At 36.3% G+C, this 72,089-nt stretch overlaps 1 long non-coding RNA gene across 1 annotated transcript; it reads right to left on the bottom strand.

Annotated features, from left to right (window-relative positions):
- Window positions 1-44,387: 44,387 nt before the first annotated feature.
- On the bottom strand, window positions 44,388-70,026 carry LOC116749784. Its single transcript, XR_004348695.1, has 3 exons — window positions 69,980-70,026; window positions 69,050-69,055; window positions 44,388-44,500 (listed from the first exon to the last, which is right to left on the bottom strand). It is a non-coding gene; the product is annotated as an uncharacterized LOC116749784 (long non-coding RNA).
- Between the last annotated feature and the right edge of the window lie 2,063 nt (window positions 70,027-72,089).

The following is a 72,089-nucleotide window of genomic DNA, read 5'->3' as shown; positions in this document are numbered from 1 at the left end:
TCCTTTATGGAAGAACTTCTCAACTACCATGCCAAAACACCAAAAGATTTGTAAATATCAATAGCAGCAGGGTAAGTGGAGGACCCATCTTCCACTGTTAGGTCCTAAAGTGAATGGGTTGTGGGAAAGTGTATCATACAAGGAAGTAGTGACTCAGCATACAGTCAGGGTCCAATTAGATCCCAAAGTGAAGGAAACTTTCAGAAAAGAAATTGAAGACACATGGTGCCTTTAATGATGACAGACTATGAGCTTCAGAGGCCAGAGTGAGTAGATTTGCCCTGACTGGAAATGAAGTTTAATAGGACTAAATTAGATAATATGTGAAACTCTTGATAAGTGTCTCTGTGATAATGAGCGATCTAGGAAACTTGGGCTTCTGATTAAAACAAAAGTAAACAGAAATGTAAGAAAACAAAGACAACCTTATAGATCTCTAAGGTAAAAGTTTTTTTTGTTTTTTTTCTAAAATCTTTATTGGAGTATAACTGCTTTACAATGTTATGTTAGTTTCTGCTGTATAACAAAGTGAATCAGCTATATGCATACATACATCCCCATACACATTCTCTCTTGCATCTCCCTCCCACCATCCCTAACCCAGCCCTCTAAGTAGTCACAGAACATCAAGCTGATCTCCCTGTGCTTTGTGGCTGCTACCCACTAGCTGTATTTGATTCTGTATATATGTCAATGCCACTTTCTCACGTAGCCCCAGCTTACCCTTCCCCCTCCCCATGTCCTCAAGTCCATTCTCTACGTCTGCGTCTTTATTCTTGTCTGGCCCCTAGGTTCATCAGAACCATTTTTCTTTTCTTTTTTTTAGATCCCATATATATGTGTTAGCATATGGTTTTTCTATTTCTCTTTCTGACTTACTTCACTCTGTATGACACACTCTAGGTCTATCCGCCTCACTACAAATAACCCAATTTCGTTTCTTTTTATGGCTTAGTAATATTCCATTGTATATATGTGTCATGTCTTCTTTATCCATTCATCTGTCATTGGACATTTAGCTTGCTTCCATGTCCAGGCTATTGTAAATAGTGCTGGAATGAACATTGTGGTTACATGACTCTTTTTGAATTATGGTTTTCTCAGGGTATAGTCCCAGTAGTGGGAATGCTGGGTCACATGGTAATTCTATTTTTAGATTTTTAAAGAGCCTCCATACTGTCCTCCATAGTAGCTGTATCAATTTACATTCCCACCAACAGTGCAAGAGGGTTCCCTTTTCTCCACACCCTCTCCAGCATTTATTGTTTGTAGATATTTTGATGATGGCCATTCTGACTGGTGTGAGGTGATACCTCATTGTAATTTTGATTTGCATTTTTCTCATAATTAGTGATGAGCATGTTTTCATGTGTTTGTTGCCCATCTGTACGTCATCTTTGGAGAAATGTCTATTTAGGTCTTCTGCCCATTTTTGCATTGGGTTGTTTGTTTTTTTGATATTGAGCTGCATGAGCTGCTTGTAAATTTTGGAGATTAATCCTTTGTCAGTTGCTTCATTTGTAAATATTTTCTCCCATTCTAGGAGTTGTCTTTTCATCATGATTATGGTTTCTGTTGCTGTGCAAAACCTTTTAAGTTTCATTAGATCCCATTTTTTTATTTTTGCTTTTATTTCCATTTCTCTGGGGGGGGATCAAAAAGGATCTTGTTGTGATTTATGTCATGGAGTGTTCTTCCTATGTTTTCCTCTAAGTTTGATAGTTTCTGGCCTTACATTTAGTTCTTTAATCCATTTTGAGTTTATTTTTGTGTATGGTGTTAGAGAGTGTTTTAATTTCATTCTTTTACATGCAACTGTCCAGTTTTACCAGCAGCACTTACTGAAGAGGCTGTCTTTTCTCCATTGTATATTCTTGCCTCCTCTATCAAATATAAGGTGAACATATGTGCGTGGGTTTATCTCTGGGCTTTCTATCCTGTTCCATTGATCTGTATTTCTGTTTTTGTGCTGGAACCATACTGTCTTGATTACTGTAGCTTTGTAGTATATTCTGAAGTCAGGGAGCATGATTCCTTCAGCTACATTTTTCTTTCTCAAGATTGCGTAGGCTGGGAGCTTCCCTGGTGGTGCAGTGGTTGAGAGTCCGCCTGCCGATGCAGGGGACACAGGTTCGTGCCCTGGTCTGGGAAGATCCCACATGCCACAGGGTGGCTGGACCCATGAGCCCTGGCCACTGAGCCTGCGCATCCGGAGCCACAACAGTGAGAGGCTTGCGTACAGCAAAAAAAAAAAGATTGCCTAGGCTATTTGGGTTTTTTTGTGTTTCCATACAAATTGTGAAATTTTTTGTTCTAGTTCTGTGAAAAATACTATTGGTAGTTTGACAGGGATTGCATTGAATCTGTAGATTGCTTTGGGTAGTAGAGTCATTTTCACAATGTTGATTCTTCCAATCCAAGAACATGGTATATCTCTCCATCTGTTTGTATCATCTTTAATTTCTTTCATCAGTGTCTTATAGCTTTCTGCATACAGGTCTTTTGCCTCCTTAGGTAGGTGTATTCCTAGGTATTTCATTCTTTTTCTTTCAATGGTGAATGGGATTGTATCTGTAATTTCACTTTCAGATTTTTCATCATTAGTATATAGGAGTGCATGAGATTTCTGTGCATTAATTGTGTATCCTGCTACATTACCAAATTCATTGATTAGCTCTAGTAGTTTGCTGGTAGCATCTTTACTATTTTTTATGTATAGTATGTCATCTGCAAACAGTGACAGCTTTACTGCTTCTTTTCCAATTTGGATTCCTTTTATTTCCTTTATTTCTCTGATTGCTGTGGCTAAAACTTCCAAAACTATGTTGAATAATAGTGGTGAGAGTGGGCAACCTTGTCTTGTTCCTGATCTTAGAGGAAATGGATTCAGTTTTTCACCATTGAGAACAATGTTGGCTGTGGGTTTGTTATATATGGCATTTATTTTGTTGAGGTAAGTTCCCTCTATGCCTACTTTCTCGAGGGTTTTTTATCATAAATCATTGTTGAATTTTGTCAAAAGCATTTTCTGCATCTATTGAGATTATCAAATGGTTTTTATCTTTCAATTTGTTAATATGGTGTATCACATTGATTGATTTGCGTACATTGAAGAATCCTTGCATTCTTGGGATAAACCCAACTTGATCATGGTGTATGATCCTTTTAATGTGCTGTTGGATTCTGTTTGCCAGTATTTTGTTGAGGATTTTTGCATCTATGTTCATCAGAGATATTGGCTTGTAGTTTTCTTTTTTTGTGACATCCTTGTCTGGTTTTGGTATCAGGGTGATGGTGGCCTCGTAGAATGAGTTTGGGAGTGTTCCTCCCTCTGCTATATTTCGGAAGAGTTTGAGAAGGACAGATGTTAGCTCTTCTCTAAATGTTTGATAGAATTCACCTGTGAAGCCATCTGGTCCTGGGCTTTTGTTTGTTGGAAGATTTTTATTTTTATTTATTTATTTTTTTAAATTTTTTTTTTTTCCGGTACGCAGGTCTGTCACTGTTGGGACCTCTCCCGTTGTAGAGCACAGGCTCTGGACGCACAGGCTCAGTGGCCATGGCTCACGGGCCCAGCTGCTCCATGGCATGTGGGATCTTACTGGACCGGGGCACAAACCCGTGTCCCCTGCATCAGTAGGTGGACTCTCAACCACTGCGCCACCAGGGAAGCCCTGTTGGAAGATTTTTAATCACAGTTTCAATTTCAGTACTTGTGATTGGTCTGCTTATATTTTCTATTTTCCTGGTTCAGTCTCGGGAGGTTGTGCTTTTGTAAGAACTTGTCCATTTCTTCCACGTTGTCCACTTTATTGGCATAGATTTGCTTGTAGTAATCCCTCATGATCCTTTGTATTTCTGCAGTGTCAGTGGTTACTTCTCCTTTTTCACTTCTAATTCTGTTGATTTGAGTCTTCTCCCTTTTTTTTCTTGATGAGTCTGGCTATTTGTTTATCAATTTTGTTTATTTTCTCAAAGAACCAGATTTTAGTTTTATTGATCTTTGTTATTGTTTCCTTCATTCCTTTTTCATTTATTTCTGATCTGATCTTTATGATTTCTTTCCTTCTGCTAACTTTGGTGATTTTTGGTCTTTTTTCTCTAGTTGATTTAAGTGTACCTTTAGGTTGTTTATTTGAGATTTTTCTTGTTTCTTGAGGTAGGATTGTATTGCTGTAAACTTCCCTCTTAGAACTGCTTTTGCTGCATCCCGTAGGTTTGGGGTCCTCCTGTTTTCAATGTTATTTTTTTCTATGCACCTTTTACTTCCTTTTTGATTTCTTTAGTGATTTCTTCATTATTTAGTAGTGTATTGTTCAGCCTCCATGTGTTTATATTTCTTAAAGATGTTTTCCTGTAATTGATATCTAGTCTCATAGTGTTGTGGTCAGAAAAGATACATGATATGATTTCAATTTTCTTAAATTAACCTAAGCTTGATTTGTGACCCAAGATATGATCTATCCTGGAGAATGTTCCATGAGCACTTGTGAAAAAAGTGTATTCTGTTGTTTTTGGATGGAATGTCCTATAAATATCTATTAAGTCCATCATGTTTAATATGTCATTTAAAGCTTGTATTTTCTTATTCATTTTCAGTTTTGATGATCTGTTCATTGGTGAAAGTGGTGTGTTAAAGTCCCCTACTATGATTGTGTAACTGTCGATTTCCCCTTTCATGGCTGTTATCATTTGCCTTATGTATTGAGGTGCTCCTATGTTGGGTGCATAAATATTTAAAATGTTATATCTTCTTCTTGGATTGATCCCTTGATCATTGTGTAGTGTCCTTCTTTGTCTCTTTTAATAGTCTTTGTTTTAAAATCAATTTTGTCTGATATGAGAGTTGCTACTCCAGTTTCCTTTTGATTTCCATTAGCATGGAATATCTTGTTCCATCTCCTTACTTTAATTCTGTATGTGTCCCTAGATCCGAAGTGGGTCTCTTGTAGGCAGCATATATATGAGTCTTGTTTTTGTTTCCATTCAGTCCGTCTATGTCTTTTGGTTGGAGAATTTAATCCATTTACCTTTAAGGTAATTATTGATACGTATGTTCCTATTACCATTTTCTTAATTGTTTTGCGTTTGTTTTTGTAGGTCTTTTTCTTCTGTTCTGTTTCCCACCTAGGGAAGTTCCTTAATATTTGTTGTAAAGCTCGTTTGGTGGTGCTGAATTCTCTTAGCTTTTGCTTGTCTGTAAAGGTTTTAATTTCTCTGTCAAATCTGAATGAGATCCTTCCTGAGTAGAGTAATCTTAGTTGTAGGTTTTTCCCTTTCATCACTTTAAATACGTCCTGCCTCTCCCTTCTGGCTTGCAGAGTTTCTGCTGAAAGATCAGCTGTTAAACTTATGGGAATTCCCTTGTATGCAATTGTTGTATTTCCCCTACTGCTTTTCATAGTTATTCTTTGTATTTAATTTTTTATAGTTTGATTAATATGTGTTTTTGCATGTTTCTCCTTGGATTTATCCTGTATGGGACTCTCTGTGCTTCCTGGACTTGATTAACTATTTCCTTTCCCATGTTAGGGAAGTTTTCAACTATAATGTCTTCAAATATTTTCTCAGATGCTTTCTTTTCCTCTTCTTCTTCTGTTACCCCTATAATTTGAATGTTGTTGTGTTTAATGTTGTCCCAGAGCTCTCTGAGACTGTCCTCAATTTTTTTCATTCTTTTTCCTTTATTCTGCTCTGTGGTAATTATTTCCACTATTTTATCTTCCAGGTCACTTATCCCTTCTTCCGTGTCAGTTATTCTGCTATTGAATCCTTCTAGAGAATTTTTCATTTCATTTATTGTGTTGTTCATCATTGTTTATTTGCTCTCTACTTCTTCTAGGTCCTTGCTAAATGTTTCTTGTATTTTCTCCATTCTATTTCCAAGATTTTGGATCATCTTTACTATCATTACTCTGAATTCATTTTCAGGTAGACTGCCTATTTCCTCTTCATTTGTTTGGTCTGGTTGGTTTTTACCTTGCTCCTTCATCTGCTGCATATTTCTATGTCTTCCCATTTTGCTTAACTTTCTGTGTTTGGGGTCTCCTTTTCACAGGCTGCAGGTTTGTAGTTCCCATTGTTTTTGGTGTCTGCCCTCCATGGGTAATGTTGGTTCAGTGGCTTCTGTAGGCTTCTTATTGGAGGGAACTGGTGCCTGTGTTCTGGTGAGTGGGACTGGATCTTGTCTTTCTGGTGGGCACGTCTGTGTCCAGTGGTGTGTTTTAGGGTGTCTGTGAACTTAGTATGATTTTAGGCAGCCTCTCTGCTAATGGGTGGGGCTGTGTTCCTGTCTTCCTAGTTATTTGGCATGGGGCATCTAGCACTGGAGCTTGCTGGCCATTGGGTGGAGCTCGGTCTTAGCGTTGAGATGGAGATCACTGGGAGAGCTCTCACCAATTGATATTACATGGGGCTGGGCGGTCTCTGGTTTTCCAATGTCCTGAACTTGGCACTCTCACCTCAGAGACTCAAGCCTCAGATCAGGCTGGAGCGCCAAGACCCTGTCAGCTACACAGCTCAGAAGAAAAGGGAGGAAAATAAGAAAGAAAAAAAATTTACAAATAAATTAATTAAAAGTTAACAATTATTAAAAATAAAAAAGTATTTAAAAAAGTAATAAAAAAAGAAGAGAGCATCCAAACCAATAAAGAAATCCACCAATGATAACAAGCACTGAAAACTATACTAAGATAAAGATCAGAAACAAGTCAGTCACAGACATCAAACCCCAAGTCTACAGTTGCTCCCAAAGTCCATCGCCTCAATTTTGGGTTGATTCATTGTCTATTCAGGTATTCCACACATGCAGCATGCCTCAAGTTGCTTGTGGGGATTTAATCCTCTGCTCCTGAGGCTGCACAGAGAAATTTCCTTTTCTCTTCTTTGTTCACACAGCTCCTGGGGTTCAGCTTTGGTTTTGGCCACACCTCTGTGTGTAGGTTGCCCTCTGGCTTCTGTTCCTGCCCAGACAGTACTGGGTTAAAGCAGTGGCTGATTAGGGAGCTCTGGCTCACTCAGGCCAGGGGGAGGAAGGTGTATGGTAGTTATAATTGGAATGCAGGATGAGCCTGCAGTGGCAGAAGCCAGCCTGACTTTGCAACAGCCTGAGGCGCACTGTGTGTTCTCCTACGGAAGTTGTCTTTGGATCACGGGACCCTGGTAGTGGCAGGCTGCACAGGCTCCTGGGTGTGTCAGGGGGAGTGTGGTTAGTGACCTGTGCTTGCACACAGGATTATTGATGGCTGCAGCAGCAGTGTTAGCATTTCATGCCCGTCTCTATGGTCTGAGCTGATAGCCTGGCTTGCTCTGTCTCTGGAACTCATTTAGGTGGTGCTCTGCCTTATGTGGGCAGACAGGGAAGGAATCCCCTCTCCGCGCGCACCCTGAAACAATGGTCTCTTGCCTCTTAGGCAGGTCCAGACTTTTTCTCGGACTCCCTCCTGGCTAGCTGTGGCACACTAGCCCCCTTCAGTCTGTGTTCATGCACCCAACCCCAGTCTTCTCCCTGGAGTCTGACTCTGAAGCCTGAGCTGCAGCTCCCAGCCCACACCTGCCCCAGTGGGTGAGCAGACAAGCCTCTCAGGCTGGTGAGTGCTGGTCGGCCCTGATCCTCTGTGCAGGAATCTCTCTGCTTTGCCCTCTGCACCCCTGTTGCTGCACCCTCCTCTGTGGCTCCAAAGCTTCTCCCCCTCCACCCACCCCCCTGTCTTGGCCAGTGAAGGGCCTTCCTAATGTGTGGAAACTTTTCCTCCATCACAGCTCCCTCCCAGAGGTGCAGGTCCCATCTCTATTCTTTTTTCTGTGTTTTTTCTTTTTTCTTTTGCCCTACCCATGTACATTGGGAGTTTCTTGCCTTTTGGGAAGTCGGAGGTCTTCTGCCAGTGTTCAGTAGGTGTTCTGTAGGAGTTGTTCCACATGTAGATGTATTTTTGATGTATTTGTGGGGAGGAAGGTGATATTCACCTCTTACTCCTCCGCCATCTTGAAGGTCTCCTAACTGTTTCTTAATCAGTCCATTCTACTTTAAGTCATTTCTGCCTTGGGTCCCGTGTACTGTGTCCAGATGATCTCAACACCACAGTGCTCTCTCAGGGCTGCCTCCTTGAAGTAGCTCCCACTGTGGAAACTGGGCAAAATGCCTAAAAGCTGTTAATCAATAAAAATGAGAGGTCCCAGTTTTCGTAAACAGTTCAGATTCCACATCTCCTCTTGAGAAGGATTGTTGTCCTTAAAATCCTGTTCTTCAAGTACTCAGGCATAACCAATGAGCTTCAATTAAATATATTCCTCTCATATTTAAACTGATACCTGGAATGAGTTTGATAAATAGACCCAAATTTTAATCTCTCTCTCTCTCTCTCTTTCACACACACACACACACACACACACACACACACACACACTACAACTTCACTTTTACTTATATACACTCACATACGCTTTTGTAAGTGGAATAGCAAGGGTTATAACTGAGGAATACAGTATCACTAATGCTTTATTATGCTCATGTAAAGGCATTTAATTGTTGTGAGAGAGCCCACTGGACCTAGAAAACTAGAATACCTGAGTTCAAATCCTGTTTCTGCTGCTTAATAGCTACATAAATTGGTAACCAGTTAGAACCTTTCGATGACTGAGTTTCCTCTCTTGTAAAAGAGTGGTGGTATTGTCAACATGTTAGTACTGTTGCTAGGACTAAATAACATGAAACATATAAAGCATCTTGGACAGTGTCTTGAATATGTTGACATTCAATAAATATTATCTCTTAATTGTTCTATATTAGAAAAGATTGAGATCTTCTCTCATTGACATTTTCAGTGGCATGGAGGGAAGCTGTATAAAAATTATAGAGGCTAAAGAGTCTAGAAAGGTATTTAGCCTATTTTTAGCTTGATTTCTTCAGTTACATAAGGAGCTGTGATAGATGACTTCTTTCAGCTCTAAGATTCTATTATTCCATCACTATGTTTTTGTCTACAGGCAAAACAGAGAAGTGATACTAGACAAATTACTGGTTTATTATTCAGTATTTGAATATACTGATTCAAAAAAAAAAAAAACCTAAAGCAAAAAGGCAAATTACTTAATAGACACAGATGTCTTTTCCAGAATCATGTGAATAACTATTTCAATGATCACTTTTTTTTACAGGCATAATAAATGTCATAGTATTATATTAAGTTGTAAAACTTAGGAGAAAGTACAGAGCATATTAATGCATTTATCAGACATAAGAACACCTTGTTTTTATAACTTGCATGTTAAGCAAATCCTGAGGCATGCCTTATGCTAGCCCAAATCTTTCATCGTCAATTGAGGTGAAGTAGGTTAATATTTTCCTAATATTATTTTGCATTCCTTGTCTCTAAGCTATGTACTAGCAACCATTAATAAATTAGTTTTCATTTCCTTTTTATATATAATAGTTAAGCATTCATTTCCAATTTGTCTGTAAGATGAGTGTTATTGCCCTTAAGCTATGCCTCTGGCTTGATCTTTTAATGTTTTAAAAAATATAATCTTGACAATATTTTTACTTCCCTGGGAGGTATCTTAGGTATTCCTTTATTAAATATTAATGAGTAAAAATATATATGTATATATTCACACAGACACATATATATCAGTTTTAAAGTGTATCACTGTTAAATCTTATCTAATAAACAGATGTCAAGGGACTATGATAAATATCTTTTAAAAATAAATCACTACTGGGACTTCCCTGGGTCCAGTGGTTAAGACTCCACGCTCCTAATGTAGAAGGCATGGATTTGATCCCTGGTAGGGGAATTAAGATCCTGCATGCTGCATGCCCCTCCCCCCAAAAAATCACTATTGTATAATGCAATGAAATTAATTAATCACATATAAATTTATATTATCTTTTATATGGTAAACCAGTTTTTCAGTTGGCCTACAGCAGTGCTTCCCAAACTTTTGTATTTTATGGCACACGGAGAAAATGACCAAGATTTTTTAACCCTGGATTGAACTGTAAGAGTTGCCTACATGTTGTTGAACACTAAAGTTCATTTCCTTTTGAGTATATTAAATGTTTTCAAGAAAATGAAATATAAAAATTATTATTGGGATAGCTGAGTATGTGTCACGAACACAAACATAAACCTTTACATCTGATTTTATGCTTAAGATGGCTATATTCAATGTTTACCCAGATCTTTAAGTGATATCTTCAGTCTTATTGGTAACTATCTTCAAGAAACTCTGCATAGGTAGATGATAAAAAAATTATAAACCAATATGTACTGCCATCCAAAAATATATGAGGAAAAGTGATATTTAAAGAATCCATATTTTTTTCTTAGTCTTTAGTTAGATAAGAAATGTTAAATATTGATAGCATGATTAGACTTTGAATGCAATTGAAGTATTGCCCTAATTTAAGGAACTGACATGTAGTTGTAGAGTAATACCCTTAAGTATCTGCCTGCTCCCTTTCTCTCTAGCCCCCCCTCAATCCCATTGGCAGTCAGTTGGACAGTTCACCATGTATTTAATATTTTTAGGACTCGGAATACCCTCTGGCAGCAGTATAGACTCCTTGCTATGAGAAGCAAGGGAACATCTGCAGTTGGTTAATGAGGTAGGTGTTCAGTTCATAGATTCTCCTTGGCCATGCATCAAAATGGTGGGCACTGGTTTGCTGCTCTTTGTATTTTCAGCCTACAGGTGATGTGTGTGGCAAATTCTGCTTGAGCTTCCCTCTTTGAAGCTCCTTATGAAGCTAGAAGAAGCTGGCTAAGGTCTGAGCTGACCCCTGAAGAGAGGCAACCCTGTAACATATTTGTGGCATATTACTAGGGAAGCTCATGTCCATTGTAAGTCAGTCATGGAAGAGAATAAAACTTCTACAAAATGAATGATGATTTTAGTTACACTTTATCTGTAGAACATATGCTTTCCTTTTTTTTTTTTTTTTTTTTTTGTCGATTAGAATAGAATAGTCTTAGAGCAGAAAACTTTCCTAGTTTACTAACATTCATCAAGTATCTGACTCCTTACATGCTATATGCTAGGACCTATGCTAGTCACTGAAGTTAAAATGGTAAACAGAAATAGTTATGACAGTGATGAATTTACAAGGTGTTGTTCTAGCTTATTTATAGTACGTGACCATTAGACTATCATAAAGCTAACAGTTGCATAAAGAAATAAACTCTTAGTCTCATTGGATGGCAGTAGAACCAACTAAATTAAATAGCACAGAGACAGTTTGATTGAAAAGCTAATATATGACTTTACATTTATCACAGCACAAATATCTTCTGTATCAAACAGGAAAACAATTTATTTTTTATTTGGTTAAAATTTTGTATGAGTGGATAAAATACTGCAAGGTAATTCAATTCTGACACTGATCACCAAGGATTAATACCAGACTCCACAGGTTAAAAAACAAGGGTCCCTAATCAAACTTACAAGCTTTTGCACAGCAAAGGAAACCATAAACAAACAAACAAAAAAACTACAGAATGGGAAAAAATATTTGCAAATGATGCAAGTGACAAGGGATTAATCTCCAAAATATAAAAATAGCTGATAAAACTCAACAACAAAAAAACCAAACAACTCAATCAAAAAGTGGGCAGAAGAACTAAATAGACATATCTCCAAAGAAGACATATAGATGTCCAACAGGCACATGAAAAGATGCTCAACTTTGCTAATTATTAGAGAAATGCAAATCAAAACTACAATGAGGTACCACCTAACACTGGTCAGAATGGCCATCATTAAGAAGTCTGCAAATAACAAATGTTAGAGAGGGTGTGGAGAAAAGGGAACTCTCCTACACTATTGGTGAGAGTGTAAGTTGGTGCAGCTATTATGGAAAACAGTAAGGAGGTTCCTCAAAAGACTAAAAATAGAGTTGCCATATGATCCAGCAATCCCACTCCTGGGCATATATCCAGACAAAACTATAATTAAAAAAGATACATGCACTCCAATGTTCATAGCAGTACTATTCACAATAGCCAAGACACGGAAACAACCTAAATGTCCATCAACAGATGAATGGACAAAGAAGATGTGGTATATATATATATATATATATATATATATATATATATATATATATATATATATACATACACACAATGGAATACTACTCAGCCATTAAAAAGAACAAAATAATGCCATTTGCAGTAACATGGATGGACTTAGAGATTATCATACTAAGTGAAGTAAGTCAGAAAAAGACAAATACCATATGATATCACTTATATGTGGAATCTAAAATATGACACAAGTGAACTTGTTTACAAAACAGAAACAGACTCATAGACATGGAAAACAAGCTTGTGGTTGCCAAAGGGGAGGAGGTTTAGGGGAGAGATGGAGTGGGAGTTTGGTGTTAGCAGATGCAAACTATTATATATAGAACAGATAAACAACAAGGTCCTACTGAATAGCACAGGGAACTATATTCAATATCCTGTGATAAACCATAATGGAAAAGAATGTTTAAAAATGTATATATATGGGCAGGCGCTGGCCATGAGGACCAACTGTGCACCGGGCTCCAGCAGATTGGAGTGGTGACAGTGGAGGGGACCTGCAGGCTGGCAGACCCCTGCACCTGCTGAACTGGAGCACCCGAGGATGTCTGCACTGAGAGAGGCCTGCCCACCATCCAAGGCCCTGCCGTAGCAGCCCGTTTACCCAGCAGCTTCCCGTGAACACCCAGCCTGCACTGGCTCCGCCACCATGGGGCCAGCTCAGGTTTTGCCCTGCAGTCTGCAGAAGCATTGCTGTATCTTACCAGACAGGAACACAGCTCACTTATAGTAAGACAATTTTCTTAATTTGTCACTGCATTCATCTCCATACCTGGAAACTGAAAAAATTCACAACAATGGCAGAAGGTCTGTTACTGTTTACATATTTATTTTGTCATTTTGAATCAAAAATATTGAAAAGTGAAATTAAACACATATAAAATTAAAAATATATATATATATATATGTATAACTGAGTCACTTTGCTGTATAGCAGAAATTAACACAACATTGTAAATCAACTATATTTCAATTTAAAAAAAGCAAGTGTCCCAGGGAGACTGCCCTCACTCCAGATGCTAGGTGCAAGTTCAGAGGTCCCCAGGCCACCTGAACTTCTAACCAACTGGCTACAAATCCTGGAGGTTCCCACAACCCCCTCAGGTTCTATAGTTCACTAGAACAACTCCAGAACTAGGAAAGTGCTTTAGTTATCATTACAGTTTTATTTTAAAGAATGCAAATCAGGACCAGCCAGGTGAAGAGACACAAAGAGCAGATTTGGCAGGGTCCTGAACACACAGCTTCCATGCTCATTCCTTGTGCAGTCAGAGTAGATTAACCTCTGGGCACACTGTTGTGTTCACCCTCAGGAAGCACCAACAAGCTTCAGTGTCTAGAGATTTTATTGAGGTTTCATTACCCAAGTATTATTGATTGAAACACTGACCACATGTTTGAACTCAACCTCTAGCCTATACTCTCCCTCCCCCCAAGGGAGGTATCACATAGACTGATATCACATAGCTGAGAGCCCACCCTCTTTGTGACATGACCTGCCCCAGTCTTTAACATAAATATCTAAAGGCTCACAAAGAATCACATGATAGTATAAACTATCAGGGCCCACCATGAATAACAAAGGCACTCCTATCACTCATGGAAGTCCAAGGTTACAGTTTCCCGCCCAGGAACCCAGGACAAAGACTAGACTAATTTTAGTATACCAAGTGAACTTTAGCAGTAGGGAAGCAAAACAAAACTGTTTCCTTCCAATACAACTCCAACACGAACGTATTCATCCATCATGAATAAAAGAGCTTTTGGGCTTGTAAAGTACATGTGCCACTTGGTACAGGTAGAGAACTATTACAAGATGTTTCCTCCAGTGGGTCGGACAAGAGTCCAGGAGGCATTATAAAGGGATTGGGGGATGTGTATCATGAAGTTCATGATTAGGACCTGAACATGGTGGATTCTAAGAACTCAGCCCTGAAAAATTCCTGGGGAAAATAAAGATTGTCTTCAGGGAGCAACTCTACTTTTTCTTGCTCCAACTAGCTGAGGAAAAGCTAAATATGTTGGTTGAGTCTATTTCAGCCCAGAGGAGATTAGGGAAGCCGAGAGGTTTCCTTCTGGTGCCTGAGTAGGAACCTGACAAACTGATTCTGTTGATTTGCTCCAATAAGATTAATACATCTGAGACACAGCTGAAATTGGATTTATCAACACTTGATTAAGTTTTCAACAGTCAATATTATTCTCCAAGAAACATCTGTCTCTTTTAAGCATAAATTTGGTACTTAAATATGGATATGATAAGAATCACTACACCTGCATGTTCAAGTGCTTTAGTGGTGATTCCAATCTCTCCCATTCTCCAACAGAACATGATATATCTTCTGAAAGATCATTATGATAGGAAGAAAATGATCCAGGGATTTCCACTTGAGTTTTCCTATCCTGATGACCCTCACTCCATGATTCAGGGGTAAGGGGTGAGGACTCTGCCATTCATTGTAAATCTGTATGCACTATGCTAGTTACTGAGGTAATAACTCAGTAAGAGGATGAACAGGATGGATTCATAGTCTCATCTATGCCACTGGAACCAACGTGAGACACCTTGGACCAAAACTACACTTATCACTTAAATTCCATAAGTCTCCTCTCTGATAAGTGTACCAACGTGGCATTCAGAATCTCTCTAATCATCCCCTAAATTTTTCTTATTTCTCTTACATCAGTGCATAGTTACCTTGATAAAGACCACAGCTTCCTTTGAAGATGAGTAAAAGGAATATTTACAGAAGGCAGGTATGATGTTATTAAGGCCACACCTCAAGTGTAATTGGCCTCCCCTTCACTCAAAGGGATCTTGATATCTTAAGAGCTGATGGTGTCCTACACTGCATCTTTTGTCCAAGTTGAAATCAGTAAATCAACTGCCATGGCAGCGTCTTCCATCTTTATCATCAGACTATAGAGGATGAATACTCTTTTCCATGTCACTGAAGATATTTTCAAGGATGCTTATACTCACTTCTCCAGTATATTTCTCAAGCGTTTGTTAAAAAATCTTTTCCAGAGACCATAGTTAACTGGTGGATAAGAGGGTACTCGTTAAACTCAGTGTAACATTCCCATGGACATACTTTTGCAAATCCATTCTTTAACTGGCACTTCATAAACTTTGTCACAACATGAGAGCACAAATAGAAAATGATAATATTCTTTGTAACACAGGGCATCCAGCCACCTCAAATCTCACATTCTCTCCCATCTCACGGCCTGAGAGGACAAATATCTTTGTATACTTATATTTTAACTGGAGCAGATTTGTGTTTTACACTAAAACAAAATCAAATAATTCTGTAATCTCAAATTCATTCATCATAGACCACCGTAAGTCTAGACTTGACCAATCAACAAAATAAAAAATGAGATGCATTCTTACCACCTAGGTTAATCCAGAGTCTTGGGTAAGAAATTCAGTCTCAATTAGGATTTGTCCCATCTTCTTTTATTCAAGTAAATTCAAAATTCATATTTGTACATCTTCTTCAAGTTCAGTGATTTAGTTACCAAATTCTCAGTTTCATTCCTCTCAAGGGAGTATACCAAGTTTGTCCCTTGGGTATGCAATCATCTGACTTCAGTTATAGGTCTGGAGGTAATGGTAAGTGGCAGTGGTGGGGCATAAAGGAAGTTGGTATCTTCTTGCAAGGTTACTGAGTTAGGTGTGGTTGTTACATGATATTCCATCAAGACAGGACCAGCATCCTCAGACAGGTGAGAAAGGGCCAATTCTGTCACTAATGGGGGCTCAGGGGCATCTGGGAATATGGGGTACCTGTAGTTGTCTCAATTCTTCTAAATGTCACAATTCTTCCTAGTGGGTTCCAATGTTTCTTATTCATTTTCTGTTTTTTTACATAAGGAAACAGAAAATGATAATTAAACTTTATGCATGGAAGATACAAACCCTTTTCTAATATTAGTTTCAGTACCTCTGAAACAAGTGATGAGTTTCATTCAGGGTAAAAAAAAAAAAACAAAACAAAAAAACCCTCCATTGTTCTATGACCCAGTAAGCTAAGAAATTAAAACCCTGAGCCTAGTAATTTCCTCATATAACTTGCTCAATGCAGGTAGTAGTACAAACACTCCCACCATGGCCAATTTCAATCCACCAACATGATAAAGTACAGAAGAAATATGCACAATAAGCCCTGATCAGCTGATGTGAGGTGGCTTCAGCACATCACTGAGTGTTTCCCAAAACCATGCTATTCAACTGGCAAGACAGGAGAGCCGTGATCAAGAACTTGAGGAATCAGGAAGGTGCTGTCAAAGCTGCAAACTCCAAAATCTTACTGCATCTGCAAAATCTTATGCCAGCAAAATGGATGCTATGCATACAATCTATCTCCCAAATCAGAATACTAGCTACAGATGAGTCAGGAAAATGTAGTGTTAGCTCTTTAGCCTCTTCATTATAAGAAATTATGCTTGACCTGTGTTAGAATTATTATGGAGCTAACCAATGTAAATTATATATCACACCCATTAATAGGGGCTTAGACTGTTTTACATAGATATTGTACAGTGAAGATAAGAATTATGTATTTGTATCTATGTGTGTAGATATATGAGCATGTTAAAAATACCAAAGAATATACACTAGGTTGTTAACTCAGGTTATATGGCTTGAAGGAAGATCAAGAAGGAGAGAAGCAGGGAAGTCATTTTAAAAAGTAAAACAGGGGACTTCCCAGGTGGTCCAGTGGTAAAGAATCTGCCTTCCAATGCAGGAGACACGGGTTGGATCCCTGGTCATGGAATTAAGATCCCTTGTGCCACGGGGCAACTAAGCCCGTACTCCACAACTACTGAGCTCATGTGCCTCAGTGAGAGAGCCCACGTGCTGCAAACTACAGAGCCCACACGCTCTGGAGGTCACACACCACAACTAGAGAGAGAAAACCCGCACGTCACAACTAGAGGGAAGCCTGTGCACAGCAACAAAAGAGCCCACGTGCCACAAAGAAAGATCCTGCATGCCTCAACAAAGATCCTGCGTGTTGCAACTAAGACCCAACAAAGAGAAAGAAAGAAAGAAAGAAAGAAAGAAAGAAAGAAAGAAAGAAAGAAAGAAAGAAAGAAAGAAAGAAAGAAAAAGGAGGGAGGGAGGGAAAGAAAGAGAAAGAGAGAAAGAGAGGAAGGAAGGAAGGAAGAAAGAAAGAAAGAAAGAAAGAAAGAAAGAAAGAAAGAAAGAAAGAAAGAAAGAAAGAAAGAAAGAGAAAGATTTAAAAAGAAAAACAGAAACAACAACAACAAAAATCTAAATTAATCAACATAGGCAATCCTATAAATACCTAATTATGTGAAAAAGGAAATAGAAAATAGTGTGTTACATCTTTATCTACTAACTTGTAAGGATATTCATGCAAAACATGATAAGATAAAAAGTAGTATTCAGAAATAGTTGTAGTATAATTCAATTTTGGAAAAAATCCACAAACAAACCACCCAGGTAAGAATACATGGTGTGAGTATGTTTGTATGATTAAAAGAAAGACATGAAAGGACATAAACTAAGCCCTTATTGTTAGTTGAACTGTGTGTTTTATTTTTACTATAATAATATACTAATTTTATAATTTAAAAATTAAAATATAGATAATTCAAAATTCTCTTATGAGATTCCATCTCCATGATTGGTTGAGTCACATAAATGAAATGAAAATTAATATTGTTCGACTATTTTGCGAATGAAGTTTCAATAGTATATGCATTTTCACAAGAATGAATCTTATTTGAGCCCCCAGAGAGCAAAAACAAATTGTAACTAGTAAGAAACAAATAGAATAAATTGCTCCAAGAGAGTTTTGATTAGATAGTGAATGAACATTCTCAGGGTAAGGGAGGTCAACAGCTTCTATTATTGCATATGAAATATATTCAGCAAATGACACAATCGGAGAAGAACAAAAATTGTTTTGCAGGAAGCCATGGTGACATGAGCAATCTTTAACTGACTATGTATTGTATTACGTTACATCTTCACTCTTCAGTGTTACAAGTATTGATGGAAATTTTTTTTCTGGACTAGTATTATCCTGCTGAGATTTCTGAATAAAGAAATAAGTAAAATGCTTATAACTAAAATATATCAGATCCTCTTTTCCATTATTTAGAGAAGATACTATTGTAACAAGGAAGCCCATTGTAATTTTATCTGCATTTCCTGGCATGGTATGGAAAAGATGTCAACTTCTTCACCAGTTTCCTTCTTCTCACCTCTTTATTGCAGATGTTTGAAGTTTAAAACCTTAGATATGCTGAGGAAAGAGTACATTACACTGAATACACCATCTCAACAGGACAACTAGTGTGTCCTTTGGATATAGGACCTGTCCTCACCTCTATGGCAGTCACTTAATGATTCCTACAGTATCAGAACGAGAAGGTAGAAGATAATCCCATTTTATAAGATCTACTTGGGATTCTTTACGTTTTAGAATAGCAGGCCATATGGCATTCTCTGGTTTGATTTTAAATCATGAACAAAACATATATCCTTTATTTCATTTTATTATTTTTTTAATACTTTTAATTTGATGCTGGTGTATTAGGAATGTCTGTGATGCCTCAAAATTTTTGAGGTAAATATTTAATAACCAAAAAATATTTATAGCCATAATAATGATAAATAGAAGTACTACAACAGATTGTATTCGGGAATAATAAAGATAGGCATATGTCTTACAAATTGCGGGAAAAATACATAAACACCCTGTAGCATATTGTTTTTCAGCAAATACAGGAAATAGCACAATATTAATAGGAGATGCTTATCAAGGCAGAAACCGAACTGTCATTTGTTCCAGCTCAGGATACCGCCAGTTGGTACATTTTTTAGGTGGGAAATAGCTGTTCAGGTACATCAAACAGGCTGTGAGGCAAAAGTAGATTATGAGGTTTTTTTAATTCATATGTCATTATAATTTTAATTCCTTCATCCTCTTTTAGTGTTTTAGAGTCTCCTCTGCTTTAAGTGCACATTTTATGTCTATCTATCTATCTATCTGGGTTTGGAGTCTTTTCTGTATCTCTTACCTAATATGAATACATAGGTAGATGATAGAGAGATAGAAAGAAAATTTGAGATTCTTTTGCTCTCATATGTATTAGTAAATTAGCCATATATAAATAAAAAGTAGGCCCATAACAGATGCATTGAGAAAAATGAGAGCAATTTAGACTAAGGAAGTACCTTTCTCTAAGAATAGAAGTTGCCACCAATGTATGTGCTGATTTGTGAGGTTGGGGAAGGGCCTCTTTTTTGGAGGCTATAGATAAAAGTTTGAATTATCTCCTGTCAAATGGAGTTCCTGCCTTGACAGAAGAGATGGACCAAATAACCTCTAAACCTAAACCCTGCATCAAACTCTATAGTTGTATTTTCTATTCAAATTAAGTTATCATAATTCAAAATCTATTATTATAAGCCCAATGAGCTAAAAGTTATGTGAGAAATGAATACATCATGGTGTACCATACAGAGAAATGCAGTGTTAGAGCACAAAGAAATACACCTGAATCCTACTCTTAGATCCTTAATTTTTCTGCCACCAAAATTCTATGAGTGTAGGGAAGTTTCATAAGTATTCTGAGGATTATTTTAACACACACACAACATAAATGCATATACACATAAATAAATTCTAGGTTAGTCTAGGCAAACATCCAGGATCCAATCAAAATCCATGCATGACATTTGGTTTTAATGTCTCATTTGTTTATTTTGATTTAGAAAGGTCCAAGCACAACTTTTTTTTTTTTTTTACATCTAAGACAATGATGATATTGACATTTTTAGAGTCTAACCCAGGTATCTTATAGAATGTTCCACAGTCTGGATTTGATGGATTGCTAATAATTTGCTTCAGATTAAATATTTTGGCAAGAATTCCATATAGGTAATGTCTTGTACTTCATATTACATTCTACCAGGAGACACACAATATTAGTTTGTCCCATTTTGATGATGCTAAATGGGATCACTTGGTTTAGGTGGCATGCACCAAAAGATAAGGTCCATTTTTGGTTCTACAATTAATTTATGATCCATAAGTGATAGTTGAGACCATGTGAATATACTTGGCCTTAACAGCTTTTAATCAAGAGTCTACTGACTATCCTTACTTGTATCCTTAAGAGTATCAATTATTATACTGGTGAATGTAAAATAGTGATTTTCTAGTTCCATAATTCTCTGTGCCTTTGTTGGTATTCTTCTGAAAAAAGGGTCCCTCCAACTTTAATTCTGAGAATTGTAATGGATTCATGAATTATTTTCTTAAGTGTTAACTATCCATTACCATCATTTATTCTTTTGGATACTCTCCTTGCACAGATTTGGCCAGTGGGAGCCCTTCAAGCCAGTTCATCTGAACTTTTTGACATGGCTCTGCCAGTTTTTAAGAATTCTTTTGATTATTCTCACAAGATATACCCAACAAGGACTCACCTTGTTTTTTCCCTATCTCAGACCTGGTATTAGTCATTTCTTCAAGGAGTCCTGGTCCCTTTTCAGTAGGGAATTGTATTTAGGAATATCTAAGCACTAGTTATGGCTGTTGCTATTGTGGTACCTTTGCATTTAAATTTTGAGATACTTTTGGTGAAATGAGCTAGGATTTATATATATATTGATATAATCATATTGCTACAGTATTGTATGTATATACGAAGACATTGCTAGAGTATTGTATGTATATACAAAGACCTATCTAATAAAATGTTTCAGAAAAACTGACTATAGAGAAAATAATGAGCTTTGCTTTTCTGAGCCAATCTGAGAATCTGTTTCTCTAATATGTGAATAAAACCCATTCACATTAATGGATAGGACTGAAATAGTTGCTTGAAACTCTACCATATTATTCTATATTACTCTGATTCTTTCTCTGTGTGTTCTTTTTTGTTTTGTTTTGTTTTTTGTTTTTTGAAAGTGTTTCTAGTTTTATCATGGTTGTTACCTTTACATTTTTATAATGCTCTCAGTTTACCCCTTCCTTATTTTGGCTTCTACAAATTGGATTGCCATATTTAAATGGTATCCTTTGGCTCCCACCTATTACCTAGTTATGTTGTTTTATTTTTTTCAGAATATATAGTATTTACATAGCATTTTTCTGCCCTTGTTCCCATCTTAGTGTTAGCCTTGAATCTCCAACTGAATGTATTTAATTCTCACTAGGAATCCCTTTGCTGAAGTTTCCCCAGTCTTGTCTTGGTTGGATAAAACTCATCCTACAAAATATTCTTCAGGAAGGCTTCAAGAATACAGTATTCTTTGAGTTCTTGTACATTATTTTTTCCCTTAGTCTCAGGTAAAAGCCCAGCCTCACATACATCGATGTACTTTTAATTTTAGCCATATGTACAATGGACAGGTGCACACAAGTTCAGAGTCACCTTGCACTGAGAATTTGGTCCCAAAGTGCAAACAATGTATGTATTTTCATCTTCTCCCCCAGACCTTCCTTGATGTTGCAGTCAGCATACAAGTACAACCAAATGGCAAAAGATATAATACCTTCTCCAGCTAAAGCTCTACCAAAGGACAATGGAAGCAGTGGATATATTTTCCACCCTCCCCTCCTCAGAATACCTCTGGGAGGTATTCTGCACACCTCTCAGCAAATGTGGTGAATTATGTGCCCACTGCTCATAGAAGTACTTCCCTATTGCACACTTAGTCTTTAACTACTTCCCTAGTTATTCTCCCAACTCCCTCCCTCCAACTTTATGGAGTCACTTCCCAAATAATTAAAACTGCACTTAAGTGCTTATCTCAGGTTCTGTTTTCAGGAAAACTCAAGCTAAGAAAGTTGGTACAAGAAATTATTCTAAAAAGCACACTCTATAATGGGGTTCTAGAAAAGAATCACTCATCAGTCATGTGACAATAAATACTGCCTTGTTTGTAGTGATAATCCCTAGTGTGTTATTAAAGGGATCTAAAGCCTCAAGGTGGTGAGGTTGTTAAACTGCTTTTTTATTCGAGACCAAAGAATTAACCTACTGTATTCATTAAGAGGTCTCAGAGGACATTCCTTTTATCAAATCAATAATGAAGGAATTAATGTGACAGCATATTTGAGAAGCACTGTGGTGGCTGCCACTTATAACTCAAAATTGACAGAAAGAGATAATACCTTGGAACTGATCTCATTAGTTTAATGTGAGTCATAGAACTCTGGATAAGAAAAGTGAAAGCACTTAAACTACTCATGTGTCTGAGGCAAGGTGGATATAATTGACATCATGAGTAGTAAGGTTGAAATAGAAACCAAGGATCCATTAATAAACATGGTACACAATGAGTGGATAGTCAACAAGGGTAACTTTAATTGTTTTTCCCAGAAAAAAAAACTAGTGAATGGAAGTTCCATCTAGTTTCTAACTCTTGGTAAGTTCTGAGTCAGAGGATATGAACTGAAAAGGAAGTTGATTTCCCTTGAAAAAGAGCCCTGTAATATCACCACAAGTAAGTATTCTCAATCCTTCTCCAAACATATTTGCTGACATTTATCAGACTAACTGTATATACTGGGGAAGGGAGATCTAGATTATATCTAGATTATTATTATATATATATAATCTAGATTATATAAAACACTATGGTGACCACCAAGTTAGACTGGCACATATGAAGTACAGTTGATAAATGTGCTGTTGCCAAATTTGTCTGACAGAGAGTCCAATGAATCTGTAGCTTCAATTTGTGGTTATTTACCTAAGTTCTGAGTATGGAATTAGTATAGATATACCTTTCAGCTAACAGAACCCTCACTTTGGTTCCTGGACCTATAGAAAAAAAACATTAGTAACAGTCAAATGGAAATGCCTTAAACTGGTCTCTCCCCAGCCAAAAGAAGCTATACTATATCAGGGTGGCATTGTAAAGAGTAGAACTACTTTCAGTAGTTTGGATACAGAATGGTGGTTCCCAGAATATCCCTGTTCATTTTACCTGCATAACCTCTGTAAAAAATAGATGGATCATAATAGACTAAAAGGGACTATGATGTTAATTAATTAAATGGCAGCCCCAATAGTGGATATTGTACTGGTTATAGTTTCTTTATTGAAACAGATAAACACAACCTCTGGCTCTTTTAATAAGGCTATTGATTGGAGAAATTACCCCCACATGACCGAAGTAAGAGACATCCATCCAATAGCCCAGAGAACTTTTTAAGTGGTTTGAATGAAGAGTGGGGGCTCATCTACTTACGACATTAGTGGAAGCAAAAAGGAAAGTTTTTATATCTGATGTATTTTGGCTAGATGAAACCAATTTTGGACATCCCACCAAGATGGAAGAATTTTGGAACACACATATTTTCACAGCATCTATCTGTTTCATTGCCAAGATTCAATAAATAGTTTGAATTCTAACTGAATAAATTTAAAAATAAATAACATCAAAAATATAAATTAGTTATGAAAAGAGATGTGGCATCATAAATACTTGAAGAAAAACAAAACTAACCAATTACCATTGTTGAATAAGAAGCAGCCTGCTTTTCAGCATCTATTAAAATGTCATACTATAATGAAAGCTAGTAGAGCCCAAAGGAAGGTGTAACACACAGTATAAATTAAGAAATTTGTCTCCGTGTTGAACATAGAGCCTTCTGTTCAATCAACAATCATCATTCATTAAAGAGTAAACTACATCACACTGCATGGGAAAGGCAGTGTTATTCATGAAGGATTCCCAAACCATGTGAACTGTCATTTTACATATAACCTCATTAGTAAGGAAATCCAATTATATTATTCACTTGACCAAATTAGGCCAGACGCTTGGAGAATAAGATTGGTACATATCTCCAGAATCATAAGATAATCTTCTGAGCCCCAAACAAAAAATAACTGTTTTCCAAAGAGTAACATCTGGGGTGTCTCATAGCAAAATCCCCATAACAGTGAAAATGGGTACAATGTCCAATTTTCATCTGTTGTATGTGCTAATTCTGAAAATACACGTGGTCTAATTTGCTATTCCAAATAAAAGTACTAGAGCATCTGTTCAGGTAAATCCATATTCAGGGAAGTTAACTGTGTTCCTTGGAACCAGATTTTATGTTCTTTAAATAAATATGATTTCTACTTTAGAGAGTCTTTTATCAACAGTATTGGAAGATTTTGCTTTGCTAAGAAATTTTTCCTAAGGATTATGTCCTATGAATCTTTCAATACTGACCACATAAGGAAGGTCTGTTCACAGTGATATTCTGATTATAAATAGTGTGACTTTATATTATATTAGTGTGACTTTTATTATAAATTGTGTGACTTCACATTTTTCCATGTGAATAAAGACAATATGGGTGACTTCAACTCTCTTCCATACTTCCTAGTTGCTTGCTCTTTTTGTTCTTTCCCTAGGCTTTAATAATTCTCAGGTCCCTCCTTTCATTATAACCATACTTACTCTTGACCCCTCTTTCTCAACAGACATCAGAAACTAAATCTCAAGACTAATAAAACATACTGAAGCCAGTCAATTAATAGTTAAGCGTTTTTACATTTGCTTATTTTTGTCATCATAGATTATATCATAGGACAATAACTCAACCTCTCAATTACTGGACCTCCTAACTCCCAATGACCTTGTCTCTACCCCACCTTAACTACCATTCACTAGATCATGTCACTGCTGTATCACTTCAATCTCCTAGCTGTTTCCTAGGATTCTTCAAAAATATTTTTTATTATAGCTCATCTCATAGTCTACAATTTTGTCAGACAAAGCTCCCAAATACTCTTCGTATTTGGAAAGATTTTAAACTCAGTTTTTTGTGAAATACAGGGAAAAAAGTACAAATAAATATAATTAGTGACCATTTATTAGAGACTTCATTTAAGCCAAGCTTTGCATGTTGAATGCAGAAAAATAAAAGTATAGTACAGTGTCTTCATACAGTAATTTTTATTATTATTATCTTTAGCCTTATGATATGCAGTCACAACACTGTTTTCTAAAGTTACTTAGGTCACTGCCTACTTTCTTCCATATTCACTTCAATGTTGTTATGTGATTCATCGGTAATACAGTTAGATACATATGTCACAGTCTACATTTGATCTTTTGCCTTATGACCTGGTATATTTTTATTGTTTTTGTTGTTATTTGAATGTGTTAAAAATTATTCTGTGACATGCAGTTCGATGGGTTTTGACAAATGAATGGAATCCTGTATCACCACCTAAGTAACTTTGAAAACAGTTCCATCATAAAGCCTGCCTTTATGAACAATTCTATCCCCCGCTCCTAACCTTTTTTCAGTATTTTAAAGGTATTTCATCACTATTTCCTTGCTCTATTATTTGCCATGAGAAATATTCACTGATCTGCACCTTAGTTCTTCTGTATACATCTTTTTGTTTTTCCTGGCTGCTTTAAGATTTTCTTTTCATCACTGGTTTTGAGCAATTTGATTGTGACATACCTTGGTATAGTTTTCTTCATTTTTCTTGTGCTTTGGGTTTATTGAGGTTCTTGGATATTTGGGTCTATCATTTCCATCATGTTTGGAAATGTACCAGCCATCATTTCAATTTTTTTTTTCTGTCTAATCCCTCCCCACTGAAAGTCTACAGTTACATATACAGCAGTGTGCTTGAAGCTGACCTACAAATTACTGATGCTCTTTTCATTTCTTTAAAGATTTTTCTCTCTAATTTTATTTTGCATAGTTTCTATTGTTATATCCTTACAGTCCTTAATATCTTTATCTGTAATATCTGATATGACATCTATACTATTCAGAATTTTTTACCTCAGATATTATGGTTTTTACATTTCAAAGTCTGATTTTTTTATTTTTTAATTTATTTTTTTATATTTAAATGTTTTTTTTTAATTTTTATTGGAGTCTATTTGAGGAAGCTTGATTTTGATCTTTTTAAAATATCTTCTAAGTCTCTACTTTTTATTATAATTTTGACAATTGTTTTAATGACTTTTTTGATAATTCAGACATCTGTGTCAGTTCTGGGTCTTGATTGACTTTTCTCCTAATTTTGGGTCTCTTTTCCTGGCTCTTTGTATGCCCAGTAATCTTTGATAGATTCCTGACATTGTGAATTTGACTTTATTCTATAACGGATAATTTTTTTATTCCTAAAATTCATCTTGAACTTTGTTCTAAAGTGCAATTAAGTTACTTGGAAATGGCTTGTTCTTTTGGACCTTGTTTTTATGATTTGTTATGTAGATCTAGAGCAGTGCTCAGTCTAAGGTTTGTTATTCCCTACTTCTGAATCAAGACCTTCCTGGATACTCTGTTCAGTGTTCCATGAATTCATCAATTTTTTCCAGTTTATTTGGTAGGAAAAGACACTGTTCACTGTGTCTTGATAGAACATCAGGTACTATTCTCCTTTTTTTTATTATTATTATTACATGGTTATTTCCCTGACCTCAGGTAATTTCCTCACATGCATATGCTGAATAGTAATTTGCTGGACAATTTAGATGGACATTCTGCAAGTCTCCTGTAGTCTCTCTCTATGGTGTTCTCTCCTATGACTCTATCCTGTGAACACTGGGTTTCTTGGTCTCTCCAGACCCTCAGCTCTGTCCCCTCAACTTAGGGAATGTGCTAGGGCTCTACTTCAGTTTCCACTCCCTGCACTGCGGCTTGGAAACTCTTTCAAAGCAGTAAGCTGGGCAGTAGTAGGGCTAGCCTTATTTGTTTCCCATCTCCCTTTTCTTCATTGCTTGGTGTCCACTGTTTTGAAAACCATTGTTTCATTTTTTTTCTGTTTTATTGTTCTTGCTGTTGTCATTGTTTCAGGCAGAGTAAATCCAGTCCCTGTTACTCCATCTCGGTCAAAAGAAGAATTTTCTGGTCATGACTTGAGATAGAAAACACGAGAAGGAATCCATTTTTGGCCATGGGCAGAGTATTCTCAAATTCAATTTACTATCTTAGTATTTGGGTCATTCAACATCCCCTGAGGTAAAATTCTAAGCTGTCTCTTATTTTTTCTTGCATAATACATACAACAGGCTATGGTTGTTGCCAGAGATTGGCCTCTTGAAGGAAGGAAGTTGTTATGAGGCATTAACCATATATCCCCAGTTCATCATAGGCTTGATGGCTAAGCTCTAAAGGATTAAGAATGGAAAAGTCAGGGGATTTTATTTCTATCATCATATATATTTTTTTTTTTTTTTTTTTTTTTATGTGGAGGGGTCTCCAACAGGATAGCACTACTTGTCATTCTTTCCAGCTCTGTCTCCTCTTCAAGACACAAGGGATCATTATTTGATTGATGAGTTTAGGTGCCAGAATTCAAACCTCTTTTCTCCTATTCTTTTCCTATTAGCTTATCTTTGGAGCATACTCATATGCTTGGATTCTCTGTGATGTAAGCTTTACAAAGACAATCTCTGCTCTTTATTTTTCCTGAGTTTTCACTACATGATGTGTTATGCAAATCTGTGGAGCAAATCTTCTTAAAGGAAAACCAACCAACCAACCAAATTCTCTACCTGTATATTGTTTTATTCCATTGATCTTTTTCCTCAACACACTTTAAAAATTTGTATAAATAGAGATCAATACTCTGGGCAGAAAATTCTGTAAACAAGATAATTGGGTGAAAAAAATAGGGGAAGGAGAACTTAACTCAGTCTTTTGCTACCCCTTGGCCTCTCTAATGTCTATTGCTAGAGCATTTCAAATTCTTCTGAGCCTCTGGAGCATAGAGGCTAGAGGCAGTCCAAATAGAGACGTAACCAAATTTTAGTTAGAGACACACTTATAAAATTAGTTTTAAAGCCTGTTCTGAGATTTTTGTCTTATTTCAGAGAGCCTGGGGACAACCAGTGAGTACAGTCATTTTTTACAACAGGCGATGAGGAATTCCTACATCCATTCATGGCTAACAAAAGAGCATTCCAAAATTTGAGATAAAGAGTACAGATGCTGACAATGTTTGGAAATCCAAACAGGGATGGATGGTGATGAGTGGGCAGTTTCCAAGATGCTACACTCATATTAAGCAGTAAAAAATTTAGCTTCTGGCAAGAGTAAGGAAGGGCACTGTAACAGTGGTGTTCACCAAACCTCCCATTTCCTCCCTTACCTACCCCAGCCTCCCTGGCAATTAGATTGAGGTCATGTGGCTGGTTCTGGCCAATGACACATGATTAGCAGTGATCTGACACTTCCTGGTTGAGGCACTGAAAGACCTGTCTCTGATTCCCTAGGTTTATCTTTCCACACCTACATGATGGAAAAAGCTACTTATTCCATAATCACCCATCTAGAGGGTAGTGGTGCTAATTCACTGAGGATCTGAGTACTCTGTGGACCGAAGCACCACATGACCCATGTGGATCTCATGGTGTATAGCTGAGCAAACTTTCATAGCATTGAGCCACTGATATTTTGTATTTGTTTATTTTCACAGCATAAATTAGGTTATACTGACTAATACAGGCCTCAAACCTAGAGAGTCAGAGGGTATAAAACAGATAACTAGCAAGAAGTACACTTTAGGAAAACAAAGGATAAAGCTAACAAAACTTGTATATAAGATCAGGATTGAACTTAATATTTTATCCCAGAATTGTAGATGCAAGCTTTGTATATATTTCTTGTCTATATTCAATATCATTTTAATCAAAATATTAAATTAAGGTTCAAGGGACCCCAAACTGTGAGGGTAGGAACATTATATAAATTTAGGTCTAAGTAAAATCTGGTTAAGAGTAGTGTGCTAGGGCTTCTCTGGTGGTGCAGTGATTGAGAGTCCACCTGCCGATGCAGGGGACGCGGGTTCGTGCCCCGGTCCGGGAGGTTCCCACATGCCGCGGAGCGGCTGGGCCCGTGAGCCATGGCCGCTGAGCCTGTGCGTCCGGAGCCTGTGCTCTGCAACGGGAAAGGCCACAACAGTGAGAGGCCCGCGTACCAAAAAAAGAAAGAAAAAAAAAGAATAGTGTGCTATAATATTATATGATATTATATTAATAATCAAAACATGTTTTCAGAGTGTGTGATTAAAACGCAAGGAAACCCATTTTTATGATGAATTTTGCAATAAACATGGTTTGTTTTGCTAAAACTTTAATGTGCATACACTTATCAAACATTAAGATTAGATATTCCTTTTATTGTAACTCACTTAAGTTAAACTTAAACAATTCATGACTGTCTTCTTGAAGAAAGACCGGCAATACTTTCAGTTTCAACTGTCCTAGAAAACCAGGGTTTCAGCACTATTGTTATTTGCTTTTTTAATCTGTAGGATAGTGGTAGGATAGGATACTAACCTTGTCAGTTTTCATTTATTTTTTAGAAAAAAATGAGTTGAATACTGGAATCTTAATGCACTCACTTTCATTAAAAGTAGCTTAGAATAATTATATTTCTATAATCTTTAAGCTACACTTAACATTCTCCTTCAGATTTATTCATTATAAAATTAACCATTAATCAGTAGAAAAAATGTGGTATGGGTAAATTAAACTCTTTGTAATAATGAATCTCACAAAGTAGACAGTACTAAGGCATTAATTCATATCTCTTAAGTGCCTTAAAGAATATAGTAGTATCACATAGGAAGGGAAATTACCCTGGGATTAAAATAGCCAAAAGAAACAAAACTTTCTGAGTACGTTTCCTATCACTGTAAATACACTAAAGACAAAATAAGGACTCAAATATTTAGTCTTCTCCATCCCTAAATTCATCTGGGTATTCTCAACCCTTCCTAACTTCTAAATAGTTATCTAAGAGAATCTTGCCTGAGTTCAGGGAACTGGTCCACACTATAGTGTCTGAACGTCACTGTCTTTCTTCCCACTCTTGCTGGTTAACATGAAATCTATGGTTTCTGCTAATATTAAAGCAATATTATATGTGAGACAGCTGCTGTGGACATACAAGCTGAGGAGGTTGATCCCCAGAATCATAGACACAGACCAAGGGCACCAGTGTTCAATGGCAAGGTCTTGAAAGAGCAGTGGTAATAGCACCCTGCCTGCCACTGTGCTTCTGACCGACATTGTAACCAGTCAGACTGACAACACTACCAAACAGCCATCCTGGGTACTAGTCATTCTGTGCTATCGTAGATAAGTACTTCAGCTCATTCTGTAAGTATTTTAGATTGTCTATGCATTACTACTGTGAAATTCTTGCTGTGGCACACAAGTATGGACTTATCGAATAAAGTGAGCAAATAGTCCATGATAGACACTAATAATGTTGTATCTAAATTACTTCCCTTTTTTTCTCTTGATTCAGTCTTTAGTTTCAAAAAAGCAATTTAAAGAGATGCTTTACTTTTTGCAGATTATATTCTAATTCAGTAAAAGTTTCCATGTAACCTAAAATTTGTGTCTATCAAACAAAAATATTACATCTTATAGTTTGTACTCTTTTAAATTTGTACTTTTATATTTTAAAATACAAGTAAAATTTCTGAGTGATTGTATTGAGTGATAGAATTGAAGTAAACTTGGTTTATTTGTCTTGAAAAACACTGTACTACCACTTTTTTAAATCCAAAACTACTGATAAACTTTAGCAAACTGTAGTACTACAGGAGTTGGATATATAAACTGTATCAGTATGAAGATGGAGTAATTTCAAATCATTACAAATATGCTTTAGAAATGAACACAGGTAGCTGAATCTGTGCATGCCAGGGATTGAATATACTTATAAACAGGAGTTCTCCATATTAACTTTCACGTTACATACAATGTTTCTATTCAGTGCTAATGGGTAATGAATGAAAGTAAGTATAAAATAAAATACAAAGCAATAGATAATAAAATTAAGTTTTAAGAATTTCAAAAGCTGACTTGATATTACATATGGCACAAACTGCAGCAGTTGTCTTTATAATTTGAATAAAAATTTGTTTTTCAAGGAGGAATAATTTCTTATGTATGATGTTTAGAATTTCCAGTGCATGGGCTGTAATAAAAAACAGAGTGGGTAATAGTTGATTTAACTATTTTCAAATTTTCCACAGATGAGGAACCACCTTTTCAACTGCACTAAGATACATTAATTTGACTGCCTTGTCCTTGGCACAAAACTGAGTTTTATAAAGTGAGAAAAAAATGCAATATTGTTATTGGCTATAAAATAAGAAAACTGGGCTTCCCTGGTGGCTCAGTGGTTGAGAGTCCGCCTGCCAATGCAGGGGACACGGATTCGTGCCCCAGTCCGGGAAGATCCCACATGCCACGGAGCGGCTAGGCCTGTGAGCCATGGCCGCTGAGCCTGTGCATCCGGAGCCTGTGCTCCACAACGGGAGAGGCCACAACAGTGAGAGGCCCACGTACCGCAAAAAAAATAAATAAATAAAAATAAAAATAATAAAACAAGAAAACTTTTGAAAACAGCAGAAATGCCAACAAAATTGTAAATGCTTTTATATTGAAACTCAACAACAGCAAATATAAGCACCAATGGTTCTTTGAATTCTGAAGCTCCATATATTGCATTTTTCAGCCAATTTACAGTAATATAACTGGGAATATTGGACAATTGAATTTGGTTTTGCTGGTGGTAGACTTCAGGAGAGTGTCCAAGTGATGGCCATGGGGGATGAAATCCAGCCTACCCTATGCTTGCTAAGCTGCGAACTCAAACATATGAATGCATCTGCCCAGAGAAAGTGGTATATTGTACTAATTAGCATAAAGACATCTATTTTCTTAAGGTGCACCCCATGGGGCTGCATTTATCCAGAGGATGTACCATTTCTGCTTTGTACAAACATCCCCTTTAGACTACTGAAATATCTAACTAAAAGAGATTATTTTAACCTCTAATTTTCTCCAGATCAATTTCTTAGACAGAAATTCACCCAGTATTTTATTAAAAATCCTTTCAACTTTTTGTTTCCTATGTAAATCATATAATAAAGAATCAAATAATTCATGTCTCTTGTCCATCCCTCCAATTATGGAGAACCATTTTTAAATCATGATTTTTTGACACTTCTAATGAATAACTTCATATCAATAATATTTCTTTATATTTTCACATTTCCCATTACTCACTGCATGCTAGAGGAGAATGTACTTTCTAACACGTTAATATTTTCTAATAAATTTATTTATTTATTTTTGGCTGTGTTGTGTCTTCATTGCTGTGCATGGGCGTTCTCTAGTTGCAGTGAGTAGAGGCTACTCTTCGTTGCGGTGAGCTGGCTTCTCATTGCGGTGGCTTCTCTTGTTGCGGAGCACAGGCTCTAGGTATGTGGGCTTCAGTAGTTGCAGCATGCGGGCTCAGTAGTCGTGGCTCATGGGCTCTAGAGCACAGGCTCAGTAGTTGTGGCTCACGGACTTAGTTGCTCTGTGACATGTGGGATCTTCCTGGACCAGAGATCAAACCCATGTCCCCTGCATTGGCAGGTAGATTCTTAACCGCTGTGCCACCAGGGAAGCCCCACATTGATATTTTGATTGTTATCTTTGTACAGTTCTTCTTTGCCTCTTGAGTATCTGACCTTCTCCCTACTGAGAGACATCTATCTGGCTTAGAGAACATAAAGATTTGTTGCAGAAAAAAAAAGAAAGAATAAGGTAATAATCACCTTCTTATCTTCCAAATAGGATTATCCAGAAAACTGCCACCTTGAGATCCATGCAATTGTCTTTTAAAAAAACTTCTAAATTGATTTCACCTCTTCATTGTCCTACCCTTGCATTCTTCTTTATCATGTCAATATAGAGTTCTCCAAATGTATAGAAAAAAAATATGCCTGCTTCTAATAATGGCTCAACAATAAAGGTGAAGGCAGGAAGGAGAGAATGGCATACAGGAAATCTCTCTATTGGATTCTGGGAGTTAAAGGGAGGGGAAATAGTGAGAGAGGGATAGGAAAGCAAGGCTGTCAGACAACTATGCTTCCCGGAAAGGAATTACATTAGAAATGTAGTGGAGACAATTAGTACAGAATGGAATTTTAGCCTTGGCTCCTGTAGTAGGAAGAATGGTCTCCCAAATATGTCCACATCCTCATCCCTGGAACCTGTGATGATGTTACCTTACTTTGCCAATGTGACTAAATTAAAGATTTTGAGATGGGGAAATTATCCTGGATTACCTTTGTGGACCCAGTATAATTACAAGGGTCCTTACAATTAGAGGCAGAAAAAAGAGCAAGAGATGTGAAAATGTTATTCTGTTGGTTTTGAAGATGGAGGAAGAAGCCAAGAGCTAAGTAATGCAGGTGGCCTCAAGCATGCAGCAAAGGTAACAAAACAGATTTTCCTGAGAACCTCCAAAAGAAATGCAAACCTGCTGACACCCTGATTTTAGTAAAGTGAAACCTATTTCAGACATCTGACTTCTAGAATTATAAGATAATAACTTCATGTTGTTTTAAACCACTAAGTGCCTGGTAATTTGTTACAGTAGCAATAGCGTACCAATACAGTTCCCCTCAGAACTCAGGCAATGACTGCAGGGCCACCCTCCCACCATATCATTTTAACGCTGCACCATCTTATTCAGGCAAATAGAGTCTAAAATTAGGCTTTGCAAGCCCCCTGCATTTTAACTGTGGAATGGATGCTAAATAGATAAGTAATGGATTGGCAATGAGGACTCCCAGATGAGACATTCCACATCAGAGCCTGGGCATGGTATGCCAGATTAGCAGAAAGGATACACAATGTGGCTGCAGCTCACAGTTTTCAGCCAGAGGGACCCAGAGTGAGGCTATATCAATCAGGAAGAGGTATCAGGCTCTGAACAAGCTGAGAGAGAAAAAGCAGACTCTGCATTTAATCAGCCATAGAATCAGAACAGCAATCAGAAACTAGGTGGGAGGCCCAGGAGTGAATAAAGAATAGTTTAAGACATAAAGATTTTTTTTTTCTTCTGTACATATGAGTCGTGATGCAGATGTGTTTATGACAAAAGTACAGCTACTTAAATTAAACTCCATCTCTCTCTATTCCTACCTCCCTTAATAGTTATATTGGCATCCATATTCTTTCTTCTAATTACCTCTGCTTCTTCAAACAACTTCAAACATTTCTTGTTCTATAAACTGCAGACATTATCTTTTGACTCTCTACATTATTAGATGAGAACCTTAGCATCTTCCTCATTCCTTTCACTTCTCCTCACATCCTTTCATCTTCTAAATTCTTTACTTTCATATCTTCTTCTAGTAAACATAGTTTTCTGAAATTGATTCTAGAAACTTAAAACTAATAACATTATTCAGATAACTTAGATGACATAAATAAGATTTTTTAATGCAGTGCCAAGTTAAAATATAATCCTATTGCATCTTAATGTGACCCTAATTCTGAACTCTCAGATTATCCAACAGATAATGTGCATAGCATCAAGTTCAAGTGAATGTACATTTTCACCATCTATCAATTGCCTTCATCCTAAGTTGAGGCTTTTCAAAATTCTCATTCTGCTATTTCTTTTCAAAGGCTGCTGTTTATATATGGTTTTATAATACCTCTTCATTTTCTTCTAGGTTGGATCTAACATTTATTTTCATATCTTCTTTCTTGGTTTATTGTCTTGTTTTGTTGGAAATAAATTTTCCACTGAATTCCTTAGTAAAACAACATTCAACATAAATGTAATGAATATCACATGACTGAAAATGCCTTTATTCTTTCTTTACATTAACTGTTTCATTTGGAACAGAATTCTAGGTAGAAAATAATTTTCTTACTAAAAGCTAAATGCGTCAATCCATTGTTTTCTAATGTCCAATGCTACTGATGAGATATCTGATACTATTCTTACTCCAGTTCACTTGTATTTAAATTTTTGATTTGTTACTGTTTTAGTTTACTTAGTTTTAGTACTTTTAATGTCCTCAAAGAAGCTTTTAGGTGTTCTCTTTAACTTTTTGTTGTTGTTTTAATTTTGCATAATGTACATTCATTGCACACAAGGCTCTAAGTTGACTCTTTTAATTTGAAGATTGTTTTCCTTCAGATCCAGAAATTTCTTTCTGTAATCTCTTTCACAATATTACCTCCTCAAGTTTTTCTGCCCTTTCTAGAATTTCGATTAATCTGATTTTTTAAATCCTAGATTGATTCCTTATATCTCTTTCCTCTCTTCTGTTTCATCTATTTTTTCCCACTTAGCTTAGGTTTCCTCAACTTCATGTTCCAATTTTCTCTTGATTTAATACCTTATTTATAAAGTATATCACAAATAAGAATAGGTTATAAATCATAAGTGTATAGCTTAATGAATCTTCACAAAAATACCTGTGCAACTATCATGCTGGTGAATAAATAGAATATATCTCCCAACTCAGTAGTCCTGGCCGTGTCCCCTTTCAATCACTAGCCTTTCATATGTAAACAGTATTATGATTTTTTTTGAATTTCTGAATTTTATTTAATTTTTTATACAGCAGGTTCTTATTAGTTATCCATTTTATACATATTAGTGTATATATGTCAATCCCAACCTCCCAATTCATCCCACCACCACCCCTCCCCCACCACCTTCCCCCCTTGATGTCCATAATTGTAAACAGTATTATGATTTTTAACAGCAAATATTACCTAGATCTGGTACAGAAATTAATAAATTTGAATATTATAAATGTATTCTTTTCTGTCTGGTTTATTTCACTCAACATAATTTTTGTGAAATTTACCCATTTTATTACATATAGCTATAGTTTATTGTATTGTAAAATTGTAATTTTCTGATAATAAACTACTTTGCTTAATTCTGTGATCAGCATGTGCATGTGAAGAAAGTACCTAAGGCCAAGGAAAGAGTCATCCCAAAAGCACTGAGGGAATATTTGCAAACAGGCTGTGAACAGTGCCTGTCCCTTCTGTACACTGCCAAGCGTGTGACAGGCACTTCATACATATCTATTGAAAGAGTCGCAAATTTTATATCAACAATATTGGAAAGTTAAAATGAGTTATTTTTAGAAAACATTAAATAAGAGCAAATATAATTCAAAAGAAATAGGTTACTGTGAAGATAAATAACCATCAATGAAATCACATTTGTAGACAGAAATAAAAATTCTCTTAACCCAAAAAACATCTGCTAGAATATGGGAAATAAGAACTTCCTTAATCAACTTGTAGAAAGTAAATTGGAACCTCTACTTTGAAGAATAAGTTGACATCATCTAATAGGCTTGAAATAGCCAAGGACTGAGCGATACTGATCTTAAGTATAAATCTTAGAGGAACTCTGGGTCTTCTAACATGTGTCATCATCAGGAAACAAATCCAACTTAGGTCAATGCAGAATTGTTTCTAATAGAGCAAAATGAGAACAATTCAAAGGTCTACTTTAGGTAAATAGATGAAAACTTATGATGTAATCAAATAATAAAATAATATAGAGAAGCTAGGTTTATATGTACCCACTTGGATAATTCTTGAAAATATTCTGTTAAATGAAAAATATGAAAGAAGGATGTTTCACACGATTCTTTGTACAATGCATTTGAATAAATTAAATAAACATATACAACACTATATATTGGCATGGATTCATTTATATGAAGTAAAATTTATAAAAAGGACTGAAAAATAAATAGCAAATATATGATAGTAGTTTCTTCTACAGAAAAAGGAAAGTGAATGCCTTGGGGAGGATGCCAAGTAAAAATTAGGTCTTCAACTTTATCAGTAATGTTTTATTTCTATCACATAAAAACAATCAAAGAAATACTTATAAGGAAAACTGGCAAACTCTTACTGTTTGTTAATGATGTTTGTATACATAGATATGTGTTGTTTCATATTTATTTATTTTTCTGAATTTAATCTATTATCCTAAATTTTATTACTTAAAATTAAAAAAATAAAAATATATAATGTTCAAATGTCCTGAATATTTTTATTTATCATTTATATTTTTAATAATCTTAACCATATAGAACCAACCTTAATATGCAAAAATAAGACATTTGTTTGAAGTACGGTACAGTCATGCAAAGGTAAATAGTTGGGGTTTCTTTGTTTTTTTTGTTTTTTGTTTTTTTTGCGGTACGTGGGCCTCTCACTGTTGTGGCCTCTTCTGTTGCGGAGCACAGCCTCCGGACGCGCAGGCTCAACGGCCGTGGCTCACGGGCCCAGCCTCTCCGCGGCATGTGGGATCTTCCCAGACCGGGGCACGAACCTATGTCTCCCTGCATTGGCAGGCGGACTGTCAACCACTGCACCACCAGGGAAGCCCAGGTAAATAGTTTTTAAATGATATTATAGGGAATCACTTAACAGCACTGAAACGTTTCCACAGTATATCGTATAGCTGGTCACCCCTCCAAAACTTAACTAGTAGCAAGAGCACTGAAAATTTTAATTTACTCTTGTTGATGTTGTTGACAGTTACTATGAAAAAGAGATGTGTGTGGGAAGTAGGTGTTAGAAGGTAGGTGTTGGAGGATTGAATCAAAAGGAAGTTATATAGTTATTTTCCACGTATTTCCAGAAATGGAAAATCTGTCCTTGAGTTTGTAATGACTGTGTTCTTTCCCTGCCTGGAAAGATTATACTTTTGTTTTTTCTAAAGCTCTTGATAGACTTTCCAGTTCTACTGTGAAAGATAATTAGAGGAATAGGATTTTTACAAAGGAGGTGAGTACCCTGAAGAGAGACTAGGATGAAGGGGAGTCCGGTTTAGGATTGTTCTAACACATTGTTCCATTGTGAAGATAGAAGAGCTTATCTATGGCCAGAGAAGCATCAAGGTTAGTGGGGAATATCATAAATTGTCACTCAAGACTCAAGATTCTCTGCCTGGAGGATCCAGGCAGATGTACCAGGGCAGGTGATACACATATAAAGGTGGTTTGACGCTGTCAGTGATTTAAAACCTAGACTGCAGATTACCTGGTTATCACATGAATTGCTTCAATTTCCAGATTGTTATTTGAGACTCCACATGTCACTCATCATGCTTCATAGGAAAGGTCTACTAATTAAACCTCAGGATACTTTTAAATTCTGGGAAACCACTGTGCACCGCTCCATGAATTATTTTTGGAGGCAGAGAAACTGCCTGCTGCAAAACAAGTCCCTTCTTTGAAGAGTCATCTTTATACTCACTTGGAAATTTTTTGAACTAAATAAAATCAGGATTTTTAAAAAATCCTACCTTTCACATGCTGAAAATTTGCAAAAGTTATGCATTTTATACTTTAAGAATTCTCTTCTCTCCTGTTAGTCTGATGATCAATTCAAATTCAGTATCTTAATTGAATTGTGGTTCTGTTACTGGAAATGTGATATGATTCAATACAGAAACTTCAAAATAGAAGATTATGTTGACTCCTATGGATGCAGGTTTATCTAACATACCAGTGGAAAGAAAGCCTTATTCAAACCAAACATAATTTAGGGTACATGATAGGCTTTCAATAGATAAAGAACTCTATGAAAAAGAAAACATTTGAACTGAATCAGAAAGGATGCTAGAGCATAGGCATAGGCATCACTGGAACAAAGGCAAGAAGGAAGAAAAGCCTGTTTGTGAAATCGACAGTTCCAATTATTCTGAACTCAAACAAGAATAAGTTCTTATTTCCTTGTGTATAACTCTGGGATTTTAAAGTCTTTCTAATAGTTCTAAAAATCCTTAGAATAGTACATTTAGTGGATTCATCTTAAGCATATATAGCCTTTCTAAACATATATTCATTTATTTGGAAAATAATCACTTTACGTTTGTCTAATTGAGTGCTCTATGATTTTTGCAATGTCTCATTAATGATTGTATTTGTGCAATGTTATTATTTATTTTATATGTGAGGAAATCGACATTAAAATATAGAGATGTATATGTTATTCTCTATATTTCATTTGATTCTTATTGTTGTGTAGAATTCAATTGGAGAACTGTGCATCAATACTTTATTCTGTTGGTATAAGGATAGTTTCAAGTTTGGGGCAATTATGAACACCACTGATATCAACACTCTTATATTTGCATTCCAGTGTACAATATTACCTAAGAATGAAATCAATGGGCCTTAGTGTATTCATATTTTTAACTTTATGAAAAAAAGGTACAATTAAAAATGTTTAAAAGGAAAATAAAAGAAAGACTATCTTTATAATTTCAAAACTAAGCCAGGAATTTATGTCAGAGTATCAGTGTGTTGAAAATTTTAATAATAATTGAGAAAGTGACTTTCCTAAGTCACATGACTAACAACTGTCAAAGACACAACTTGGGACTTTTTATTCCAAGCCCAATAGTAGAACTGGGTCCAATTACCCTTTAATCAATAAGTTGAATGAAAACCACATCAGGATATAAGGAAAATGAAAAGTTACCTATTAATTCAGTGTGGTATTGAGCCAGCTACAATTCATTTGAATCTGTATTTTTAACCTAAATGCAGATGTACATTCTTTTGGAAAAACAGCATTTAACTATCAGATTAGTTTCTTTATCTTCATAATCATATTTCCTAGGTTGGTAAGCATATTTAGAACAACAAAACAATGAATCGTTATATTATAGAAAGCAATTCTCATTACTTATTGACCACTGGAGAAAAATAAAGCTACTAGAGGATTATAAAACCTGATTCATTTTTGATAATTTCTATTTAAAACCACTAAGCTTATAAAATTACAGGGTAAAAATAATATAAGGATATTTTACTTGTGACTGAATTACCAAATAATAGAATACCACAGAGAATAAAGCCACATTTTTGGTAGGTGAATCAATGAAATACAGATTTTTTTTAAATCAGAGTACATCATTTCACTAATGCGATTCTTGGTTTTTCCAAGCAAGATTGAATTTAAGAAACTAGGAAAAACATGTCACTAGCTTTTATATTTAAAAGGCATATTTTAGTCCTTACTTACTCTCTGTGTCCTTCTATCTTTGCGGAAGGTGGGCTTTCTGGAGAGCTGGAAAGCTAACATCAGATACATTGCTCAGGAAGGGCAAAGGCCTGACAATGCTTTCTCCCCTCATCCAGCCTTGTTGGTACCATTTGTTCAAGATTAAGAGAGCCTGATGTCTGTAAACATTTCTATAAAAGGAAAAGCAAGGAATTTAAGTTATTTGCAGAGCCTTGGATAAATATATTGGGACTAGAATCTAATTTTACTGGGGATAGATAATAGATACCTACAGTCCTTTCTTACCAAACTCTTACCCATTCAGACTGCTATTTTCTGTTTAAATTTTTAAGTGTTTAGTTTTAAATGTCTTAACTTTCTCCATTAAACAGAAATATTATAAATGCTTGTGAAAAAATCACAAAGCTTTTTGTTAGGGGGGAGATTTACACATGAATTTTAGTAGATTTAGGCATTTGACTAAAATTCTATCTGTTTTCTCAGCAATGTTCTGAATATTTCCAAATTCTCATTAATAGTTTTTCTTGTTATTGCTCCCAATTAACCTTTATAGCTTCTTTAATACAAAAACACTGCATTTTCTATCATTTGCATTTATATCTTGCTAATAACCTTCTCCATCTCCACCTTTTGATTTCACATCTAATTATTTTGAGATTTCTATCACCTAAGTGTTGTAAAACCACTGTTATCATAACTTCTTTTCATTAAAAAATTTAAATTTACCTTATCATTGTTCATTGCTCAACATCCTGCTATATGCTGTGACCCTGAATGGCTTTATAAACTTGTCTGTTATTTCCGAAGCCTTAGCCCATGATTCTCTAAATATATCCTGATAGCACTAGATGAGTTTTGATTTAATCAAGCTGAAGAGTTTTACGCCCATCAATATGCACCCAGAATTTAAGTTTTTCCATTTAAATAGTCTATAAATACACATGTCAAAACAAAGCAGTAGCATTCCCATGTTTGTAAACACATACACACTCATACACACACACGTACATGCACACACATACACAAAGTAAACATTTAAAGAATAATAATAATCGTATCTAATTATTTTCCAGGAATTATGCTAAGCTCTTTGAAGTAAAGAGGATTACTTTATTTAATCTTTACAAGACTCCATGCAGTAGGCATTATGATTTATCCCATTTTACAAATAAACTAACTCTTTACGTTATCTGTGTTCACCACCCCCACTCAGTTACTTCTCTAAATTTATCTCCTTCTACTTTCCTTTCTTCCTGCAGTCCATACTCCCCAGCTTTCCTCCATCATCCTAACCCAAGCACCAGCACACAGTTCTGCAAACTATCTAACCATGCTCCCACCTCAAGGCCATTGCACACTTATTCCATTACTTCAAAAGTTAAACATCTGTAACAGAATCCACTTCACAACTGTTTTTATTGACTTAATATTCTTATCGTTCCAGAGTTTGAAAAAAGATATGCCACCGTCAACATACTGTTTTTGAAATACAATAAAGTAGATCTCAGGGATATCTCCCCACAAAAAGCAAGAGGGTCATTTACCATCACAAAAAATCATGACAAAGAAGAAATTCAAATTGAATACAGTCGACCCATTAAACAGAATTTTATCCCCTGACAATTACTGGGACTTGAACAATAAAAGCAAATTTAATTTTCCTATCTAGGAAATGGGTCACTTCGTGTTATTTTTTAATAAAAATGACAATAAAATTGGCAAAACCAATTACTGATCTACATATGATTTGGCTCTATGATAAAAATAGGATAATTTTATAAGTGCACCAACAAATGATAAATCAGAAAATCAATTGTATGCAATTTAATTTAATATATAACTATATCTACAATTTTAGAAATATCATCTACATAATTCCTACATTATTTTTACAGAAAAGTTAAAAAAAAGAAACCTCTTTGTCAAAATCATGGAAGGTTTTCTTTGTGCAATATTTAACTGCTCTCTTCAAGGATATTTGAAAAAAACAATTTGGGTTAACTGATGGCTACTTTAGAAACAGTTTCATGGTTTTCTGTTGATTTCTCTTCTCCTTTAGTGAATTTCTGCTGTGATTGCACAGGCACTAGAGTTTAATTTATTCGTTGTTATAATGACTGGTGTAGAACAAATATATTTTTTCCTTCTTGAGGCACTATCTTATAATGGTAGAGGAAAAACTTTTACATGCTGCTAAAATGTATAAACTCATCCATACTTCCCCTAAAGGTCTGTTCATTTGATCTTAGATAAAATTATTTTATTGTGAAAACATCTCATATTTATTTCTAATGCTGGTTAAATAATTCAAAATCAACTAAGTCAATTTCAATCAGAAGTATATTTAAAATATATTAAGAATATATGTTGATATTTTTAATAAAATAACCCAATAATTTCTATGACACTTTTTTTCTTTGTGATAACTAAGATTAGTAAATACTGAATTGGAGTTTCTTTTTTAATAATAATTTCAAAATGTATCCATCCAATTCAGAATTGTCATTTATAGATTAACTCAGAAAACTGGAAATCCTATTCAAACAATATCGCTAAATCTTAGTACATTTCAGAAGTGTTCTTGTAGATTTATCACCAGAGCTATAAACTTAAACACAAGAAACAAAACCAATCTTCTATTTTAAAGTACAAATACAGCTTTCATTGTTCTTTTTTATTTTCTCCTTTCTTCCTACCATTTAATTGAGTTCATCTCCATCCACTCCATTTCCTTAAATTCTTCCAGCCTCAGACTTAAACGAGTTTACACTGTGGAGTTATATGAACTACGTGAAACAATGACTGAAGAAAGTTAATAAACATATGGTAGTTACATGATAAATGTGGTTAGTGATAACATGGTTGTAAAAAGTAATATAATTAAATTTCCAGAGTCAAAGGCAGCTTGTGTAGTCTATACAAGGGGCAGTGTAATGTAGTGAATGAATCTTGCTTTTATTTGAAATAGTTTGATTGATTTTCAAATATTTTTTAAAGCAAAATTAGAAAATGTTAAGTCAAAGTACTCTGCAAATGCTAAAAGACAATTATCAAAGATAACAGCAATAAAAAGGTAGTACTTAAACTTAGAACTTCATGTTGAAAGCTGTGATCTCACCATGTGAAATATTTTAGAAAATGTCATCAAAATCTGCTACCTTAAAAGGTGAGCAGACTTTGAAGAAAATGAATGCAAAATAACATTTAGATGAACAGTACAGCAGCATAGGGAAACTGATTTCAAAAGATAGAAAAAGCAAAACAGACAATCCTGGATCAAGTATGTATTAGAGTTCATGAGACTAGAAGAGCAAAATTGGCATGCACTGTTTGTAACATACAAACCATTCTAGATGAAACAATTTAGATCTTTGATTTCTTGAACCAGTGGAATTTTTTAAAGAATTATTTATTTTATATTTATTAGCCTCACCTTGTTTAGTCCTAGCTTCATTTTAGAAATTCTTTCCTCTTCAAAAGAAATGTTTTTCCACCTTCAAGATGGCAGAGGACTAAGTTGTGGAAATCACCTTCCTCCCCACAAATACATCAAAAATACATCTACATGTGGAACCATTCCTACAGAGAACACTTTATGAATGTTGGCAGAACACCTCAGACTTACCAAAAGGAAAGAAACTTCTCACATACCTGGGTCGAGCAAAAGAAAAAACAGAGACAAAGGAATAGGGATAGGACCTGCACCTCTGGGAGGGAGCTGTGAAGGAGGAAAGGGGAAGCTTCAGAGCAACAGAGGAGACCACAGCAACAGGGGGTCAGAGGGCAAAGCAGAGAGATTCCTGCACAGAGGATGGGTGCCAACCAGCATTCACCAGCCTGAGAGGCTTGTCTGCTCACCCACTGGGGCAGGTGGGGGCTGGGAGCTGAGTGAGGCTTGGGCTTCAGAGGAGTTCAGATCCAGGGAGAGGACTGAGGTTGGCTGCGTGAACACAGCCTGCAGGTGCCTAGTGTGCCACAGCTAGCCAGGAGAGAGTCCAGGAAAAAGTCTGGACCTGCCTAAGGGGCAAGAGACCATTGTTTTGGGGTGCACGAGGAGAAGAGATTCAGAGCACCACCTAAATGAGCTCCAGAGATGGGCTTGGGCCGTGGCTATCAGCACTACACCAGAGAAGGACATGAGATGCTAAGGCTGTTGCTGTAGCCACAAAGACCTGTGCACAAGCACAGATCACTATCCACACCGCCCCTCCCTGGAGCCTGTGCAGCCCGCCACTACCAGGGTTCCATGATCCAGGGACAACTTCCCTGTGAGAACACACGGCTTGCCTCAGGCGGTTGTAACATCATGCTGGTCTCTGCCGCCGCAGGTTCGCCCCACATTCCATAACCCTCCATCCCCCTGGCCTGAGTGAGCCAGAGCCCCCTAATCAGCTGATACTTTAACCCCATCCTGTCTGAGTGAAGAACAGATGCCCTCAGGCCACCTACACGCAGAGGCAAGGCCAAATCCAAAACTGAACCCCAGGAGCTGTGCGAACAAAGAAGAGAAAGGGAAATCTCTCCCAGCAGCCTCAGGAGCAGCGGATTAAATCTCCTCAATCAACTTGATGTACCTTGCATCTGTGGAATACCTAAATAGACAACAAATCATCCCATAATTGAGGCGGTGGACTTGGGGAGCAACTGTAGACTTGGGATTTGCTATATGCAACTGACTGATTTCTGGTTTATGTTTATCTTAGTTTAGTATTTAGAGTTTAATATAATCGGTAGATTCATTTATTGATTTGGTTGCTCTCTTCCTTTTATTTTTAAAATAGATACATTTTTTTCCCTTTTCTCTTTTTCTGAGTGTGTATGTGTATGCTTCTTTTTGTGACTTTGTCTGTATAGCTTTGCTTTTACCATTTGTCCTAGGGTTCTGTCTATCCATTTTTTGTTGTTTTTAGTATAGTTTTTAGTGCTTGTTATCATTGGTGGATTTGTTTTTTGGCTTGGTTGCTCTCTTCATTCTTTCATTTATTTATTACTTTTTAATTTTTTAATTTTTAAAAATTTCTTTTAATTTTAATAACTATTTCTTTTTATTTATTATTTTCTTTCTTTCTTTCATCTTTTCTCCCTTTTCTTCTGAGCCATGTGGCTGACAGGGTCTTCGTGCCCTGGCATGGTGTCAGGCTTGTGCCTCTGAGGTGGGAGGACTGAGTTCAAGACACTGGCCCACCACAGACCCCCCATCTCCCCATAATATCAAATGGTGAAAGCTCTCCCAGAGATCTCCATCTCAATACTAAGATCCAGCTCTACTCAACAACCAGCAGGCTACAGTGCTGGACCCCCTATGCCAAACAACTAGCAAGACAGGAACACAACCCCATACATTAGCACAGAGGCTGCCTAAAATCAGAATAAGGCCACAGATACACCAAAACACACCACCAGATGTGGACCTGCCCACCAGAAAGGCAAGATCCAGACTCATCCACCAGAACACAGGCACTAGAGGCCTCCACCAGGAAGCCTACACAACCTCCTGAACCAACCTTAACCACTGGGGGCAGACACCAAAAACAATGGGAACTACAAACCTGCAGCCTGCAAAATGACCCCAAACACAGTAAGTTAAGCAAAATGAGAAGACAGAGAAATGCACAGCAGATGAAGGAGCAAGGTAAAAACCCACCAGATTAAACAAATGAAGAGGAAATAGGCAGTCTACCTGAAAAAGAATTCAGAGTAATGAAAGTAAAGATGATCCAAAATCTTGGAATTAGAATGGAGAATAAAGAAAAAACAATGAAAAGAATTGAGGACAGTCTTAGAGACCTCTGGGACAACATTAAATGCACCAACATTTGAATTATAGGGGTCCAAGAAGAAGGAGAGAAAAAGAAAGGGACTGAGAAAATATTTGAAGAGATTATATTTGAAAACTTCCCTAATATGGGAAAGGGAATAGTCAATCAAGTCCAGGAAGCACAGAGAGTCCCATACAGGATAAATGCAAGGAGAAACATGCCAAGACATACTAATCAAACTATAAAAAATTAAATACAAAGAAAAAATATTAAAAGCAGCAATGGAAAAACAACAAATAACATACAAGGGAATCCCCATAAGGTAAACAGCTGAAATTCTGCAAGCCAGAAGGGAGTGGCAAGACATATATAAAGTGATGAAAGGGAAAAACCTAAAACCAAGATTACTCTATTCAGCAAGGATCTCATTCAGATTTGACAGAGAAATTAAAACCTTTACAGACAAGCAGAAGCTAAGGGAATTCAGCACCACCAAACCAGCTTTACAACAAATGCTAAAGGAACTTCTCTAAGTAGGAAAAACAAGACAAAGAAAAGACCTACAATAACAAACCAAAAACAATTAAGAAAATGGTAATAGTAATATACATATTAATAATTACCTTAAATGTAAATAGAGTAAATGCTCCAACCAAAAGACATAGATTGGCTGGGTGGATTCAAAAACAAGACTCATATATATGCTGCCTACAAGAGACACACTTCAGACCTAGCGAAACATACAGACTGAAAGTGAGGGGATGGAAAAAAATATTTCATGTAAATGGAAATCAAAGGAAAGCTGGAGTAACAATTCTCATATCAGACAAAAAGGACCTTAAAATAAAGACTATTACAAGAGACAAAGAAGGACACTACACAATGATCAAGGGATCAATCCAAGAAGAAGATATAACAATTGTAAATATTTATGCACCCAACATAGGAGCACCTCAATACATAAGGCAGATGCTAACAGCCATAAAAGGGGGACTCGACAGAAACACAATCATAGCAAGGGACTTTAACACCCCACTTTCACCAACGGACAGATCATGCAAAATGAAAATAAAAAAGGAAACATAAGGTTTACTATTTTTTTAATTTTTTTAAACATCTTATTGGAGTATAATTGCTTTAAAATGGTGTGTTAGTTTCTGCTTTATAACAAAGTGAATCAGTTATACACATACATATGTCCCCATATCTCTTCCCTCTTGCATCTCCCTCTCTCCCACACTCCCTATCCCACCCTTCTAGGTGGTCACAAAGCCCCGAGCGGATTTCTCTGTGCTATGTGGCTGCTTCCCACTAGCTATCTATTTTATGTTTGGTAGTGTATATATGTACATGCCACTCTCTCACTTTCTCCCAGCTTACCCTTCCCCCTCCCCGTGTCCTCAAGTCCATTCTCTAGTAGTTCTGTGTCTTTATTCCCATCTTGCCCCTAGGTTCTTCATGACTTTTTTTTTTTTTTTAGATTCCATATATACGTGTTAGCACACAGTATTTGTTTTTCTCTTTCTGACTTACTTCACTCTGTATGACAGACACTAGGTCCATCCACCTCACTACAAAAATCTCAGTTTCATTCCTTGTTATGGCTGAGTAACATTCCATTGTATATATGTGCCACATCTTTATCCATTCATCTGCTTCTGGACACTTCGGTTGCTTCCATGTCTTGGCTATTGTAACTAGAGTTGCAATGAACATTTGGGTGCGTGACTATTTTTGAATTATGGTTTACTCAGGGTATATGCCCAGTAGTGGGATTTCTGGGTCATATGGTAGTTCTATTTTTAGTTTTTTAAGGAACCTCCATACTTTTCTCCATAGTGGCTGTAACAGTTTATATTCCCACCAACAGTAAAAGAGGGTTCCCTTTTCTCCACACCCACTCCAGCATTTATTGTTTGTAGATTTTTTGAAGATGGCCATTCTGTCCGATGTGAGATGATATCTAATTGTAGTTTTCATCTGCATTTCTCTACTGATTAATGATGTTGAGTATTCTTTCATGTGTTTGTTGGCAATCTGTATATCTTCTTTGGAGAAATATCTATTTAGGTCTTCTGCCCATTTTTGGATTGGGTTGTTTGTTTTTTTTTAATACTGAGCTCTATGAGCTACTTGTAAATTTTGGAGATTAATCCTTGGTCAGTTGCACCATTTGCAAATATTTTCTCCCATTCTAAGGGTTGTCTTTTCATCTTGTTTATGATTTCCTTGGCTGCACAAAAGCTTTTAATATTCATTAGGTCCCATTTGTTTATTTTTGTTTTTATTTCCATTTCTCTAGGAGGTGGGTCAAAAAGGATCTTGTTGTGATTTGTATCATAGAGTGTTCTGCCTATGTTTTCCTCCAAGAGTTTGATAGTGTCTGGCCTTACATTTAGGTCTTTAATCCATTTTGAGTTTATTTTTGTGTGTGGTGTTAGGGAGTGATCTAATCTCATATACGGCCTTTATTATGTTGAGAAAAGTTCCCTCTAGGCCTACTTTCTGGAGGGTTTTTATCATAGATGGGTGTTGAATTTTGTCAAAAGCTTTTTCTGCATCTATTGAGATGATCATATGGCTTTTATTCTTCCGTTTGTTACTATGGTGTATCACATTGATTTGCGTATATTGAAGAGTACTTGCATTCCTGGAATAAACCCCACTTGATCATGGTGTATGATCCTTTTAATGTGCTGTTGGATTCTGTTTGCTAGTATTTTGTTGAGGATTTTTGCATCTATGTTCATCAGTGATATTGACCTGTAGTTTTCTTTCTTTGTGACATCGTTGTCTGGTTTTGGTATCAGGGTGATGGTGGCCTCATAGAATGAGTTTGGGAGTGTTCCTCTCTCTGCTATATTTTGGAAGAGTTTGAGAAGGATAGGTGTTAGCTCTTCTCTAAATGTTTCATAGAATTTGCCTCTGAAGCCATCTGGTCGTGGCTTTTGTTTGTTGAATGATTTTTAACACAGTTTCAATTTCAGTGCTTGTGATTAGTCTGTGCATATTTTCTATTTCTTCCAGGTTCAGTCTCAGAATGTTGTCCATTTCTTAGAATTTGTCCATTTCTTCCAGGCTGTCCATTTTATTGGCATGTAGATGCTTGTAGTAATCTCTCATGAATCTTTGTATTTCTGCAGTGTCAGTTGTTACTTCTCCTTTTTCATTTCTAATTGTATTGATTTCACTCTTCTCCCTTTTTTCTTGATAAGTCTAGCTAATGGTTTATCAATTTTGTTTTTCCTCTCAAAGAACCAAATTTTAGTTTTATTGATCTTTGCTATCATTTCCTTCATTTCTTTTTCATTTATTTCTAATCTGGTCTTTATGATTTATTTCCTTCTGCTAACTTCGGGGGTTCTTTGTTCTTCTTTCTCTAATTGCTTTAGGTTTAAGGTTAGGTTGTTTATTTGAGATGCTTCTTATTTCTTAAGGTAGGTTTGTATTGCTATAAATTTCCCTCTTAGAACTGCTTTTGCTGCATCCCATAGGTTTTGGGTCATTGTGTTTTTATTGTCATTTGTTTCTAGGTATTTTTTGATTTCCTCTTTGATTTCTTCAGTGATTTCTTGGTTATTAAGTAGTGTGTTGTTTAGCCTCCATGTGTTTGTAATTTTTACAGATTTTTTCCTGTAATTGATATCTAGTCTCATGGCATTCTGGCCAGAAAATATACTTGATATGATTTCAATTTTCTCAAATTTACCAAGGCTTCATTTGTGACCCATGACATGATCTATCCTGGAGAATGATCCATGAGCACTTGAGAAGAATGTGTATTCTGTTGTTTTTGGATGGAATGTCCTATAAGTATCAAATAAGTCCATCTTGTTTAATGTATCATTTAAAACTCGTATTTCCTATTTATTTTCATTTTGGATGATCTTTCCATTGGTGAAAGTGGGGTGTTAAAGTCCCCTACTATGAATGTGTTACTGTCGATTTCCCCTTTTATGGCTGTTAGTATTTACCTTATGTATTCAGGTGCTCCTATGTTGGGTGCATAAATATTTACAATTGCTATATCTTCTTCTTGGATTGATACCTTGATCATTGTGTAGTGTCCTTCTTTGTCTCTTGTAATAGTCTTTATTTTAAAGTCCTTTTTTGTCTGATATGAGAATTGCTACCACAGCTTTCTTCTGATTTCCATTTGCGTGGAATATCTTTTTCCATCCCCTCACTTTCAGTCTGTATGTGTCTCTAGGTCTGAAGTGGGTCTTTTGTAGACAGCATATATACGGGTCTTGTTTTTGTATCCATCCAGACAATCTATGTCTTTTGGTTGGAGCATTTAATCCATTTACATTTAAGGTAATTATCGATATGTATGTTCCTATTACCATTTTTTAAATTGTTTTGAGTTTATTATTGTAGGTCTTTTCCTTCTCTTTTGTTTCCTGCCTAGAGAAATTCCTTTAGCATGCCTTTAGCATTCCTTTAGCATTTTCTGCCTAGAGAAATTCCTTTAGCATTCCTTTACAAAGCTGGTTTTGTGGTGCTGAATTCTCTTAGCTTTTGCTTGCTGTAAAGGTTTTAATTTCTCTGTGGAATCTGAATGAGATCCTTGCTGGATAGAGGAATCTGGGTTGTAGGTTTTTCTCCTTCATCACTTTAAATATGTCCTGCCACTCACTTCTGGCCTGCAGAATTTCTGCTGAAATTTCAGCTGTTAAATTTATGGGGATTCCCTTATGTGTTATTTTGTTTTTCCCTTGCTGTGTTTAATATTTGTTCTTTGCATTTAATATTTGATAGTTTGATTAATATATGTCTTGGAGGTTTCTCCTTGGATTTATTCTGTTTGCGACCCTCTGTGCTTCCTGAGCTTGATTAACTATTTCCTTTCCCATATTAGGGAAGTTTTCAACTATAATATTTTCAAATATATTCTCAGTCACTTTTTTTCTCTTCTTCTTCTGGGACCCCTATAATTCGAATGTTGGTGCGTTTAATGTTGTCCCAGAGATCTCTGAGACTGTCCTCAATTCTTTTCATTATTTTTTTCTTTATTCTGCTCTGCAGTAGTTATTTCCACTGTTTTATCTTCCCGGTCACTTACCCATTCTTCTGCCTCAGTCATTCTGCTATTGATCCCTTCTAGAGAATTTTTAATTTCATTTATTGTGTTGCTCATCACTGTTTGTTTGCTCCTTAGTTCTTCTAGGCCCTTGTTAAAGGTTTCTTGTATTTTCTCCATTCTATTTCCAAGATTTTGGATCATCTTTACTCATTATTCTGAATTGTTTTTCAGGTAGACTGCCTATTTCCTCTTCATTTGTTAGGTCTGGTGGGTTTTTGTCTTCTCCTTCATCTGCTGTGTGTTTTTCTGTCTTCTCATTTTGCTTATCTTACTGTGTTTGGGGTCTCCTTTTCGCAGGCTGCAGGTTCGTAGTTCCCATTGTTTTTGGTGTCTGCCTCCAGTGGCTAAGGTTGGTTCAGTGGGTTGTGTAGGCTTCCTGGTGGACGGGACTAGTGTCTGTGTTCTGGTGGATGGGGCTGGATCTTGTCTTTCTGGTGGGCAGGTCCACGTCTGGTGGTGTGTTTTGGTGTGTCTGTGGCCTTATTATGATTTTAGGCAGCCTCTGTGCTAGTGTATGGGGTTGTGTTCCTGGCTTTCTAGTGGTTTGGCATAGGGTGTCCAGCACTGTACCTTGCTGGTCACTGAGTGGAGCTGGGTCTTGGCATTGAGATGGAGATCTCTGGGAGATTTTCACCGTTTGATATTATGTGGAGCTGGCAGGTCTCTTGTGGACCAGTGTCCTGAACGTGGCTCTCCCACCTCAGTGGCACAGCCCTGACACCTGGCTGGAGCACCAAGAGCCTGTCCTCCCCATGGCTCAGAATAAAAGGGAGGAAAAAAAGAAAGGAAGATAGAAGAATATAAAATAAAATAAAGTAAAGTAAAATAAAATAAAATATTTAAAATAAAAAATAATTATTAAGAAAAAAATATTTGGCTCACTCCAGCCGGGGGGAGGGAGAGGTACAGAGTGCAGGGCGAGCCTGCGGCGGCAGAGGCCAGCAAGACGTTGCACCAGTCTGAGGTACGCCGTGCGTTCTCCTGGGCAAGTTTTCCCTCGATCAAGGGACCCTGGCAATGGCGGGCTGCACAGGTTCCTGGGAGGGGAGGTGTGGATAGTGACCTGTGCTTGCACACACAGGCTTCTTGGTGGCTGCGGCAGCAGCCTTAGCATCTCATGCCCGTCTCTGTGGTCTGCGCTGATAATCGCGGCTCAGACCCATCTCTGGAGCTCCTTTAAGCGGCGCTCTGAATCCCTTCTCCTCGCGCACAAGGGAACAAAGAGGCAAGAAAATGTCTTTCACCTCTTCTGCTGCTCCATATTTTTTCCTAGACTCCCTCCCGGCTAGCTGTGGCACACTAGCCCCCTGCAGGCTGTTTTCACGAAGCCAAACCCAGTCCTCTCCCTGGCATCTGACCTTTGAAGCTGGAGCCTCAACTCTGAGCTCCACCCACCCCAGCGGGTGAACAGACAAGCCTCTCCGGCTGGTGAGTGCTGGTCGGCACCGATCCTCTGTGCAGGAATCTTTCCACTTTGCCCTCTGCACCACTGTTGCTGCACTCTCCTCCATGGTTCCGAAGCATCCCCCCTCCACCACCCGCAGTCTCCACCAGCGAAGGGGCTTCCTAATGTGTGGAAACATTTCCTCCTTCCTTCCTCGCACTTGTGCACGTCCCATCCCTATTCTATTTCTATTTTTTTGGGGGGGGGGGAGGGTACGCAGGTCTCTCACTGTTGTGGCCTCTCCTGTTGTTTTTTGTGGTATGCAGGTCTCTCACTCTTGTGGCCTCTCCCGTTGCAGAGCACAGGCTCCGGACGCGCAGGCTCAGCGGTCATGGCTCACGGACCCAGCCGCTCCGCGGCATGTGGGATTTTCCCGGACCGGGGCATGAATCCGCATCCCCTGCCTTGGCAGGCGGACTCTCAACCACTGCGCCACCAGGGAAGCCCCTCATCCCTATTCTTTTGTCTCTGTTTTTTTCTTTTTTCTTTTGTCCTACCCAGGTATGTGGGGAGTTTCTTACCTTTTGGGAGGTCTGAGGTCTTCTGCCGGCTTTCAGTAGGTGTTCTGTAGGAGTTGTTCTACATGTAGATATACTTCTGATGTATTTGTAGGGAGGAAGGTGATCTCCGCGTCTTACTCTTCCAGCATCTTGAAGCTCCGCCTCAGGAAACACAAGCTTTAAATGATACATTAAACAAGATGGACTTAATTGATATTTATACAATTTATACAATATCAATATATATTGATATTCCATCCGAAAACAACAGAATACAGTTTCTTCTCAAGTGCTCATGGAACATTCTCCAGGATAGATCATATTGTAGGTCAGAAATCAAGCCATGGTAAATTTAAGAAAATTGAAATCGTATCAAGTATCTTTTCCAACCACAATGCTATGAAACTAGATATCAATTACAGGAAAAAAAATCTATAAAAGATACAAACACATGGAGACTAAACTATACATTACTAAATAACCAAGAGATAACTGAGGAAATCAAAGAGGAAACCAAAAAATACCTAGAAGCATACGACAATGAAAGCATGATGACCAAAACCTATGGGATGCAGAAAAAGCAGTTCTAAGAGGGAAGTTTATAGCAATATAACCCTACCTCAAGAAACAAGGCACATCTCAAATAAACAACTTTAATATTACACCTAAAGCAATTAGAGAAAGAAAAACAAAAAAGACCGAATGTGAGCAGAAGGAAAGAAATCATAAACATCAGATCAGAAATAAATGAAAAAGAAATGAAGGAAACGATAGCAAAGATCAATAAAACTAAAAGCTGGTTCTTTGAGGAGATAAACCAAATTGATAAACCATTAACTATACTCATCAAGAAGGGAGAAGACTCAAATCAACAGAATTACAAATGAAAAAGAGGAAGTAACACTGACATTGCAGAAATACAAAGGATAATGAGAGATTCCTACAAGCAACTCTATGCCAATAAAATGGACAACCTGGAAGAAATGTTCACATTCTTAGAAAAGCACAACCTGCCAAGACAGAACCAGGAAGAAATAGAAAATATGAACGGACAAACCTTAAGCACTGAAATTGAAACTGTGATTAAAAATCTTCCAACAAACAATTGCCCAGGACCAGATTACTTCACAGGCAAATTCTATCAAACATTTAGAGAAGAGCTAACACCTATCCTTCTCAAACTCTTCCAAAATATAGCAGACGGAGGAACACTCCCAAACTCATTCTACGAGGCCACCATCACCCTGATACCAAAACCAGACAAGGATGTCACAAAGAAAGAAAACTACCGTCCAATATCACTGATGAACATAAATGCAAAAATCCTGAACAAAATACTAGCAAACAGAATCCAACAGCACATTAAAAGGGTCATACACCATGATCAAGTGGGGTTTATCCCAGGAAGCAAGGATTCTTCAATATACGCAAATCAACCAATGTGATACACCATAATAACAATTTGAAGGAGAAAAACCATATGATCATCTCAATAGATGCAGAAGAAGCTTCCAACAAAATTCCATACCCATTTGTGATATAAACCATCTAGAAAGGAGGCACAGAGGGAACTAACCTCAACATAATAAAGACCATATATGAAAAACCCACAGCCAACATCATTCTCAATGGGGAAAAACTGAAACCATTTCCTCCTATGTCAGGAACAAGGCAAGGTGTCCACTCTCACCACAATTATTTAAAATAGTTTTGGAAGGTTTCATCACAGGAATTATAGAAGAAAAAGAAATAAAAGGAATCCAAATCAGAAAAGAAGTAAAACAGTCACAGTTTGCAGATGACATGATACTATACATAGAGAATCCTAAAGATGCAACCAGAAAACTACTAGAGCTAATCAATGAATTTGGTAGAGTAGCAGGATACAAAATAATGCACAGAATCTCTTGCATTCCTGTACACTAATGATGAAAAATCTGAAAGAGAAATTAAGGAAGCACTCCCATTTACCACTGCAACAAAAAGAATAAAATATCTAAGAATAAACCTACCTAAGGAGAAAAAAGACCTGTATGCAGAAAATTATAAGACATTGATGAAAGAAATTAAAGATGATACAGATGGAGAGATATACTATGTTCTTGGATTGGAAGAATCAACAATATGAAAATGACTACACTACCCAAAGAAGTCTACAGATTCAATGCAATCCCTATCAAACTACCTGTGGCATTTTTCACAGAACTAGAACAAAAAATTTCACAATTTGTATGGAAACAAAAGTGACTCCAAATAGCCAAAGCAATCTTGAGAAAGAAAAACGGAGCTAGAGGAATCATGCTCCAGGCTTCAGACTATACTACAAAGCCACAGTAATTACGACAGTATGGTAGTGGCACAAAAACAGAAATATAGATCAATGGAAGAGGATAGAAAGGCCAGAGATAAACCCATGCACATATGGTCACCTTATTTTTGATAAAGGAGGCAAAAATATACAATAGAGAAAAGACAGGCTCTTCAATAATTGGTGCTGGGAAAACTGGACAGCTACATGTAAAAGAATGAAATTAGAACACTCCCTAACACCATACACAAAAATAAACTCCAAATGGATTAAAGACCTAAATGTAAGGCCAGACACTATCAAACTCTTAGAGGAAAACATGGGCAGAACACTCTATGACATAAATCACAGCAAGATCCTTTTTGACCCACCTCCTAGAGAAATGGAAATAAAAACAAAAATAAACAAATGGGACCTAATGAATATTAAAAGCTTTTGCACAGCAAGGAAACCATAAACAAGATGTAAAGACAACCCTCAGATTGGGACAAAGTATTTGCAAATGAAGCAACTGATGAAGGATTAATCTTCAAAATTTACAAGCAGCTCATGCAGCTCAATATCAAAAAATAACAAACAACCCAATCCAAAAATGGGCAGAAGACCTAAATAGACATTTCTCCAGAAAAGATATGCAGATGGTCAACAAACACATGAAAGGATGCTCAACATCACTAATCATTAAAGAATGCAAATCAAAACTACAATGATGTATCACCTCACACTGGCCAGAATGGCCGTCATCAAAATATCTACAAACAGTAACTGCTGGAGAGGGTGTGGAGAAAAGGGGACCCTCTTGCACTGTTGGTGGGAATGTAAATTGACAAAACACTATGCAGAACAGTATGGAGGTTCCTTAAAAAACTAAAAATAGAACTATCATATGACCCAGCAATCCCACTATTGGGCGTATACCCTGAGAAAACCGTAATTCAAAAAGAGTCATGTACCACAATGTTCATTGCAGCATTATTTACAATCGCCAGGACATGGAAGCAACCTAAGTGTCCACTGACATTTGAATGGATAAAGAAGATGTGGCACATATATACAATGGAACATTACTCAGCCATAAAAAGAAATGAAACTGAGTTATTTGTAGTGAGGTGGATGGACCTACAGACCGTCGTACAGAGTGAAGTAAGTCATAAAGAGAAAAACATATACCGTATGCTAACACATATATATGGAATCTAAAAATAATAATAGTAAATAAAAAAGGTTCTGAAGAACCTAGGGGCAGGACAGGAGTAAATACGCCGACTTGAGGACACACGGAGGGGGAAGGGGAAGCTGGCACGAAGTGAGAGAGTGGCATGTACTTATATATACACTACCAAATGTAAAATAGATAGCTAGTGGGAAGCAGTCAAATAGCACAGGAAGATCAACTCGTTGTTTTTTGACCACCTATAGGGGTGGGATAAGGAGGGTGGGTGGGAGACACAAGAGCGAGGATATATTGCGATATATGTATACGTATAGCTGATCCACTTTGTTATAAAGCAGAAACACACCATTATAAAGCAATTATACTCCAATAAAGCTGTGAAAAAATGTTTTTCCCCTCTAAACCTTTTTTTACATTAGTTTATTTTCTTTCCCTTCAATTTTGCTTACTTTAATGCCCTTTCTGGCTGACTCCAGTGCTTCACATATGTTATTAATTTGTCTGACTTGTTATCTAAATATAAGAGAAATTAGAGAATGAGAAAATAATTTTGCTGCTGAGTTCTTGGACAAAATATAAATCTATTAAGCCTTTCCCTGCTCTCTAGCCTAATTGTGACAAGATACACCAGCACGCTTTGCATTGCTTTTCCTGCAGAATAGACGTGTGATGTCCATGTGATGTTTAACTGATTTGTAGTAACATAGGTGTTCCACTAACGTATTTGTGAAGAAATATCCATTTGTTTTTTGTGTCTACTGCAGAAAGGTATGATCTACTTGCCTAAGATTAAGGTTTACAGACTTCAGTTAAGAATGGGTTATACTTATTGGCATGTTGGTACACATGCATCCTATGAGATTGAGCATGGCAGAATTAATAAAGCACATAAATTGATACAGAATTTGCAAATTATCATACCTAATTTAAATTTTGTTACTGTAAAATAACATGTGCTTTTAAATTCATTTTAGTTTAAGAAGTGAATAAAAGTTTTTCAGAAAATGGATACATTTGAGTTTCAGCTTAGGTTTTATCACCCTCAGAAAAGTTTCCTGACTCCCACAGAAGGCTTCTCTGTATTTCAGTAAGGTTTTCTGTATAATTAGAATTTTGTAATGACTTGCATATATAGATTATCTAATTTCTTTTAATTTTCATTAGTAGACTTTGAGCTTCTTTAACATGGAGACTGTTTTATTCATCTTTGCATCCCCAGTGTTTGACATGGTGCCTGGTACATAGGAAATGTTCTGCTGATGCTTAGTAAGTGTTGAGAAAATTAAAAATAGACATCTCTGAAAAGAGAAAAAATTATAGTCACATATTTCTTTTATAAATTAGATTAATACTAAGAATTAAACTGAAGAGAATTTATAAGGTGATATTTAACTTATTTCCCAGTAACAAAATAACAATAACAAAACTGTGGAGCAGTTATGAGAAATCAGTTTAACATCACATGGACATTTTTAAAAAGAATGTGTTTTTTTCCTCAACATGAAGAAATGGTGCCGATTCCAAAGAAAAAACAAACTGTCATAAGGTTTTTACATGAGCACTATAGAGACTCTTCTGCTATCCCATAAACACCAGATAATTTGGAAATATAGAAACATCATATCTCCAGTTGTCACAAGGCATTTGAAAGTAGCAGAGCACTTCAGGGCAAGTTTTATGGAATGAAAGATAATATACATGCCCTATCATTACCACAGAAATGAATCTAAGTAAGGTGCTTATCTATAGAACCATATTTAGGAAGATCACATAGAAAATTGTGATCTATGATGAGCTCATTTCACCATAAAAACTACTGAATCTATGATTATGACTAAAATCAGGGGTAAGCTTTTGTCTATTTCCCAAATATCAAAAAAAAGTTAAAATGGAAAGTAGGAAACTATTTCCTTCATTTAGCATATGTCCATGAAATAGCTATTATTATTGCTAAGTACTGAAAGATACTAACAAATATGAAACAGTTCTTACCTTTAAGGGTAAGCTTTGTTTCCACTGGAAGAGAACACAGGAGCATGCACCAAGATACTTTTGATATACGATAGCGAATGATAAAGTTTAGGGAAGCAATGCAACAGCTCAACATAGTCTGTGTTCCTCCCTTTTTTATGGTAACAATGGGTTTGATGTTATAAATCCTGATTAGTGAAAGCCATCATTAGTAATCCTAGATTCACTGCTAGTCCAGGAATCTAGGGTTGGACCAGTACATGGACTCAGTACAAGGATTTCCCCTCAGTGCTGGTTTCTGGTTCAGTAGGGCATGTGAGCTAGGCTGGCATAACTACACTAATGGGAAGGGATGGGAAAGAGGTGTTCTCACTTTCCCTACTGACAGAGGTGAACTAGGCAACCTGTAATCCCATGGCAAGTGACAGCCTTTCTACAAACAGCCAAAGAAATAAGCTGTGGAAATTTACTATACAAACAGCAGACAGAGCAACTGACAGAATTTGGGCCTTTGATACTGTTCTTGAGAGCCACTAGATCAATAAGCCAAGTCTTCCCTACATGTTATATGAAACAATACATTATATCGTCGTTTAAGCAATTTGAGTTTTCTTTTACTCACAGTCAGAGACATCCTAATGAAAAAATATCATTGGTTCATTTCTGGCATCACATTTTGTGATTATTTTTCATCCCTCTCAAGTACTGTATAATGACCACAATAACTCACCAAAATAACTGACAAAGAAATAGTTCGAACTTATGAAAAATTTAAAATAAAATATTCCCATTGTTTTCTCCCTACCCATATAAAGCTGTAAGTAGATAATGGGAAAATTAATTCCAAAAGGAAAAAAATAATCAAAATTATTCTGTGAGAGTACTCAAGTGCCATTGGAAAAAATACATGTTTATATTCAGAAAAACAGTGGTCCTTTTCCATAATCTGAGGGAATTTTCACTAACTCCAAACTCAGTGGTAGTGGAGGAAAAATACTCTTGTAGGCTACATGTGCTATAAAACAGAAAAGAGCATGCTTGAAAATAAACAAAACAATACCTTCTCCTGGCTCAGTGTCTGTTAGTTAGTTTAGACATTGAAGGTCTGTATCACCCAGAAAATGCATGAGTGGCCCTCTATCCTGGGTCCAACTTTATGTGAGCCAGAATCTGGAAACAGAATAAGATTTGTTAACAGAATATTGTAATTCCTTAGAAAATCAATCTATTCAGAAAACACGTTACAGTGTTTGCAGAGCAATACCATTTTAGATGAAGGATAGACAGATGATTAGCAGAAACATGGAAATACATATTTACTAAAAAAGTAAATCCATTTCTGATAAAAAGCAAAATAATAAAATACCCAGTAATAGGAGGAGAAAGATGCTTTTTGGAAATAATACACCTCAATAAATATCAATAATATGAATGGGAATAAGAAATATTTCATTCAAGTTAGGGGCATAAAATTACACTATTACAAGAAACAATACCCATTATACTATGACAAAACACAACAATAAAATGAATAGCTATTGGAAAATATGAGACAGAACCAGGTTAATATAATTGTCTTTTAGTAATACTGAAGAGAATCACTATAAATGAAACCAAAGTTTAATTAGTTGGTCATTTACTTAGAAATACCGATTGCTTTCAAATATACCAGTAAAAAAAAGTTATAAAATAAAGTAAATCTGTTATTTATTATAATAAGTGATGTACTTGATATAAATAAGCTTAAGTCAGATCAAAGAGCTAAATGAAAAACATCAAACTTTACAGAGAGATATAAAAGATTGGAATGAGTACAAAGATGTTTCTGGATGGTAAGATTGAAATTTCATTATTCTTAATATAAATTATATGTCAAATTCATTTACAAACAACATATTTAATGTTTGTTGATTTTTTCAACTTAATTAAAGAAGTATTTATAAAAATTCATAACAAAAGTAATAATTTAGAAATACTTGGAAAAAATATTGTTGATAAAATTTGTCTTTACAACATAAGGCTTACACCAGATGGGCTCAAAATGTGTTGGTCATGCTTTAGTTCTTATGTTAGGTGATGGTTAGTTACTAATTATATTACACATTATGCCTGTTATTTATACTGTACTATACATTATTTTGTATGTGTGTATATAAGCACTGAAAAAAATTGCTATCTAAGCAAATGGACAAATGACATGGTTAAGAGAAGACAGACATCTGGTAAACATATGCAAAGAAGATCAATCTCGCTAGTGATTAAATCCATGTAAATTAAAACATAAAGACAATCTATTGTTAATTCATTGAATCTTCAAAAGAGAAACAATGAAATATTGGAGGCTAGGATTTAGTGAGAGGTGCACTTCTGAGGATGGCTGATGGATTATAAAAATGAGTCCAACTTTTCTGAAAAATCACCTTTCAATATGTCTTATGAGTTTTTTAAATGTCCATTGTCTTCCAGGGCAGTGACGCTTTGTTTATGAGTCTACTTTCAAGGGGAGAAAAAAAATACAACAACAACACTAACAAGTTAAAGGTACAGGCAAATATTTATGGACCAGCATGTTAGAAGTGGATGTTTTCTGTTCAATTTCCTTCTGAGACATTAAAATAATAGATGCCAGGTTTCAAAGAGAGATATTAGATCCCTATACATATTTGAAAAGAATGTTGTAGCAAAAAAGGGTTGTACATGTTTAGCTGACCTCCTGCTTTCACTCAAAAAGTGGTTTTGAAGGGCTGAAAAAAGAGGGCTTAGAGATCAAAAGACAACAGGCAGCACCTAAAATGTCATTTTCCATCATCTGCTAAGATCAAAGGGCACTAACGTCAATCACCTTGACACATTCATCAGGAAGAACAATCCTGCTCCCATACTCCTTCCCCCAAATGCTTTCCTTCTTTAAGTCATCACAGGTCTAAACATTAGAGAAAGAACACCTTAAAAATCAACCATGTGCTTCTCCCAACTATAGTTTTCTGGCCTACGACAATTCCACACGGAGGGATAGGGAGGCCTCCAATTTTTTTTTTTTTTTTTTTTTTTCTGGCCGCGTTGGGTCTTCATTGCCGTGCACAGGCTTTCTCTATTTGTGTGGAGCGGGGGCTACTCTTCGTTGTGGTGTGCGGGCTTCTCATTGTGGTGGCTTCTCTTGTTGCAGAGCACAGGCTCTAGGCACATGGTCTCAGTAGTTGTGTCTCACAAGCTCTAGAGCGCAGGCTCAATAGTTGTGACACACGGGCTTAGTGGCTCTGTGGCATATGGGATCTTCCCGGACCAGGGCTCAAACCCGTGTCCCCTGCATTGGCAGGTGGATTCTTAACCACTGTGTCACCAGAGAAGCCCGAGGCCTCCACTTTAAATCAAGAGGGAATTTTGATTAATACTTGGGAGTAGAAATTTTAATTATTGAACTGAATATTTGTGTTCTGATTTGAAATGAAGTACAACTTTTTATTACTGAAGAGCGATTAGCAAGTCATCATGGACTTGTGGCAGGGAAAGAACTATTTACTCAAACTCAAAAGGAAAGTCAAAGACTAAAATAAAGTTACCTCATTATGTCACCTTTTAATATCATTATATTAAAACCTTTACATTATTGCAGTCTTATTAATATATAGGAAAAATATTAAATATTGTACAATAGAAAAATTGTAAATAAATTATACCTTTTCATATGAATATAATACCAATTTAGCCATCTATAGAGGATTTGGAATTCTGTTAATTCCTTAAGTTTTAAACACATCCTTTTTTATATAATACTATTATTTGATAGTAGTGAGCAAAGTTGAAAGACTACAATAGTAAATCCTGATAAAGAATAAGAAGTTTGATATTTCAGCATTCTCAAAGATACTCAAAATTAAATAAGTGGTAAATGCATTAGTCAACTCTGCTTTAAACATTTAAAAATATTTGTAACTTCTAAAGGGTAGGAAGGAGCAAGAAAAGTGAACCAAAGCAAGATAACACAGACAAGAAAAGAGATTGAGACCAACATTATATCACAGAAAATTATTCTCTATAAAAATTAGGATGGCAATTTACCCAAGCATATTTAATAGGCAAAAACAAACATATCCATTCTCTATGGGAATCAATCATAAATCTGCTCATCAAGAAAAATTATCATTCAAATATCCCCCAATGCCAAAGAAATGTACACTGAAGGGAAGAAGAGACATGTTGATGGCTAATAATAGAAACAGCCCTCTAGGATGCTTATCTTTAAAATAATGAACAGAAGAGCATAATTAAATAAAAGATATTAGCAGTAACTCAATTAGAGCAAAAAATAACTAAATAATATATGTGTGCTTTAATTAATAATTTACTTGACAAAACGTTATCAAAGCATCAGTAATAAATATAGAAACTATTAAGTAATTTAAGTCAAAACTGAATTTATTCAGAAACACATAAACAAATGAGATAAATACATTGGACCCTTTAATTATCCCAACACCCAACCCTTCTATACAATGGCTATTTATAAAAACAATACACTTTTAATCTTATGGGAATTTTTGATTACTGCAAAATGTCAGTAGAGAAAATACCTGGAGCGTTTATAATGGAAAAGCAATGCTCCAAGTACACGAGCATTTCCCCTTGCTGCAGCCCTCCAAAGCTTTACTTGGGCAAGCTTAGGCATTAGGTCCACATGTCAGGAAGCCATCAATGGCATAATTAAGGGAAGCTCAGCATTTCCAACTTTATACCACAAAGCCAAATTAAGCTATATAACTAAGCTACACAAACTTTAATGAGGAGAATGCTTCAGTCTTATCCAATTTGTGGCATTTTACAGGCTCAGTCATATATGTTAGTACATGCCATAAAAGACAAATGACTCCAAAAGCGAGTAAAAGAGAGGTAAGGAAGTGGTTGTTTTATATCAGAATACTGTAGGAGAGAAAACTCAGTGACAGCATTGTTAGAATTTCTTCATGTACTGGGTTGGTATGATTTATTTCTGAACTGACTCTTTTTATTACTTTATATGAATAAATGGAACAACGTAATTATTTACAAGTACTGCTGATAGAACTCTCTTTGTATGCAAATTCTATTTGTTAAAGCAGCAACCTTCAGAGTCTTCTACACTAAAGACGGCGAAGTGAGCAGAATCAAATTTCTGAACTTAATGACAATGTCAGTGTAGCTTATGAAACCATAACTGTGTAAGAAGAGACATCTGGTGTGCACAATGCATGTAATGTATGGTTAGCCTCAGTGACTCTTCTGAGTTCCCTCACACTGTAATATACATGTGGCATTCTGCCACTCAAACTAAGTAGAATCATTCAACTGTCTTGAATATAAAGTAAAGAATACAATGCTTGACTAGGTAGGCTAGTTGCACATGACTTTTGATGCAGATGACCAGTAAAAATGTTTCTGATAACTTTCAGTAGAGAATATCTGAAAGAATCAATAAAGAAAGGTTTATTTCTAGAGAACATACAACTGCGTTTATGATAAAATCATTTCAAACCCAAGCACAAATTTTATGTTACATTCCATCAGTACACTGGGACTGATGGTTACAAGGGGCATGGTAACTGATACAACCAAAATAAGATGGGAAGTGGCATATATGTGTGTGTATAGAGAGAGACAAAAATATGAATTTTACCTGTGTGCATACATATTTGCATGTATGCTTTGAAATAACATCACCATAGTTATACAGTCCCCAAAGAGAAAAAAGACACATGTCTGGACTTTAAATAAAATGCTATGATTTTTAAAATATTACTTGATTTTAACCTGTAGTTTTTTCTCTTTTATTTTTTTCTTCCTAATTAATGGACTCATGGGTGAGAATCTTTGAGACAATAGTGAACTTGAATTTTTCTCACTTCCCTCCCTCCCTAATCTGAATTCCTCTCTAGAACAAAGAAGCTACTAGTCCTGTTTGTTGACTACTGATTGATAATAATAGGGCTCTATGGGAATCCCATTACTTTCCTCCCTTTAGGTCAGCAGATAATGAATCAGAGAACTTTCCATTACTAATGAAATCTGAGGTAACGATTAGAATGCTGGGGATTCTGGAAAGAGTTTGGCCTATAAAACCATCATCCTTTGCGGGTAAAGTTGGCACTGCCCAACATGAATGGGTCTGGCCTCACAGGCCACCAAGAGCCCAAGGAAAGACTAAGAGAAGGGGCTAGATCCTTGCTGCTCCTGGGGAAAGTCCTAGAAGACTGGGGAGTAGTATGACTTCTTCCTGGTACCTTCAGGAAAGAATAGCAGCCTGCCTATAGATTCCCTTCATTTTGAGTCATCAACCTCAACTGACTAAATAAGTAGTGTTGACATAATTGACTACTCCTTTGGGGGAAAAAGTTGGGTTCACCTCTCACATGATGTATAAAGATAACTTCAACATTAATAAGATAATCTTTGGAAGACAGTAGGAAACTACATGAAAAATAATTGAGGTATAAAAGGTTTGATGTATTTTGAGTAAGGAAAAACAAAATCTAGAATAACTCATACAAGTAACTTATTTTTGTCATACATTGACACCTAAATCCACTATATTTATAAAAGCCTTAATAAGATTATACTGACAAGTAGAAAAATACATAGGGAAGCATACTAGATTACTAACATGGGTTACTTGATGTGGGAGGAGGAAAAATCAAAGGTAAGAGAGAAAGAAAAAAGACTGCTTTAGCAACATTACCTCACATCTGTTATAGACTTTCATATAATATACTTAAAATCTAAAATATATTACTGAAATAAATTACTTAAAATCGTTATCCTAAATGAAATATTACAGTGCATTTGTGATTTTTTTAATTACTAAGAAAAAATAACATGCATAACTAAGATTTACTAAGGAAAATATTCATCAAATCACATCATTGAAAAAAATAGGACCTCTATAGATATTCATAATACTGATGAATACACAAGGTAATATCTAAAATCTTTTCAAGATGCATAATGGGTATTAATTTCAGAGCCCAAAATCTTGACAGAGTAACTCCAACATAAGCATTATGAAAATATTACATGGACAAAAGAGCTATAAAGATAAAAACATGAAAGCAGTCAGAGAGATTTTAAAGACCCATTTTATTGCCACATTTATACCTCTTAATGTGGGTAGCATATTGTAGTTCTTTGAAAGTCTCCTACACCTTCTCCAGCTCCTTTAGCAGTGCCAATATTGTTAGATATAAAAAGAAATTTGCCTCTCCATCCTTTATTCTACCCCCACATTTCAAAAGAACTATTTTGAAAATGCACACTCAAGAATCACTTGCTGACTACTCTCTGGACAGTCACCTATATGGTTGATATTTTAGGTATAATTAAAATGAACTTTCAGAAATGTGTGTGCTTGTTTTTCCCTAACAAAGAAAATGCTAGCTTCTTTGTTACATTTAAATTATTGTAACAACAGAATAATTTCCATTACTGATTTTGAAAAAAAGCTTAGTCTCTTTACTTATTTTTGCAACAAGTTTAAATAAAGGTAATCATGACTCTAATAGTTTCCAAGTCTAAACACAAAACAGTGTTGTTCATAATTCAACTAAACTCTACAGCTGTAAGAGTGAATAAGATAGGTTATTACAATACACTGGATATAATCCACCCACAAAAAAACTGAATCACCACACTGTACATCTGAAACTAATGCAATATTGTAAATCAACTATACTTCAATTAAAAAAAAAAGAATGAATAACATAGGTATGCCTTTGGGCTCAGAGAGTTTAGAGAGCCATTCACAGTTAAAAAATAAAGAAGCTATGGTCACAATGGTGATAATTCCTATGAAAGTTGGAAAAAAAAACCAAGTGTGATGAAATATAATGAGATGTATGGGAGTGAACCTCATTTAACTGGGGTGTCCATTAGGGTAATATCAAATGTATCAGGGTAGGGAATGTCAAAAGTGATAAAATTACTTAGTAGTATCATTAAAATAAAGTTGTTGTGGCAAGATTAAATGATAGTGTAAGCACCAAACTGCAATTCAAGTCCCTTAATCTCTAACCTCAGAAAATTAAAGGGTTTGTAGTCAGGAATATGACTAATCTCCATATTAAATGGGATATTATCTATGAATCTCAAATTAACATGGTATCACAAAAATATAATAACAATTTGTTAAATTACATTTGATATCTAAAAGCCAATTCTTTTAGTTATTTGTGTAAACTTGAACTCTGTTAAATCCTAAGAAAAAATATTTTAAAATTTTGACACCTCTCTAAAGTTAACCTCATTTTATAATAATCTTCATACACAAACCACTTTTTTTCTTAAATTAAATGAAATGTTTATTTGATTTGGCTTAATTCAAGTGCTAAAAAATAGGAAGCATTTTCAATTATTTGGCTTAAAATATACTTCTTTATTTTAGCCATTATTAAGTAGGCTCTAATTTATTTGTATAAGGAAACCAATAATTCTTAAAATCTTAAAATTAATCATTTACCAAAAAAAAGTCAAAGAAATATCTCATAGATTCATGACAGAAAACAGAAACATACTTATGAATCAAATATATTTAAAACATATTTCAGAGGGAAAAAATATTTCAGAGGATGGCGGTATATTTCTGCCATCTATCACTAATAATTTATTACCTTGCAATATAAAGCTATTTTATTCATTAAGGAAATTTTCCATTTAGTTAATTGTGCAATAATAATAAAAATGATACCTATTTATCCATACACACACACACACACACACACACACACACACACACATATAATTCTTACAGTTTCAGTTTCAAGAATAAAAACCTAAATATTGACAGGAGTACAGAAATATAGAGATTTCTTAAACGGCTTTCAAGAGTATGATTTAGTCCAACTTTAGCAAATTGTTTTAAAAATCCTTAAAAGTATTCATTTCCTTCACTCCAGTAATACCATTTCTGAAAATGAATCCCAAGAAAATAATGTAGGATGGTAACTGTAATTATGTGATAAAAAAACAATGTAAATGTGCAAATTAATCATCACACTGTGGATACTTTTCACCTATTAAAAATTATTTTGGTCACTAATATTCATTAACATAAAAAGACCTTCATGACCTGCCTTTCCATATATATAGGATGATCTGTAATTATACATACCAACTGTGATTACCTCTGCACTGGGAATTTAAAGGATTTTTCACTGTTTTTAAATAATCTATCTGTATCTCCTAATTTTTGATAAAATGAACATGTACTGTTTTTGTAATGAGGAAGCCATTCTTAACTATACCAAAAATAATTGATGATTTCTGATGGTAGTAAACACCACTATCCTCCTCTTAGATATATGGATAATGTTATATAGTTTCATTGCTTTATGATGATGAAAATATTTATCAATAAATTGATAATGGCAATTATTTAAAAGCCTAGAAAATAAAGCTAAATATAAAGGAATCTTCTATATTAACTTTTTCTTTGGGAGTGGGGAGAGTTGTGGTGTTTGCTTTGCAAAATCTTAAACAAAGGAATTTCCTACTTTTTATTTATTTTTGGCAATTGCTTTTCCTCTCTAATTTCCAAGGGAAAGATTTTACTATGTTATCATTTGTGGGGTTTTTGGCATCTGACTTCCTTTCAAACGTTTAAGCAATTGTTCAGAATAATCAAGAATTTCCTCAAGGGCTTCCCTGGTGGCGCAGTGGTTGGGAGTCCACCTGCTGATGCAGGGGACATGGGTTCGTGCCCTGGTCCGGGAAGATCCCATATGCCACGGAGCGGCTGGGCCCGTGAGCCATGGCCGCTGAGCCTGCACGTCCGGAGCCTGTGCTCCGCAGTGGGAGAGGCCACAACAGTAAGATGCCCGCGTACCGCAAAAAAAAAAAAAAAAAAAGAATTTCCTCAAAGAACTTTGCTAAAGGGCCACAGGCTTTAATCATTCTTTCTGAGAATAATCCTATTTTTTACTCTGTCTCTTGCTTCTTCTCTTGAGTCTTAGATACATAGTTCAGAGAGACAATCTTACTCTGCAATCTACCCCTCAGTTTATCCGTTTGGGTGAGTTACTATTCCCATTTTATTATTTTTTTAATTTAAATCTTTTCATTGTTAATTTCTACTCCTCTTGCTTATATCCACTGTATTTGTAAAAGTCTTGAAATATGTATGTATTTTTCAAAAAAATATAAAATTGAATTATGTTTGTTTTTTTCTTGAATTTATTTTGAATTATATCATACATATAAAATGACTAAAAAGCACAATTCATTAGGCCAATGTAACAACTATAAAACTGTGTTCATGAAATAAATGGTCTAAATATGTATTACAAAATTTACAGAAATATAATGACTAATCAACAAATCTCTCATCATTCTGAGGGTTTTTGACACAATTGTTTCAATTATTGTTCCTTTAAGCATAAAGAAGTAAACATACAGAGAATTTGAAACATGTAATTAAGCAATTTAATAGGCATGTATAAAGTTATGCATCCAGGCATTAGACAATATAACCTTGTCCAAAAGCACATGGAACATTTAAAAATATTCATGATATGATAAGTCATGGCTTTTGATCTTGAAATATAGGGACATGAAAGGTTTAATGCAATTCCCTTAAATGGAAACTGATTTAAGACCCAGTACACACACATTAAGAAGATGACAAGGGGACCTTCAAGATGGCAGAGGAATAAGACGTGGAGATAACCTTCCTCCCCACAAATACAACAGAAATACATCTACACGTGGAACAACTCCTACTGAACACATACTGAACGCTGGCAGAAGACCTCAGACTTCCCAAAAGGCAAGACAATCCACATGTACCTGGGTAGGGCACAAGGAAAAAGAATAAAGAGACAAAAGGATAGGGATGGGACCTGCACCTCTGGGAGGGAGCTGTGAAGGAGGAAAGGTTTCCACACACTAGAAGCCCCTTCACTGGCAGAGACGGGGGTATGGGGGAGAGCTTTAGAGCCACAGAGGAGAGTGCAGCAACAGGGGTGCGGAGGGCAAAGTGGAGAGATTCCTGCACAGAGGATTGCTGCCGACCAGCACTCACCAGCCTGAGAGGCTTGTCTGCTCACCTGCCAAGGTGGGTGGGGCCTGGGACCTGAGGCTTGGAATTCGGAGGTCAGATCCCAGGGAGAGGACTGGGGTTGGCGGCATGAACACAGTCTGAAGGGGCTATTGTGCCACAGCTAGCCAGGAGGGAGTCTGGGAGAAATTCTGGACCTGCCTAAGAGGCAAGAGATCATTGTTTCAGAGTGAGTGAGGAGAGGGGATTCCTTCCCTGTCTGCCCACAGAAGGCAGACCACCACTTAAATGAGCTCCAGAGAGGGGCGCAAGCTAAAGCTATCAGTGCAGACTGTAGACATAGGCATGAACTGTAAACACCGCTGCTGCAGCCACCAAGAAGCTTGTGTGCAAGCACAGATCACTATCCACACCTCACCTTCCAGGAGCCTGGGCATCCCGCTACTGCCAGTGCCCCATGATCCAGGGACAACTTGCCTGGGAGAACACACAGCACACCTCAGGCTGTTGCAAAATCATGCCGGCTTCTGCCACTGCAGGCTCGTCCTGCATTCCAATTACAGGTACTGTACCCCTCACACTCCCCGGCCTGAGTGAGCCAGAGCCCCTTAATCAGCCGCTGCTTTAACCGCATCCTGTCTGGGTGAGAACAGAAGCCTGAGGGCAACCTAGATGCAGAGGTTGGGCCAAAACCAAAGAGGAGCTGTGCGAACATAGAAGAGAAAGGTAAATTTCTCCGTGTAGCCTCAGGAGCAGTGGATTAAATCCCAACAATCAACTTGATGTACCCTGCATCTGTGAAATACCTGATTATACAACAAATCAACCCAAAATTGAGGCAGTGGACTTTGGGAGCAACTGTAGTCTTGGGGTTTGCTGCCTGCGATTGACTAGTTTTTTATATTTGTTTATCTTACTATAGCTTTTAACACTTCTTATCATTGGTGGATTTGTTTATTGGTTTGGTTGCTATCTACTTTTTTTCTTTTTTTATTACTTTTTAATTTTTTATTTTAATAATTTTAATTATTTTATTTTATTGCAATTTTTTTCTTTCTCTTATTCTCCCTTTTCTTCTGAGCCATGTGGCTGACAGGGACTTGGTGCTCCGGCCTGATAGCCTGAGGTGGGAGAGCCAAGTTCAGGACATTGGACCACCAGAGAACTCCCGGCCCTAAGTACTATCAATTGGCAAGAGCTCTCCCAGAGATCTCTGCTGCAACGCTAAGACTGAGCTCCACCCAATGGCCAGCAAGCTCCAGTGCTGGATGCCCCATGCCAAACAACTAGGAAGACAGGAACACAATCCAACCCATTAGAAGAGAGGCTGCCTAAAATCATACTAAGTTCACAAACACCCCAAAACACATCACCGGACAGAGCCATGCCCACCAGAAAGACAAAATCCAGCCCCACCCACCAGAACATAGGCACCAGTCCCCTCCATCAGGAAGCCAACACAAAACACTGAACCAACCTACCCCCTGGGGGCAGACATCTAACAGAACGGGAACTACAAACATGCAGCCTGCGAAAAGGAGACACCAAACACAGTAAGTTAAGCAAAATGAGAAGACAGAGAAACACACAGCAGATGAAGGAGCAAAGTACAAACCCACCAGAAGAAACAAATGAAGAGGAAACAGGCAGTCTACCTGAAAAAGAATTCAGAGTAATGATAGTAAAGATGATCCAAAATCTTGGAAATAGAATGGAGAAAATACAAGAAATGTTTAACAAAGACCCAGAAGAACTAAAGAGCAAACAAACAATGATGAACAACACAATAAATGAAATAAAAAATTCTCTACAAGGAATCAATAGCAGAATAACTAAGGCAGAAGAATGGAAAAGTGACCAGGAAGACAAAATAGTGGAAATAACTACCACAGAGCAGACTAAAGAAAAAGGAATGAAAATAATTGAGGACAGTCTCAGAGAGCTCTGGGACAACATTAAACACAACAACATGTGAATTATTGGGGTCCCAGAAGAAAAGAAAAAGAAAGGGTCTGAGAAAATATTTGAAGAGATTATAGTTGAAAACTTACCTAATATGGGAAAAGAAATAATCCAGTCCAGGAAGGGCAGAGAGTCCCATACAGGATAAATCGAAGGAGAAACACGCCAAGACACATATTAATCAAACTATCAGAAATTAAATACAAAGAAAAAATATTAAAAACAGCAAGGGAAAGGCAACAAATAACATACAACGGAAACCCCATAAGGTTAACAGCTGATCTTTCATCAGAAGCTCTGCAAGCCAGAAGGGAGTGGCAGGACATATTAAAGTGATGAAAGGGAAAAACCTACAACCAAAATTACTCTATTCAGCAAGGATCTAATTCAGATTAGAGAGAGAAATTAAAACTTTACAGACAAGCAAAAGCAAAGAGAATTCAGAACCACCAAACCAGCTTTACAACAAATGCTAAAGGAACTTCTCAAGGCAGGAAACACAAGAGAAGGAAAAGACCTACAAAAACAAACGCAAAACAATTAAGAAAATGGTAATAGGAACATACATATCAAAAATTACCTTCAATATAAATGGATTAAATGCTCCATCCAAAAGACGTAGACAGGCTGAATAGATACAAAAACAAGACCTGTAGATATGCTGTCTACAAGAGACCCACTTCAGACCTAGGGACACATACAGACTGAAAGTGAGGAGATGGAAAAAGACATTCCATGCAAGTGGAAATCAAAAGAAAGCTGGAGTAGCAATTCTCATATCAGACAAAATAATTTTAAAATAAAAACTATTACAAGAGACAAAGAAGGACACTACATAATGATCAAGGAATCAATCTAAAAAGAAGGTATAGTAATTGCAAATATTTATGCACCCAACATAGAAACACCTCAGTACAAAA

The sequence above is a fragment of the Phocoena sinus genome, chromosome 2 (assembly GCF_008692025.1).
Source record: "Phocoena sinus isolate mPhoSin1 chromosome 2, mPhoSin1.pri, whole genome shotgun sequence".
NCBI classification, from domain to species: Eukaryota; Metazoa; Chordata; class Mammalia; order Artiodactyla; family Phocoenidae; genus Phocoena; species Phocoena sinus.
Note: the sequence above shows the minus strand (reverse complement) of the source record. Positions and strands in the feature narration are given on the sequence as shown.